Source organism: Aotus nancymaae, unplaced genomic scaffold (assembly GCF_030222135.1).
Source record: "Aotus nancymaae isolate 86718 unplaced genomic scaffold, 86718_ANA_hifiasm-v0.15.2.pri h1tg000006l, whole genome shotgun sequence".
NCBI lineage: Eukaryota > Metazoa > Chordata > Mammalia > Primates > Aotidae > Aotus > Aotus nancymaae.
This window is the reverse complement of record NW_026988417.1, coordinates 32424570-32496658: the sequence shown is the minus strand read 5'-3', so window position 1 is coordinate 32496658 and position 72089 is coordinate 32424570.

Below are 72089 nucleotides of genomic sequence, written 5' to 3'. Positions count from 1 at the left end.
GCAAATTTTTATGTACTTTGTAGAGGTGAGGTTTCTTCATGTTGCCCAGGCTGGTCTAATGCAGGCAGTTGGGATGTTGAAGTCCCCCACTTTTGTTGTGTGGCTGTAAAAGATTTCATAGGTCTAGAAGTATTTGTTTTAAGAATCTGGGTTCTTCAATGTTGGGTGAATATTTATTTAAGATGGTAAAGTCTTCTTGTTGAATTGAAGCTTTTGCTATTATGTAATGCCCTTCTTTGTCCCTTTCTGATGTTGTTTGTTTAAAGTTTGTTTATCTGATAGAAGAGTAAACCACCCCTTCTCTGTTTTGTTTTCTGTTTCTGTGGTACATATTTATCTAACCTTTCACTTCGAGCCCATGTATATCATAATATGTGCAAGGGGTCTCTTGCAGATAATAGCTGGATGGGTCTCATTTTTTTTTTAACCAACTTCCAACTCTGTACTTTTTAAGTGGGGAATTTAGACCATTTACATTAATAGTTAATACTGCTATGTGAAGTTTCGAGCTTGTCATTATGTTGTTAGCTGGTTGCTTTGTAGTTTCTATTTTGTGGTTGCTTTCTAGGGCCTGTTGGCTGTTTACTTAAGTGTGTTTTTGTGGTAGTATCTTTCTTTCATTTCCTTCTTTAGAACTTCCTTAAGAATCTCTTTTTTGGGAGGCCGAGGCGGGTGGATCACGAGGTCAAGAGATCGAGACCATCCTGGTCAACATGGTGAAACCCCGTCTCTACTAATACAAAAAATTAGCTGGGCACGGTGGCGCGTGCCTGTAATCCCAGCTACTCAGGAGGCTGAGGCAGGAGAATTGCCTGAACCCAGGAGGCGGAGATTGCGGTGAGCCGAGATCGCGCCATTGCGCTCCAGCCTGGGTATCAAGAGCGAAACTCCGTCTCAAAAAAAAAAAAAAAAAAAAAAAAAGAATCTCTTTTAAGGTAGTTCTAGTAGTAACTAATTCCATTAGTGCTTGCCTGTCTAGAAAATATTTCATTTCTTCTTTACTCAAGAAACATAGTTTGGTGGGATATGAAATTCTTGGTTGAATTATATTTCTATAAGAATGCTGAAAATAGCCCCCAACTCTCCTGACTTAGAAGGTTTCTGCTTAGAAATGTGCTGTTAGCTAGCATGATTAGGGTTCCTTTTTAACATGATCTGACTTTTTTCTGTAGCTTTTTTTAAGATTTTTTTTTTTTTTTTGAGCTGGAGTCTTGCTCTGTTGCCCAGCATGGAGTGCAGTGGTGCGATCTATGCTCACTGCAACTTCCAACTCCCGTTTCAAGTGATTCTTGTGCCTCAGCCTCCAAAATAGCTGGGACTACAGGTGCCTGCCACCACACCTGGCTAATTTTTGTATTTTAAGTAGTCAGTTATAAAAGCATAATTGCTTTATATTTTGGATCATTTTTTTATTGGGGGTAGACTTAGCAATTCTAATTTTTGTAATTATTTTCACAGGTAGAATTTTTTTCTCTTTCTTTCTTTGCTTATAATGTTATTTTTTTTTTTCCTTTTGCCTTATCCCCCTTCTCCCACCATGGTATGTAGGATTGTAGAGAATGTTGGGTAGGAAATTTTGGGTTTGCTTCTAATTCCTTATTTACTTCTTTCAGCATATTTTATATTGAGGTGTGCAGTTTGATCTACAAGCTGGTACATGGTGCTTCTGTGTAAAAAAGCCAACTATGTCCAATGTAGCTAGATATAAACTAGTTCCTTGTTTTCTGGCAGAAGCTGCCTGTTTCATCAGGAATGGGCTAATCATGGAGTGCACAGTGGTCTGAGATTCCTGCTCAGCCTGCTTGGCTGGGTGCCAAGATGGCCAGGGTCAGTATAGGCAGGCACATCTACATGTTTCCCCATGGCAAGCACAAGCTTCGGCACTGAGGGAAAATTCAGTAGACAGTCACTAAGCACCCAGAGATATACCTAGGCATGAAGCTGGGAAATCATCTCAGTCCCAAGTTCTCTGCATGAGGAGGAGGTTGGCCTAAACTACAAATGCAGGTAGGTGGGTGCTCCAAATGCCTGGAGAGATGCCTGGGAATAGGGCAGAGAGGGTTCTGTTTTACCATGGTCTCTGCACAGGAAGGGTGAGATAGCTTGGGCTGCTGATACAAGTGAGTAGGTCATGTGAATTCCTGGAGATTTGCCTAGGTGTGGAGGAGAAGAGAACATCCTGCACCACAATCTATGCACAAGAAGGATGGGTTGGCTCAAGCTTCTGGCCCAGGCAAATGAGTGCTCCTAATGCCTGGAGATATTTCTAGGTGTAGAGAGAGAGAGGGCTCCACTTCATCGTGGTCTCTGCACAAGAAGAGTGGGTGACTCAGGCTGCTGAACCAGGCAAGTGGGTGCTCCAAATGCCTGGACATCTACCTACACACTGAACAGAGAGAGCCCTTCTGCAACCAGATATCTGCACTGAAAGGGTGGGGAAATTCAGGTACTAATTTCAGTGAGAGGGCCTCCAAATGCCTGGAAAATATGCCTGGATGTGTACCAGAAAGGTAGAGTGTTCAGGCTGCTGATCCAGGTGAGTATGTGCCTGGAAATCTGCCTGAGCATGGAGTGGAGAGTTCTCCAATTACATGGTTTGTTTTCTCATTCTCTTGACAATATAAGAACTAAAGTTTTTAATTTTAAACAAGTTCAGCTTATCAATTATTTTCTTCATAGGTCCTGCCTTTGGTGTTGTGGCTAAGAAGTCACTACCAAACTCAGGGTCATGTAGGTTTTCTCGTATGTCATCTTCTCACACTTTTATAGCTTTGCATTTTACACTTAGGTCTATATTTTATTTTGAGTTAATTTTTGTGAAGGATGGTAAGGTCTATGTCTAGATTTATTTGTGTGTGTGAAAGTCCAGTTGTTCTAGCACCATCTGTTGAACAGACTATCTTTTCTCTATATTATTGCCTTTTCTGTTTTGCCAGACATCAATTGACTATATTGGTGTGGTTATATTTCAGGACTCTTTATAGTACTTCATTGAACTGTTTGTCTGTTCTTTCACTGATACCAGACTGTCTTAATTACTGTAGTTTTATAGTAAGTCTTGATGTCATGTAAAGTCAGCCTTCTAACTTAGCTCGTTCCTTTCTATATCATGTTGGGCATTCTAGACCTTCTACCTCCACAAATAAAATTAAGAATCCATTTTTTAGTATCCATATTATAGTTTGCTGAGATTTGCTTTGGGATTGCATTGAATCTATAGATCAAGTTGGAAGGAACACATATCTTGAAATTATTGAGTCTTCCTATCCATAAACATGGGATATTATTTAGTTCTTAGAATTCTTTCATCATAGTATTTTAGTATTATTCATATAGCTATTATACATATTTTATTAGGTGTACACCTAAGTATTTTATTTTTGGAGTGGTAATGAAAATGGTATTGTGATTTTATTTTTGAATTCAACTTGTTTGTTGCTGGCATATTAGTTGCTTCTTTTTGGCCTATTTACTTTTTGTCATAGTCTTCAATATCACAGTCTTAAATTATACACCACTGTATTAGTTTGTCTTCATGCTGCTGATAATGTCATATCCTAGACTGGGAGAAAAAAAATGGTTTAATTGGACTTACTGTTCCATATGGCTGGGGAGGCCTCATAATCATGGTGGGAGGTGAAAAACAAATCTTTCATGATGGTAGCAAGAGAAAATGAGGAAGAAGCAAAAGTGGAAACCCCTGATAAACTCATCAGATCTTGTGAGACTTATTCACTGTCAGGAGAATAGCAGGGGAAAGATCAGCCCCTGTGATTCAGTTGCCTCCCCTGGCTCCCTCCCACAACATGTGGGAATTATGGGAGATGCAATTTAAATTGAGATTTGTGTGGGGACACAGCCAAACCATATCAACCAATTAAAATATAGTACATATTATACATCACTTATAATATAGTATATACAAATATATGTTTTAAATTTTTTCACCTGTTATTTATGTTATTGATGCAGTCATTTAACCTTTATTTGATAAAAATCTCAGCACTTTATGCTTAAACTTTAAACTTTATGCTTTAGATATAAATGACTTTTAAATTTAACCTCATTTCTCCTACTTTTGATAATCTTTGTTTGTGTGGACAAAAATTTTTATCTGGTATTATATTATCCTTTCTGAAGAAATTCATTTAACGTTTCTTATAATGCATGTCTACTGAAAATGACTACTGTCAGGTTTGATTCCTAAGTAAAGTGTTTATTTTACTTTTATATTTTTAAATTTACTGGCTATAAAATCTTTACTTACAGACTTTTTATTTCAAAACTTTAAAACTGTTACTCCATTGTCTTCTGGTTTGTGCCTTTGTTGACAAAAAATGCACTGTAGTTCTTTTCTTTGTTCCTTAGGATACAATGTTCCCCCTTCTCTTGGGATGTCTCCAAAAGTATCCTTTTTCAGCTATAAAAATATAATGTCTAGATGTTTTTATTTTTTAGTTGAATGCTTATTGTTATATGTTTGTTTGTTTGTTTTTTAATTTATTCTCTTTGGGTTTGCTGAACTTCTTGGTTATGTGGTCTGCTGAATTTTATTAATTTTAGAAAAATCACTGGGCATTAAATGATTTTTCCTGCATTGTTTTATCATTTTTCTAAATCCAGTGTCTCCAATTACACATGTAAGAGGACTTCATAAACTCATGGAAGATGGGGTTAAAAGATAAAAATATAAAATATAAACTTTCTTTCTCAATACAAGCTTCATCAAATGTGAAATATTTTCCTAAGTTATGATGCAAATCATTAAGTCCATTCCCAAAGAAAAAAGTGTCCTGGAAATTTTGCCATGTCAATATAGTTTTTGTTTGTTTGTTTGTTTTGTATTTTTTTTTTACATTATCAACTAAAAAAAAGTGCTCTTTAACATTAAATGAAGAGAAGTCAGGAGAAACCAAATTAGAAATATAAACTGAATGCCTAATAATTTCCCATCAAAACACTTGCAAAATTGTCCTTGTTTGATGAGAGCAATGAGCAGAAGCATTGGCATGGTGAAGGACTCTGGTGAGGCTTTTCCAGGCATTTTTCCGCTACAGCTTTGACCAACTTTCTCAAAACACTCTAATAATAAGTAGATGTTATGTTATTTTGCTCTTCAGAAAGTTAACTAGCAAAGGCATTGAGTATCCTAAGAAATTTTTGCATGAGTTTCACTCTTGACTGGTCTGCTTTTGCTTTTTGACTAGATCACTTCTTCTTGTTAGTAGCCATTGCTTTGATTCTGCTTTGTTTTTGGGATCATACTGGTAAGGAAATGTTTTATCTCCTGTTACAATTCTTTAAATAAATGTTTCATGATCTTGACCCTTCTTGTTTAAAATTTCCATTGAAAGCTCTTCTCTTGTCTGCAGCTGATGCTACACAATGGCTTTGGCATCGAGTGGAAAATTTGCTCAACTTTAATTTTTCAGCCAGGATTGTGTCAGCTGAACAGTTTTGATTTCTCTGATGCTGCTTATTGTTTTTGTTGCTAACTATTTATCCTCTTCAACTAGGTCACGAAAAATATTAATTTCTTCCTCAAAAATTGATGTAGATGGTTTATTGCTGTGGGACTTGTCTTCAACATGATCTCATGTCTTCTTAAAATGAGTTATCCATTTGTAAACTGCTAGTTTCTTTGAAGTATTTTTCTCAGATACTTTTTGCAAAGCATCAACAATTTCGCTATTCTTTCACCCACACTTCACCATAAATTTGATGTTTCTTTTTCCTTCAATTTTGGCAGAACTCACGTTACTCTGATAGGACCACTTTTTAGGCTGTTGTCTTATTTTTCCTAATGCCTCAAACTAGATCTTGTTCAGACATGTTTTAACAAATTATTACAAGCTTATTCGGTGTAAAATAATATTGAAATCCATGCACAGGTTTTCATAACACTCGCTTCTCATAAACTTTTTGAAGACCCCTTCGATGTTATATCATTGATCTTTTTATACCTTGTATTATGTATGTAGTTTTTAAAATTTTTCTCTTCATTTTTGTTTTGACAATTTAATTATATCTGTCTCTAAGTTCACAAATTATATTCTAAACTTTAACTGGCCACTTATTTTTTTAAAGAATTATTTTATCTGATGTCAGTTTCTTTATTTTTTAGTATTTCCATTTGGCTCCTTTTTATATACAACTGAGATGGAAATATATTGGGTATCTCACTGAATTATAGTTAAGTAGAGTCTGACTCTATAGACAGTTGAAACTAAATGCTTTCTGGAAATCTATTTAGCACAAACAGGTGGAAGTTCTTTCAGAGTTATTTTTAGGATGGATCAACTTCTACCCCTTTTACTTTACTTTGTTGTGATGTTAAGGTTGCAGGTGAATGGACTTAGTTTGGCTTTGCCTGAGTCATGCAGTCACTTTTGCTAGTTCCAAGGCCTTGCCAAGTATTTATGGAATATTTGACAAAATAGAAAATGAAAAAAGTATGACTATGTCAATAAAAATTTGAGTTTCTTTATAGGAACAGTTTTCCTGGCGTTTTTTGTTTCTATAATCTCTTCCAGGTAAAATCTTTCTTATTCTTTATAGTCTACTTTGACTACTAAGTTTTCTATTTAACTTTCTCAGGTCTATACCATCAAAGTAATTAATTTCTTTCCTTCTATTCTCCAGGAAGACCCTCTATACAAGAGTGTTACAGCAAGATTCACATTGTATTATAATTACTTACTTTTTTCTAAACTTCATCATTGCTAGATTGTACAGTTCTAGTATTAAGTCCTATCCATTTTATTTAGTTTACTTTGAATGAGCTCTGCTAATAGAACGAATAACTTTATGAAAATATTATAGAAAGTACATGAATTTCTCTTGGACTGAGGCAAATACAGAGCAGCACATATCAGAAAGTAAAGTGCCACATTGTGCATATACACACATATGCTTACCCAGATTACTGTGAACATTTCATTTATTGTTTAGAAGATTAAATAAGGCTCTTAAATAGCTATAAGCAGATTTAATATTTAATTTACAATAAAACACAGGTTTATTCATGCTGAGTTTTAATTTACACAGTTATTCTAAGATCATACTGTCCATTATCCCTTCAAGATGAAAATAATTGGTCCTGATTTGGAAAATGGCTTATAATAATGAAATTAATGCTAATTTCAACGTAGATTTCAAGCATTACAGAATGAGAATACCCTAATATTTAAACAAAATGAGGCAGTCAGGTGGCTTTGCATTTCAAAGGGAGTGGCACTGCTGGCAAATTCACTGACATATATGTGGGTCCAAAATAGATTTGGACCTTACCTGTACAAAAACTTGTTAATTCCCTAGGGAATAAACTTTCATTCAAAACTAAACTGAAGTTTAAAAATGAAAACTTTAAAGCTCTCTCTGATTCCAAGTAGACCAAGGATGCTAAAGATAAAATTATCATTTCAAAAGCATACACATAAAAACGATAAGAGCACTTTATAATGACAACCCGAGTTGTGTAGTGAAGGTATGACCAAAGCAGCTTTTCTGGAGCCTAAACTTAACTTTCAGGGTCCACCGAGACTTCTCTTAATTTCTCTCCTATATTGCATGCTGTTTCTTCTGTGCCTTTGTCTATTTCTTTGCTTCTTACTTTTCTTAGGATAACTTTACCTACTGTTTTTCCTTTTTTATAACTATCTATCTTTTGAGAGAGAGAGAGAGAAAGTCAGAGTCATGAACTCTGTTAGATCCTTGGACATGTATACATAATACAACAGAAAAACTCATGACTTATTTTATTTTATTGTCTTTGTTAAAAGCCTTTAAGTGGTTAAAACTCCTTCATCTTTTCTCTAATATCTTTAATTATTGATTTAAAAACAAACATCAAATGAATTAAAGATGCAACAGAATGAGATGGAAATCAGCATGATCTTTTCTATAAACATGATAGTATTATGTCTCTCCAAATAATGTAGAGGAAATACATGCAGAATCAAATGCCGAATTCATTTTCTTGATTCTCTTTAATGAAATTATTAAATTAATTTCCATCAGCAATCAATTACCATGTGTCCCCTTGATATACAAGGTGCTATCCTAGTATTTGGTTTGCATAATTGAAAAATTCAGGTGTGACTTTCATCACTGAGATCAGCTTAATTTTTATTTTATTTAATTGGGGGGAAAATGGCAGTAAGAGATTTAGTATCAAGGGTTTATTCTACTGCCCCACCTTTAATCTACCTCAAATAATACTAAATTACATTCAGTTTGCTTTTTACTTTCTATACTTAAGAAACATATCCGGTTCTTTCTGTACCATAGCTATATGGAATGCCCTTTTAGGGATGAATGCACTTAAAGATTTTGTCCATAAATTGGGCATTGATTTAAGGGGAAAGTGTGCTGTATACGTTTATTCCCTTTCATGGCTGAAACGATTGGCTGTGTTGAGTCCCAATCATAATCTCATTGCCTCATAGAGGTAAAACAAGGTCAATTAGCAAGTTTCTCTCTTTTCAACTAGTAAATGAAATAAGAAATGAGTACAATTTTTGTAAAATGATTTCCCAAAAGGCTTTTGTAAATACCACACATTGTAATTATTGCATTGATGTGAAATTTATGTTTTTGAGAAAATTATACTCAGCTTTTGGTTTGATTTAATTGAGAATAATAATTTAAAAATAATAATTTCTTATTTTCCTCTCTTAGTTTTAATATGAGGAAGAATAATAAAATCCTGCTTAGTTTTAAGTGTGCTTTAAACTTTGAAAAGGGTTTTTGATTGAGTCACTTAACACATTATTGCAGGAGATAAAAGGTATGGTTGCTACTCTCAGCAAGCATATTATTTTGAGGTGCAGAAAAGATACAGACCCAAATATGCCAAACACTGATGTGTTAAGCATGTTAAGAATGGTGCATATAAACTGCTATACACCATAAGGGAAGCAACAGATCATGTCATTGTAGTAAGCATGAGCATGTCAGGAATTGGTTGATTTTACTAACATCTTCAAAGATAAAACTATTAAAGTTAACAAAATTCAATGAGAAAATGCATGGATTTAGAAAAACATGAGGATTTGAAAAAGACGAATGTTTCAATAAAGCTCGTGTATAGTTTTTAACAGAGAAATAGTGGAAGATGAGGCTGGGGGAGAAAAGTTAAAGCCAGATCTTAAGTGTCTTGAATGTCCAATACATAAATTGATTTAACTCTCTTGACAAAGTAAAACCCTTGAAATTTTAGTGACACACATTATTGATTTAAGAAAAATACTGCAATAGGGCTACTTTGTGCAGGACCTGAGACACCCCTGGGCAGGACCCTAGTGACCTAGGACACTGAATAAGATAATATAAGTAATGTTCCAATATGGACAGCAGCAATTCCTCTCTCTCTCTCTTTTTAATGTTCACATACTGCTTTATTTCAAGTTGATTTGTTATTCATATGATACTCAGTTTATTGTACCATTATTGTTTATATACATTGGTCTCCAGAATGAACAGAATTTCTAATGAGCAGAGATTCTGCCTCTCACTTCTATATCTTTAGACTAGAGAAATGCTATGACCAGAGTATGTAGATACCCATTCAAGAAATAATTTGCTGGGAAAGGAGAACAAAAATTGAAAATTAAACCAGCAGGTTTTGAGTGGCTCTGAAAATAGTGATGTTATTAACAGAGCAAGTGACAACAGAAGAGCCTGACCTAAGATGGACAGAGGTTGAGCCTAGTTTTAAGCAAATTATGGTGGAAATATTGATGGAATATTTTTATCAGAAATGTCCAGAAGGCAAATGGGAATTCTTAATATTTGAGTTATATTCTAGGTGAAAAAGGGATGAACTGGTGCTCCAAGATTAGGTCAAATTAAAAAAAAAAATGGGGATTTGATAACAAGGTTAAGAAGTAATAAAGGTAATTTCTGCCTACAATGATTTCTGCAGAAAGTTTGGAAAGTCAAGTCTTTCGATTCTGTAATAGTATTTTAATCTGATGAATTTTGAAAGGATAATTTGAAAATCAATAAGCCAGATATAATTTTCTATGTAATGAATGAAACGGTCTTATGAAAAAAGAACCATAGAAAGGATAGCATCACTGAAACCCAGAGATAATGAAGCCAAGAACCATAGAAGTAAATGTTTTGCCCCAAATTTGCTAAAATGATACCTTTCAAATGTAGATTCTCAGTTTGTTTACCAATCCTTCCACTCTTCAGCAGCTGCATTTTTAAACATTTACTTTTTTTTCTTTGGTAGTTATATCCATATTTCACAATATCAGTTGCTAATAGAAAATGGATGCAAACCTGTTTTACTATCCTTACTTTATTATATTTGTTAGTTGTTTTTCATTCCTGTATGGTTTCCAGATTTTCTCTTTGAACTTGAAGTATAGAAGTTGAGAATTTTATAGTTGTTTTGGTATGGACCTTTCTTTAATTACGGGGAAATGTTTAGGATTTTGCCAGACATACAAACACCTTCTCAACTGTAATGTTTGCCACACACACACACACACACATGCATATGTAGATATGTTTGTATATATATGTGTATATTGTATATACATGTCAAACACTGCAGTTGAGAAGATGTTTGCATATATATACTCACATGCATGTACATATACATTTAAGTAGATTTCATTAACCTGTTAATCAAGAAATATTTACTAAACAATTAAAATCAGGTTAATGTGATGAGATAGAGCAATAAATAAACCAGAAAACATGCTTTCCTCTATTAAGCTTATAGCATCAGGAGAATAGGAATGAGCAAACAAAAAACAAAATTAATTCAATAGAAAATATATTAAAATGTGTTTAATTCTGTGGAGCAATATAATTCAAGGTGCTAAGTGAAGAATACAGGAGATGAGGTACCTTGTTCACTAAATTACTTGCTAAGAAATTAATAATGCAGTGAAAGAGGGAGAGATATTCATGCAGTGAAGTTAAATGAAAAGTTTACTATCAGAAGGATTTGTTTAGGAACCAGAAGATAGGAGAGTTGCTTTGTAAAAAATTTTGTAATAGATATAACCAGAGACTATACCTTGTAGGGTATTGTAGCCTGCAGTAAGGATATATTATCTTTTGCTGGACGGAGAAACAAGGAGCAAATGGAAGGTTTTGAGTAGAGAAACGATGAGCTATGAAAAAATTTTTTAAATACATTATTATTATTTTGAAAGCAGAAGATACTGAAACAGCAAACACTTTTACAGGATTATTCAGATTAATGTTGAGAATAGGCTGACTCAATGCCTAAGGTGCTTGGGGGAAGCTGAGGGATCTGCTTGGAGGCAATTGCAGTCCCCTAGGAAATTGATGCTGGTGGCTTGGACTACAGTATTAATGAAGGAGGTGAGGAAAGATGTTGGGATTTTGGATAAAATAATGTTAGAGAAAAGAGAATTTGATGAGACTATCTGCTTGGTGCAAGAAAAACAGAAGAATTAATGAAGACATCAAGGTTTTTGGCCAGACAACTAGAAAGATAGATACAGTTATTGCTAGCAGAAAATTCTTAAGTTCCATTAGTAAAAACCTTTTTTTAAATTTACTTTCTTACTAAAAGAAGATTGTCCATATTTCCTATATTCTGATGGTCTCTGTTCATTTCTTATTTATTATTTTGACATTATATCCTTCGCTATCATCTGGAGCAGAAATAATTGCATTAACCCATTTTACAGTCTTGCTGGAAGGTCCACACATTGTCTTCAAAATTTAATTAATTCATACTTAGACAATAATCTGCCCCTAAATAACAAATAAAAGACATCTCAAATGTAGTTACTATTTTTTCAAGTAAATTTAATATTAAAATCTATACTACCTGTACTACGCTAAGAAAGATTAACACATGGTTGCAACAAGTGAATTTCTTTCATGTTGACCACACTTGGATTCAAATCTTGTTTACTCTCTAATGATTGCAGAATTCTACAAAGTATAGTATAGTTTTACAACATATGTTTTCTCATATGTGAACTGTGGCAATACAAAGCTATCTAGGTCATAGATTGTTTGAAAGTTAAATTAAAAAATATAAAGGCAATATTTGACAAAGCTTGATATCTTGTAATGGTAATGGTTCCATAGGTTTTTAATGGTGCCATTATTTAGCCATGATGAAGAACTAATGAATTCTAGGGTCAGCAGCTCTAACCAAAAATATAAATTCTCTTTACTATCCTTTCAACTAATAGAAGATAAAGCAATTATACTTTTTGTTCTGTTTTACATCAGTATCTAATGGGGCTCAAACACAGAAGAACAGGAAATATTTGTTTGAATGGCTTCATCTCATAATTATGCTTGGAACTTTTACACTAAAATTTTTGTGAAAGTTTCACCAGGCAGTCACCACACCAATCCTTGAACATCTATCTGAAATGATGTCTGATAAAGTAAAAATATTTAGTGAACACCACTCTGTGACAAATAACTGGTAACACTTAAATTAATATAAGAATTACTTATGAAACCTTTGTGTCATGATGCATGTAACTCTTTTCTAATGAAAGGTTTATCTAAATCTCTTCAAAGATTTTCTCTACACAAACAGAATAAACTGATAATTGTTATGTTTATACATTGTGTTTAGATGGTTTTGAGTATTTGATATGTTCCAGGTTGTGGCTGTTGGCATTTACATACATTCAAAACATTTCACAATTAGCACAGAATGGACCTCAGCAAATAAGGAAAGAAGGGATTTGTGTGCAGCCTGAATGCACATTAGTGTGGGGAACTGAATATCAGCATTCATAAAACTCACCTGATCTTCACACAGGGTGGATATAATCAGCATTTTCCTACTTTGACATTAGAAAAATATAGGGACAAGTAACTTACTCAACAGCAGAGGAAGTATAAAATCTAAAATTTAAACCCAAGTCTATCCAACAATGAATCTTAGATTGTTTTATTATGTTTTGTCTTCAAATCATTGCCTCTACAGGTGGCTTGCCCTCAAAATTAATTAAAATTTGTTTACCTAATATAGACAAGTTTTTACTCTTGAAAAAATACTGCTTAACTGTTGTAAAGTGCACGTAAGAGGATGGGATCTGTGGAAACTTCATCTACTAAATCTAAGATGCTGAATATATTCTCAGCATGATGTGATTATGCTAATCATTTTAATAAGCCTCAGTGCATTCTAACACACATAAGACAAATAACAACTTTTCCTTGTTACCAAAGATATGTAATAACTTAGTTAATCAAGGATTAAAAATGATTCAATAAGAAATTATGACCCTTTAAATCATATTATTAAGAAACAAAATGTTTCCCAGCATCAAGACAATTCACAAAAAAATATTGCACAAAGGTAATGAGGATTTTGCCTTTCAGGAAAATCTATAAATGGAGAAGATAACATGATGCAGAATATACTCACTTAAGGCTATAAAATATAAATTCATGATACAAAACTTTGAAGACACATCATTTCTGTCAAAAACATCAGCACTATACTTCAAAATTCCATCACAAAGAACCCAGCTTTTATTGCAAAGCCTGGAAACATATACCGGAGAATGTGTGCAATTTGAATTTCTATATAAGCGGATGAAATTCAAATTCACAAAGGCCATGTTTTTCATAGAGATAGACCCTGGGAGAATTATTTCTTTTAGGTTGTTCTCCTTGGACAGTGCTCACATTCTGGCAGGAGGCTAGCATGAAACATTTTACACTGCTGTTAGAGGTTTCTGAGGTACCCAGTGGCCCCAGTTCATCGTAGGCTATATTCATAGTTTAAATAGTTCTCTTGACTTCTGGTGATTTCTGTCAAACTGGAAATCCCAGCAGGAAAAAAAAATGACATTGACAACCATGCGATGGTTTGCATTGTATTTCACCTTCCAGTATTGTTATTCCTTCAATAAAGATTATCATTGAGAGGGATGGAAGGATTGTCAGGTCACAGATATATCACAAATGAAAAATGACATTAATTTTACTTTTTATATGAATAGGGTCTGATGTGGAGTTTAGTTAGTCATTCAGACTGTTGGATAAAATTTGAGAAGAAGGGAAATTTATTGTTATGTTTCAAAAATCTATTTGCCATGCAGTTGAGTTTGAGGCATGAGAGATACTACACCAACATTTCCTACTAAATCTAATATGATATTATGATACAGAGCCCGGTCATCCATAGTGGAACCAATGAGTTGCCTGCCATTCTCTTATTTCTAGGAACTGTTCTCTTCACAGATATAGTTATTGGATGGCTCCACCAAGTCATTTCCTTGATATATTAATACTGATATATATGAATATTCCTCAACAGATACTCTTTAGGGATAGGGGTTAAGTGATTATGATCTAGGAAATTCCCATCAGTCTCATTCTCAGGTATTTAGAATTGAGAATAAAAATAGTAAATTATTTTCTCTTGAGTGATTGGATCCACAATATTAAAGCTTGGGAATAGTGGTTTGAATAAATTCTATCTTGAATTTGAGAAATGAAGCAACAGTAGCATTCATTTAGAAAGAGACAAAGATAAAACAGACATGTAGAAAGGAGCAGGGGTGGGGGTAAAATTTATTGACTTCTGTACCCAGCTTTAATCCATAGTTAAGGCCCATTTGTTTTCTGAGAAATGCCTCCTTTGTCTCTGTGATAAATGTTTTTTTTTTTTTTTTTTTTTTTTTTTTCTGTTTTTCCTAAGCTAATTCAAGGTGTTGATGGACTCAAAAGAGTTCTCAATAATATTCTCTACTAATGGAAATAAAGTGTTTCTAGTCATGCCCTTCAGGGAGAAAGCATACATGAAGCAAATATCTTATGATAATGGAGAATTGAGATATAATAAGCAAAATATTAAATTTTATGTCAGATCATCAGAGTAGCATGTTAGAAAGATACAGGTTTTAAATTCAAAAACATTATTCTGACTTAAATCCTAAGTGTAGTTTTGTTGAGACTTTCTTCATCTCTGCTTCTCATAGGTCAGATTTATGGTTTTGTAGTAGCACAGCAGCCCATATTCAGAAGGGGCTCATGCTTGGAGTTTAACAAAGTTTTAATAATTTTATCTTTTAATTTATATTATGTAAGTGAAGTGTAAGGGGACAATGGAGCATGCACTGAGAACTTGGAGCTTCAGCTTAGATGGCCCTGCTTCCTGCTATCCCCAACCTTTCCAAGATGGGTTTTGGGTATGCCCACTTCCCACCTTCTGGCACCCTTATCTCCCCTGAGACTTCCTCTCTCCACACACTCTGCAACTGCAGCTTCTTTCCACTCAGGGCTGCAAGTGTGTGTTATCAATAATACACCATCACTCTCTACCCTTGGTGAGAGCCTGGATGCTGGTCAGATGCATGCCTCCTGGACTCTCTAGATGGGATCAGACACCTATTCTTAAGTTGGAATGACAACGTCACAGGATAGTATATTTGGCAGGTGTCTGTGGGAGTCTCTTACCCATTCCTGATCCAGGTACTGAGCATGTCATTGCACAGAAGTTGTGATTCTTGGGATTCATCTGTTCACAGTAGACAACTAGAAAGACAGATTGGCTTCCCTGACATTTTTTCTTTTTATCTGGATCCTGCAAATTATGCAGCTAGCCTGGCTTTGGTGTGGAATAAGGCTCTCATATTGATTCCACCTTAGAATTTAGCCTTTTCAAGGCTTGTCTGATGGGGAGATTGCTGGGGTCTATAAGAGTCAATTTGCATGTAGGTATATTCATGAAAGGAAAACAAAAGTCATAATTGGAAAGAATAAAGAAAACATTGAAGAGAAGAAAGCATGATATCTGTCTCCTCTGGATCACCCTTCATAACTTCCTAACTGGTTTTCCACCATTTGCACTGCAAGGTAGTGACCAGTTATCCTCAACAGGAAGCAGCCACCTCTAATTTTGTCCATTGTGCTATACAGTCATTTTTATTAAACAAAATATTAAGAAGCACCATAAAAATTCAAGAAATGAAGGCTTTTATAACTAGCTCATATTATGGAAATTTATGGTGAATTAAAACTGAATGCATACCATGTCAGCAAATATAGTATGTAGTAAGTGTTTGGTATATAGGAGTTATTATTATATACATTTTTGATATAAAAAAATGACAATTCTTGATATAAAAATGGCAGATGAAAACCAATTGCAGCAAGGCACAGTGGCTCACTCCTGTAATCCCAGCTACTTCACAGAGGTTGAGGCAGGAAAATAGCTTGAACCTGTGGGGCAGAGGTTTCAGTGAGCCAAGATTGCCCCACTGCACTTCAGCCTGGGTGACAGAATGAGACTTCATCTCAAAAAAAAAAGAAAACCAGTTGCATGATGTCATACTTCTGTTTAGGTAAACATATGGAAGTCCTATCATACCTAAGCTGGTTCTTGATTTTCTTCAATAAAGGCAGTCATGGGTAATTTGATATACCTGCAAATCACACAAGTTCAAGGATTCATTTTGAACAAGTTTCAAGCCCTTTCTATCAGTTCCTGCTGACGTAAAAAGCAACATTGACAGATGTGATTTTTATATCTTCTAATTGTACCTTATCACCTGCTAGTAAACATGCTAACAGTGAAATAGCCAAAAGACAAACAGGAAATAGATAATTACAAAGTTGACTTCTTATAAACTTGTAATCTACATATTACGTAAAACCAACCACTGTCTGTACACAGAAATTAAATTTTAAACATTGGGTACATGTAAAATTCTGGTCAAATTTTAAATAAGAATCTTTGAATTTGGTATTATTCAATTGACTTAATACAACCAAATGAACCAAAGTTTTCTTGCTGCTTGCTTATATTAAAGAAGATTTGCATGTGTATTAGACTCTATATGAGTTATTAAAAATCTTCAAACATGTCTAATTTTTCAAGTAGATTCCTATTATAATTATACAGTCATCTTTCATAACTCTATAAACCTTGGTATTAATGGCACAACAAATGAAATTGATTCAGGAAGTCTGAAGTTAAGGAGTTGAAATTCTAATGCAGACATAGGCATAGCTGACTTTTGTAGGGTTACATATATTTATATGAATGCACAGATGATAGCATGATGTAGCAAGAAGGCATTGTTGAGGCTGCTGAGTGCCTATCTTTTTATACAGGAGAAACCCAAGGAGCAAAGGCGTCCAGTTACTAGTCCAGAATTTTACAATAAATAGTAGAACCAGGTATAAATAATGAAGATTAACTGTTACCTAAACTAGGCAGCTGCTTGTAAAATCAAACTAACATTTGCTGTTGCTTAGAATCTAAAATAGTAAATCTATATTTACATGTCTGTAATTTACATTTTGTACTACTAAATTATATTATCACTTTCCATAAGTTGTGGTGTATTTAAATTCAAAAGTTGAAAGAAACTGAGGCTCTCATGTAATGAGAACATGAAAATCTTGATTGTTTGCATAAAGGCTAGCTAGATATTGAAACTCAACTACTTTCCTACCAAACTAATATTTTCTTTTCCATTGCATTTTATAAATATGGAAATGCCATTCTGATAACCTTTGAGTTGTGAATACAATAAACCATTTCAATAGTCTTATTAGAATTGAACTATGAGAGAAACCTAATAGGTATTGGAAACCTCATTTGATGTCATCATTGCAGAGCCAGCGTTCTGATTAATATTCATTGGTTTTGTCTGAAATTGAAAGAGTATGATGTTTATCAACATATAATGGTGTTTATTCATTACATTGATATTTATTATGAGTTCTCACAATTTGAAATAATAACCACAAAAACAACCCAAATGGATTTCCGATTGTGCATTGTTTATAGCATCTGTAGAAAATATGTTGGCATGGCACTCACAACTAACATACTTTATTTAAAATTAAGGGGAAAATAGTACTAATTATAAACATTGTCTATAATAGAGCTTTGTAGTTTACATAATTACATTTTGTAAAGAAAGGAGGCAAGCTTGGTCTGACTTCATTTTTCCATTAGAAAGGATCTGACGGTCTTCTTCCATGGCACCAGCTGCACAGTTCTTTGCATGAGATCAGTGTGCTTCATATCAATAGCTTGTAGAAAGAGTTTACTTTCTAAGAGCTGGCTCTTGCAAATGTGCCAGGGAAGGATAATTTTGTACTCTCTAATAACGTGCAGAGGGCTAGTCCTGTCCAGAAATTTTGCTTCACAAGCTATGTATCTAACAGCATTGCCTCTAGAAATCCCAGTCTCAAATAAAAATGTGTTTTTTTAACCAAACTAAGAAGCACTTTCCAAACTAAGTGTAAATAAGAAGGTGGATGAATGAGTAAATTTTTTAAATATAATTTTTAATCTAATTATTTTCTCTCATTTTTACATGTAGAAAAAATATTAAAAGACAAAAATGGATGTACAGTGATATAAAAATTAAAATGACCTGGCTAAATACATTCTATTTAAATTTTCAAGGTTGTCAATGAAAGAAGCTAAAAGAAGCACTCCAAGTAATGAAAGGATATGCCTTTTTGTCAAATTATTGTAAATCAGCATATTGGAAATAGAATTAATTTTTCAAATGTTTAACAAAAAAATACAAGAAAGAGAAATTCACAGAGTTTACTTTGGTAACAGAATATGTGTGTAAAGATCTTCTGGTGTTCTTTCAATACCTTAGATACCTCTTTTTTCAGGCAAATTGACCTACATGCCATAGATAATATTCATCTCCATATCTTCAGCAGCTAGAATGGTAGAGAATTTTATAGCATATTTTATGAGGTGGACAAATTCTAGGCATCTCTTTGCTATTGAACTCACTGTGCAATCTTGGATAAGGTAATACATATTTTGGATCTTTTTTTTCCATGTCTGTAAACTGAAGAGAGGGCTGGTAGACACCAACAGGTGAATTTTCCAGTCTGACAGAAAAGCTAATGATAATCTCTGATGACATTTTTGATTAATAATTTTAGTGATGAATTGTATATGAAATGCCAATGATAGAAAATAAAGACAAAGACAAATAAAGAACATAAAAGAGCTTCATGATATTCTGATATAATTTAGACTTGTTCTGTGTATTGCTTGTTAAAAAATGTGTCCAGAATTCAAAAGCAAAATAACATCGGTAGCCTTTAAAGCTTAGAAGAGAATTCTGCAATATCAAACTATTTCAGAATATAATGTTAATCTTTTCTTCAGGGATTAAAAAAAGAAACTAACAAGGTAAATATCTTACTACTCCTTGTCGAAAAGTTTTATATTACTTCATAATGTAACCTGCTCCAGCAGGCATTTAGTTATTATTAAATGCTAGTAGCACATATGTGTTGGTGATATTTTCCTACTGCTAAGAATCTTCATCTTTTAATGTACCTGAAAATACTTTTTGGAGCCAAAATTCCTCTTGGAAGGTATCCCTGTTTATAATCTCTATTGACTAGTTATAGGCTGAGAAACAAAGCTTGTATAAAGAATGACTGCTCTTATTTTAATATATTTTCTTAAGACAAATCTTGAAAAGTAGAAAAAGATGAGACTTTCACTGAAATAAACTGAAATGTAAATACATCACTGTTTCATATCCTGAAAAACAAGAAGACTAAGCTACATTAGGATGATTGATAACAAAGGAAATACTGAAATGTAACATAAATCAAATAATTTGCATTATTCAGAGCTAAGGATTAAATAGCAGAGTATAACTATTATGCCCACTACCAAATACAATTTAAGCCATTGCTACAGAAACAGTTTATATCATCTTAATACTCAATTAAATGTAGTTCTATTTGTTGAGCACACAGATAAGCCAGGTCCTCTAAATGTCCATGTTTCAAAGACAAGTAAATCATGAACTAGAATTTACAGTCTAAGAGAAAAGTCATTGCTTATAAGTATCTAATTTCAGTGTTACATGGTAAAGGGCACATCTATGTTGTTCCTCAACAGCATGCTGTATCTTCTTCAGAATGTGCCTTGTTTGTAACTACTTACAATATCTCATTGGGCTTTGTCATTTTCTTCCACACACAGGGTTTCTGGATTTAAGGATTTGGGTAGAATTTAATTGAAGATGAGTAAAATATATTACTCCAGCACATTAGATACTCATCCACATTAGGTTAATAGGTATCTCTATGATGGCTCTACTGTCTGATGGGAGATGTATGCTTAATTACTATAAGCGTTCATGTTTCCAGCTGTGTAGGAAATGCTGTATGTTATTATGATGTTTTGTTTTGTAAGGTGCAGTGACAACACTTTGGGAGGTCAAGTGGGAGGATCATTGAGCCAGGACTTAGAGCCCAGCTTTGGCAACATAGTGAGACTCCGTCTTTACAAAATTTTAGAAACTTAGCCAAGCATAGTGACATGCACCTGTGGTCACAGCTACCTGAGATGCTGAGGTGGGAGAATCGCTTGAGCCTGCCTGGGAGGCAGAAGCTACAGTGAACTGTGGTGACACCACCGCACTCCAGCCTCAGTGACAGAGCAAGAACCTTCCTCAAACAAACAAAAACAAGAAAACAATACTTTGTCTTGTGCCTAGTTTTACCCCTGCCTTTGCCATAATTTTACAATTTGAAATAATAACATTTTTTTTTTCTTGAGCCAAGTTGAATTGCATTCTTTGCATTTGCTACCAAGAAGGTCCTTCATACATTTACTTTTCTTGCTTACATGAATTTCACATAGAATTAAAACCTGTGTTAAACACACAAAAAGGTTTTCTAAAGGTACTACATAAGTCTGATTCTTCATTTATACTGGAGAGATAAGAAAAACTCATAGACTGTAGAAACAGAAAAATTATTCACCATCAATATATAAATTCTTCAGAGATATTCATTCTTCTAAAACTAGAGTTAAATCAGATGATAGAGATTCCTGGGTGTTTTAGTTGAGCATTTATACCCATTATTATGATTTTCTAGTAGATTAAGAAAGAATTCAAACATTTTAAGGGGGGGTCCCTACGGCAGAGAGCTATCATTGCAAGTTTTCCAAAATGAGGCATAATGGCAACAGCCCCAGTTCTATCTGGATAAAGATTTCAGCATCCCCTGTGGTACAACATGAGCTCACAGACCACTATAGAGACTCTAAGAAACAAACTCCTGGGATAGACCAACTGCAAGTTCTAGAGCTAAGAGAAGGTTTAGAGAGGGCGTGGGGATTCCAGTCCCTCAGCAAGATTAAGTCTTAATTCTAAACTCTGAATGAATGAATACTTAACAAGTTATCATAAATAACTCATAAAAAGTAACAGATTTTACATGTGGCAAAGTAAATGAAAGATTGGCAAAGCTTTTTTTAATGTAAGCAACAGTTATCTAAAGGAGTTCTGTGGACCTTCACTCAGTGTGCTTGTTTTATAAAATCCAAAATTTGTTTCTTAAACCCATCTTAGCATTCAAAAAGTTCGGTAATGGAAATTAATTTGGGAATTAAATTAAATGTGCTAAAAAATTTTGGAGATAACCTCTTCAACTTTTTCTGCCTGACAATTTCAATTTTATGAATACTTTAGGTTCTAATTGATTTTGCCATATCTCTAAATATGTTTGTATATTTTTTTAGGGTTATAATGGACTAGGAATAATATAGTTCTACACTGACCTTTACAGACAAAAGTACGTGTGTTTATTTTAAATTATATTAACAAACTTCAATTCAAGACAAAAATGGCATACTCAATTTACCAAATCAGTGTCCACCTGCTACAATTATAAATGATTAACTGGGTGACCCCAAGCAACTGATGCTTTCTGAGCTCTAGTGTTCTCTATGTAAATAGGAAGCAAATAGATTTTTACTATCATAAGGCTATGTGTGAATTAAATATGTCACATAATTATCATGAGGTCTAGCACATATTAAGTTTCCAAAATATTACCATTTTTATGCTTATTATAATTTTTTGTTATTATTTTTAATCAGAATAATGTATTCTCATTTTATTTTCTCTAGATTCAATACATCAAACTTTCATATATTTAAATATAATTTTCAGGGTAAAAACAATGTAAAATATGATAAAGCAGGTTTAAGAATATCTGAGAAAAAATATATAAGAAATTTTACTATGTTAATATTTAATATTAGACAAGCCCCATTAATATTTAAACATATAGATAAAACAAAAACTAAAGAATACATTTTTTTTCACATTCGCAACAAATAAGTAGGTGGTGGAAATCACTTGGTTGTCACTTGTTAAGGATATAAAATGTGCCCAATACTTGGTATGGTTTTAAGTAGTGCTATTTAAAAAAAAAGTTTTGGTTATTACCATGTTGTAACATCATTTTAAAACTAATAAAATCTAGCATAAAATAAATGTTTCAGCCTTCAATATAAATTAAAGAGGTTAAAGTTCTGTAACACTTTCAAATAGAATTGAAATGAGAAACAAAATGGACTTAGGGAACTATTCAAAATTATCATATTGTACTTTAGCAAAAGGTATGTTCTATTTAAAGAAATACTGTCTAAATTTCCTCAATAAGTCCATCTTTTAGGGAAAAATTGACTATTATATATTGATATAAAAGAGAAAAATTGGTCACACTCTTAACACTTGAGTCATGTTTTGGTTTTAAAATTACTCTGGAATTTTGGAAATCATTTGAATTCAGAACATGTAAATACAGCAATCATACAGAACACAAGCTAACTGGAAGTGAAGGAGAAGGCCACTAGTGCACTCCAGCTCAATATCAGTCCTGCTCATAAGTTAAATATAAACATATTTCTCATGAAAACAATCATGGAAATATTCCCCTTAAATTTTAATTAACCATGTTCTTAGTTTGCCAATACTTAAACTATCTGATGTTAATATTTTGGAGGTTTTAATTAACAAGTACAATAGGGTGTGTTTAATGCTATAATACAGTAGAATGTGATTTTATGGGTCTATCTGAATAGCCAAATACTATCTATCTGAACCATATATTTATTTAAAAATTAAATATCTATCCCAGTCAAATAATGCCACATTGACTTCATTAGCATTCATAAAGTTTCACAGCTGGAATGTAAATGGTACTTTTTTAGTTGTTATAATTGGTTATATCATTTTATCCTCCAATATTATAGAGAAATAGACATATTTCTAAATAAACACATTCTTAGAACCAGGTCAAGAGGAAATTATTTTATGTGAAATTGGAAAAGGAAATTAATACTTAGTGGTAATTTAATATGGCCAAGGCACTTCTCCTGGATTATCTCATTTAATCTTCACAATTACAATGTATAGTACATATGATGATTATTATTATTTTACAGAGAGAAACATGTGAGTACAGAAAAGTGTCATCATTAAACAAAGAGAGAGCCAGTATCTGAATCCCAGGCAATCATTTTCCTAACCCTGTGCTTTCAACCTCTGTAACTTTCTGCTTTGCAAATGAGTAATCTTATTTCTTGCTTTTAATCTGAAATTGAATATTACTTCCATCTGATATCCTGTATTGTGCTGTATTTTATCATTGCCTGATAAATGCTGTAATAATTGTGATTAAATACCAGTCTTAATACCTGATGATCACCCTATAAATAATCTTTTTTTCTTTTTCTTCTCTCATGTGTAATATTCTGCTTTATATTGTGGTAATTTAGGTATGTGTTTTATGTCCTTGGAAAATATGATAATCTCCATTTATGTATGTATTCATTCATTCACTCTACAAATGTTAACTGAGCATCTACTCTGTGCCTTGCACTGTTCTACTTTCTGGGGAAACAGGAACTGAGTCTGTCCTGATGCTAATGATACTCTAGTTGCGACAGAAAGACAATACAAAATTAGTATAGACTATACAAGATGATGATAAGGGCTAGGGAGAGAAATGAAGCAAGTAGGTGGAATTAGATAGTCTGCTTTAGAGAGTGTTGTTTTATTTAGGTTAGTCCAGATCTGGACAGTCTGTTGATAAGGAACATTTTAGCAGGGACATTAAGTTAGGGATGGTGACTTACAGACCTCAGAGAAGGGAGAGTTCTAGCCAGAGGGAACAGCTAGCAGAAAGACAATAAATATATTAGGCTTGTAAGAAAGTAATTGCACTTTCTGCCATTACTTTCAATGGCAAGCAACGCAATTACTTTTGCACCAACCTAATAGCTTTATCCCTTTTAACTAATTGTGTGTTTCACATAAAGGTATTAGAACTATAAATAAAAGGGATGACAGGAAATAAGTGTCCCTTTTCTGATTCTACCAGGTTTCTCCTAGACTTTATCTTTTAGGTTTCTACGATCAGAAGTCATTGTAATAGGACATTCACCATTTTAGGGCTGGAAAATTTAGTCTGTACTTCAGGCTCTGCCTTATACTAGTTCTGTGGCCTTGAGCAAGTTAATTTAACCTTTCTGAGCTTTTCTCTGAGGAAAGAGGGTGTGGACATCTGTTCCTGCCTTCAGACATTCATACAGATGGATTCCAGGCCATGCTTTTAAATTCAACTGCTTATTTGAATTACTCAGGGAGTGATTTTTTTTTTTCTGTAAGTGTCCTAATTACTGTCACTTTCTAAAATGGGAACTAGGACACCTGGGCGTTATGGCAAAGCTGGAGATTGAGCATCTTTTTTTCTATCATTGAGTAACCATGTCCCTGAGTTTGTAAAAGAAGGTTGAGAAGGTTTCTATGGGACCGTGTGGGATGCTGGAAATATTTTGCCAGACTGAACTGCTTTCTAACCAATGCCTCACACATCAGAAGGGGAAGAAGGTGGCTGAGACAATAGAAAAGAGAGTTCTGGAGAGGAAGTGACTGGGATCCCACCCACAATTGGTGTGTGTTTCCTGTGGGCCAATGTGAAATCTGCAGAAGAGGGTGTTTCACATACTGCATAAGATGAAATTGAAACAAATCTTTCTTCTTTTTCCTTTTTATGTGAAGGCAGATTTGCTATCACAATACTCCTTTCTTTATATCCTTGCATTATTCCAGCCCTGGGAAACAATTTTGACTTAATATGATAAAGATTTTGGACTTAAAAACAAAACTGTCTTCTTGGAAGTAAGCTGCCAACAGGAAGCACAGATTGTCTTATCCATGCGCTGTATTTTATAAGGGAAGGGCCTGCCCTTGAGGAGGCAACATTCAGAGCAGAGAGAAACGTGAAATAAAATTTAATTCTGTCTTTTGCTTGGAATCGGGATTGAAATCACTGAAATGATAATTTTTTTGACTTGAAATCAGCAGGGGAATCTCAGAGTGCTAAGATAAGTTATGACAGCTGTTGCATTCAAGTCTGGTTTGGGATTGAGAGAAGGGTGATTACTATTTTTCTACCCTTCTTTCAAGTGGTGGAAAAATAGTGCCCACCCTGCTTCCCACCCCAAACCAGGCTTGAATACACAAGGGTAGCAGAGGGTAAAGTTGGTATCTGCAGCATGCTATCAATCTTTTAAAATGCGTTAGTTACAAGCACATTTTACTATCATATTTCACATGATTAAATGTAAAGACTAGGAAAGAAGAGAGACAGAATAGATTGAAACAATGGAAAAACAATATCAGTGTTAATGGCTCAGTAAAATATAGACTAAGTTGTCTATAGAGACTAAATTGAAATTTAGGGCCTGCATTCATTAGGCAGATCATGTAAGTATTTTCATTGAACAGAACCAGAGTGACAGCCTCCATTTTGTTTTAGGCTTACAGAGAAGTATGCCGTCATAGTTTAATAAAAAGTATGCAAGAGAATAAAAGGTCATGTCTATACCATGCTCTGCCTCTACACTCTGGGTGTCATTTGTTAAACAGATGCTTTGAGCTATTTTACCTCCATATACATTAGTTTACTTCAAGTATGAAATGAAGATAATGTCATCTGCTATATATAGTAATTGAGAAAAAATAAGCTATATAAGAAACTTTGGAATAAAAGTGTTTATTAATACAAATATACTTTTGCTCTGCCTATTAAATTATTGATTGAAAGACACATTCTACTTCTTTCTACTTAAGCTTATGTTTTCTGTGTTTAGAGAAAATGATCACTAAAACTCTCACTTTAACTCTTATGATAAATAGGATTTTTCTATCAGCATGTGTTTATATTAAATCTGCATGAAAAATAAAAGCCAATGAATGGTGAGTCTTGAAGATAACCTATTAGTAAGCCAATATGTACCATACAAAATATAAGAATAGGATATAACAATTATTGTCTTTAATTTATATGTAAGAGTAAAATAGCATTTTAGAATAAAATTGAGAAAAGAGTTGCATATGATTTGAATTTATGTTTAAAATCTGAAAAAATAAATCTGTGAAATGCTGGAGTTTGAAGACACTCTTACAAAAATGCAGGTGCTTTTCCATAAAGATATATGGAACCAAGTATGTATGTATGGTGTGTTTTAAGAATAAATTGTCTAAGGAAAAATATTTGATAAAGATGTTTTCAAAATTGTGATTCAAGATAGACTATAATTAAGTTTAAGGCCTTGATAGTTTACAAGATAACAATGTGCCATACCTTACCAAAGGAATTATCAAAGGTTTCTAATATCTTGTGAGAAAAAGAGGATTTCTTATGAAACAACCACCTAGACCATGAAAAGAAGTTAATTTTGTTCACCATAAGTAATTCAGACAAATTTAGGAACCTAAGAGAAACAAAACAAATCTGTATCTTTCTGCTAAGGTAGTTATTGAGTACACATAGCGCTTTATGGTCTAATAAGGAAAAAATAATAAATTTTCTTTGTTAATAGGAAGTAAAGAAAATGGAACATAGAGAGTTGAAGGATAGGGGATTTCTGCTGAATAAGTGATTTGTTTTGGTTTTGATCAGTTCCTGCTCTGCCAAAAAGTCAGAGGCAGAATCTAATCCACATTTTTGGTTGCCTACTCAGCATCCATTTCCCCCTGAGTCTTTTTTAATATCTTGGACAAGCATCCATTCTTCTTCCACTCATCTGTATGCCATAGGGAAAGCTGACTCCATTCTCTGGCCCCAACCCTAATCCTTATTTTTATACATATATTATCTCAACTCTGAAACCTTATGCTGTGTGTTGGCCCTGTCACTCAGCTGATAATGATGGATCTCAGGCATTCTGAATCTACGGTCCATGCTCTTTACCGCTGTGCTATTACTGCCATTATTATAAGAGACCACCCACATACATACCATACGGCAGTAGGAGAAACTTAGGAGATGTTGGAAATAGTCACATACCTCGGATTATTATAGCATGAGCAAAAAAAAAAAAAAAATACTCTAAATTTATTTTCTTAGAAACTACAGCTCAGTGCTTAATAGACAGTAATATTATTATTTTTGTTATTATTTTGATTAAAGATATATCTATCAGAGGACTTTAGCCATTTTTTAAATCAATTTTCAGAGCCAACTCTAAGAAAAACTGTAAAATAGGTAAAGTGGAGTCATTGCTTTTCTTTTCCCTTACTCTTGTTTCCAAAGTTCATGTCCTCTGTAGCCTCTCCTCAATCAACTGGAGTCCACGTGCTGCCTTTCACCAGTCAGACTTCCAGAGCTGAAATGCCTCCAAGCAGTCATTTTCTAAATTTTCTCTCCACTAAAACAAATCTATTTTGTGTTTCTTATATCAGAGTGTTATTACCAGCATAATGACAGGAATCACATAGCTCAGCTGTAGTCATTGCTTAATGTTCTGGTCCATTTATTTATTTATTTAATCAGAAAATATTTGTTTAATAATTTCCATATGCAATGGACAGTGAGACAGATTGTGCCATCCCTCAAGAAACTATTTGACCTACTGAGTATGTGGAACCACATATGAAAATAAATAATCCACACTAACTAACCTTTGGTAAAGTTGTCACTAAAGAAGTACAGGTAAAGTTCTGTGGAATTTAAAAGAAAGAGATTATTCTTTCTGTTAGTTCTTAGGCAAATTTTAACAGAAGTCTTGAGAAAATAGAAGGCAGCAAACCACCATGGTACGTGTATATCTATGTAACAAACCTTCATGATCTGCACATGTACCCTAGAACTTAAAGAATAATGAAAAAAAAACTTCAAAAACAAACAAACAAAAAAGATAAAATGAAAGGAAAAAAAAGAAAATAGAAGGGCAGATCTTTAATTTTTAATCTTCATGATTGATTGCTTGGGGTTTTTATATTATTTCTTTTTGTTTAGCTTTTCATCACTTTTAGCAATGCCACTTACAGGCCCTCATCTTCATGCAAGACTTCAGGATGAAGGAACCTACTTAAGGCTCTTAAGAGGACAAGAGACGGCACTTTTCTGTCTCCTAACCACTGTCTCTGACAGTTGCCTGGCAATGACACATTTCCCTGGGTGGTTATTATGGATGTCAGACTGAGGATGGAAGCAGAAACTCAAGTCATCTGCTAATCTAAACTATGTGTAAAAAACACATCTTATAATAAGATCTTGACCTTCCTTAACTGCTTTACTCTTTGTCTTATATAAATATACAGGACCTTAAAAACAACTCTTCCAGATTTAAGTGTCTTTGAGACTTTCACCACTTCTGATCTTAATCAGTATCTTCAATAAAAGAAAGTGTATCTATACAACATCTTTGAAAGAAGGTCTTCAGCAATAGAAGTCTCATATAAAAAGTACAGTCTGAGATGTTTGTCCATATAGGTAGTTATTTTCTAAAATATTGATAGTTTACATCACATTTTTACTTTATTGTCAATAAAATAAATATCTTAGTTTTATTGCATACTTAATGAAGAAAAATGCTTGATCTGAAAAGGCAACAGGAAGGTTGGCTAGAATAAGCTTAAAATATTTTCTAGAAACATATTTGTTCTCAAAAGCATATCAATTTTGACAGGTAGAAGGTATCCCTCATATTTGGCTTGGAGGTGATTGTAAGTGTGAAAAAAAAGGCCTGCCTTTTGTCTAATGGTCTTAATCACCAGCTGGCTAAAACCTCTAAACTATATGTTTTCCAAGCAAAGATTACAGAGTAAAGAACCTTAATCCCCTAACCACATCCAGATTCTCATGAATTAATTCATTAGTTCATAAATAAATTATATCCTCAACCCTCAGCCTAAACTAATATGTAGTCATTTATTTTCATCCCTTTGGGTTTCTGAGTGTTGGTTCAGATTTCTTTAATTACTAATAAGCTATATCAACAAGAAACACATTATATTATATTCAGAGGAAACAGAAATGAAGGGAACCTCCAAGGGCTAGATAGGTATTTTCTTTGTAAAATCTTGGTCTCTCTGTCTCTGTCTCTCCCTCTCTTGCTCTCTTGCTTTTTCTCTTGTTCCCTGTCTCTCTCTTTGGACAGGTGATCATCTTTGCTATCAGCACTGGGAACACTTGAGACAAGTGCAATTATAACTTAAAATATCCATAAAATCAATTCCCAAGGACATTTCAGAATTTTTAGCATAAAACTGTTAATCACCCAAAAGGGAGTAAATTCTAAAGGCACTGGGCCATACATTGCTGTCCCAGGGGAATAAAAATCTGCAAGAGATGCCTCCATGATGGTTTTCTGTTTAGTTCTACTAACCCAAGTATTAATTAATTGTTGACTATAAATTTGCTATCATCAATAATTATATTGACTTTATATCAAATATAAAGTTGCTATTGAAGTAGTAACTGTAAGTTACATCCGGATGTTACATTTTGCTCTCTTATCCAGGCTGGACTGTAGTGGCTTGATCACACCTTACTGCAGCCTTGAACTCCTGGGCTGAAGTGATGCTCCCACCTTAGCCTCCTGCATATCTGGGACCATTGACATATGCCACCACAGTCAGCTACTTTGAAAGATTTTTGTAGAGACAGGATCTTGTTATTTTTCCCAGGCTGGTCTCAAACTCTTGAGCTCAAACAATTCTCCCTCCTCAATCTCCCGAAGTGCTGGGATTGTAGTTATAAGCTACTGTGCTTGGCTTTGACGTCTCTTTAGTTAGACCATGATGTTAATACTATGGAATCATTTCCATCATATTAAGCAGATAAATAGCATTCACTGTATTTTACTATTAAAGAGAAAACCAATTTGTTAATTTATTAGCAGAAAGTAACCAGCATCAATGAAAAAAATCAAACCAAACCTTTTGTTTTCTTAATTATACCCGATAATGAAATAATCCTATACTTTAATATAAAGTCAACTCTTACTTTTAAATTTCCTTTTTTGTGTATATACAGGTAATTCACAAATGAAGATATAGAGACCCAAGTTAACTATCTGCAAAGAAATTATTTTTGAGATTAACACATGTAATAGAAAACAGATACTTCCTAGAAATTTCCAAAAATATTTGACTTAAAGTAAAGAATTTTACCAATTGAACATCTCAGTCATGAGTAAGTAATTCTATACTTAACATAAAGTCACCATTTCCTTTTAAATTTCCTTTTTTTTTTGCATATATACAGGTAATTCAACAATGAAAATTATAGACTCAAATTAGCTATTTACAAAGAAATTATTTTTATTTTGAAATTAACATATGAAATAGAAAACATATTTCCTAGAAATTTCTAGAATTATTCCACTAAAAGGAAAGTTAGGAATTTTACCAATTGAACATCTCAGTCAGGAGTAAATGAACACAAATGTGTCAAAGCCAAAGGAGTGCAATGAATGCCACCTCTATGAGATTTTCCCAATCAGTGCTACTCATAAAGATTGATCTATAACTATCTGCTATTGGTACCTGAGGAAATAGAAAACTTGAGCCAGACTGTAAATCAACTTTTGGCAGAAAACACACATCACTGACAAGTTTCATTGAATTTTTGGGAGGGCAGAAGGGGAATAATGTGACTTTCTTGATGAATAAAGCATTGGTTGATTTATATTTCTGGCCCAAGTTTCTTATCTCCTGGTGGACTAGTAACAAACTGTTCACAGACACGCACCCATGTGTGAACCTCGCATTTGAGTAGTGCTCAATGGGACTAGGTTAGTTACATACTGAAATAAAATTTTCACAGGGAATCATTTACACTGTGTCTCCAAATTGTATTTGGGATATTCTCTCTCTCTCTCTCTCTCTCTCTCTCTCTCTCTCTCCAACTGTAAGTGTAGAAAGGGGGGAACTAGTGCATAAGGCAATGTCTTAAAGTTCTCTTCATGTAAAAAGAGAGCAGTTTTACTAGAATACTGACAATACTGTAAGTGGTGCATATGTATATCTATTGTTACATGTTTTAATGTTTAATATCTCAGGGAGTGTATCATTCAATTCATATTATTTTGATAAAGTGTTTAAGTGAATATACCCAAAGCACTGTAAATCTTTCTATTATAAAGACACATGCACACATATGTTCATTGCAGCCCTGTGTATAATAGAAAAGACCTGAACCAACCCAAATGCCCATCAATGATAGACTGGACAAAGAAAAGGTGGCACATATACACCATGGAATACTATGCAGCCACAGAAAATGATGAGTTCGTGTCCTTTGTAGGGACTTGGGTGAATCTGGAAACCATCATTCTCAGCAAACTGACACAAGTACAGAAAACCAAACACTGCATGTTCTCACTCATAGGTGGGTTCTGAACGATGAGAACATGTGGACTCAGGGAATGGAGCATCACACACTGGAGGTAGTGAGGAGGGGCGGCTAGGGGAGGACAGCAGGGGGTGGGGTGGGGAGGGATAACATGGAGAGTAATGCCGGATATAGATGAAGGGGAAATAGAGGCAGCAAACCACCTGGTTATGTATGCACCTATGCAACAACCCTGCATGACCTGCACATGTACCCAAGAACCTAAAGTAATTTTTTTTTTAAAAAAAAAAGCTACAAATAAAATCATACTAAGTGTTTAAGTGAAAAAAACTAAACATAAAATCATACTAAAATTTGGAGATGAGGGCTTTAGATACTAGTTTTAGTTGACCATGTTTGGAGGAACGGATACTCAAATGTCATGTATATCATTACCTGACATCAGCATTCAGCTATGTAGCAAATAAAATGACATACATATGGGCTTAGGGGAGAGACTCTCAAATTTAATGAGCATAAGTATCACTAAGGGACCCTGTTCTTCACATTTCACTCTCGGGACATCTGATGGATTCATTCTAAAATAACAACAGCACGTAATCTGCAATTTTCCAAAAGCTCTCCAAGATACTTCCATACAAGTAGTCAGAGGTGAACATTTTGGCATGTATATGTATGTTTTAAAGAAACATGCACTCAACAAGTAAAAGAGTAGTTTCTGCAATGGAACTTACACTTCCTTAAAGAAGCCGTTTGACTAGAGTCACAGAGTGTAAACAACTAGCAGTTTGTGTTCCCCAGGCCAAGTTAAACACACACATACACAACTCTTTAACATAGTTCTGTGAGCAACTATTCTGCAAAATTGAATAATAAACTAGAAGCTGACATTGCAGAAACTTGATATATACTGACATCAGTGGATGCAAACTTCCAATGTCAATGGTAGGCACCCTGAGTTCTCAGACCAAAACACTTCTCAATATTCAGAGGTCTTTTCCAAACAATGTTTTAACCGAGCCCTTCTTCACAATCAACTTCAGTTTCCATCTAGTACATTATCTTTTCTATTTCTTTCATAATCTGAAAATGCCTTGTTCATATATTGTTCCCTTGTTTAATGTCTGCTTATTAAAAAGTTCTGTGCCTAAAGTTGGAGTCCACATGTTTCTCATGCACTGCTACAATCCCAGGGAGTAAATCTGTACTGAGTTTCATATGCATAATCTGTAGACATACATTTTATGTGTAATGAATGAGTGAATATTTTAAGGAATATTCTATGATGATGTGTCTAGATATTACATTTAAATACATTTTCCAAAATATTAAATATTATTTGTGTAAATGACTTGTGTTTTCAATATTTTTATCATCTGCTAATTTTATCATCTGCTTAAATCTGAATATCAAAATACTTTGAAAAAATACCATCCACCAGGTTTCAGACATTTTATAACAATTTGACATATCAAAGAAAAGTACCAAATAAACTTTTCTTAGCATAATTAAGCCAGCTTTTTTACATTACTTTGACAATTTAACTTTTATTCCCTCTTAAAATACTAAAGATGTGTTGTTTTCAAGCATTTATTTCAGGAGTTGCTGGCTCTAGATTCTTCTCTCTATATTCCATTACATCACTTCTATTACAATTTTGATGGGTAAATTAAAAATACATATATGATTTTAACTTGTGTTTTATACTCCGTTTTCCTGATCACTTTTATGACAGGAAATTAGGAGTACTGGTTTACAACTGGAGAGCAGAGTTTGGTTGGGGAAGGAAGACATTTGCATTTATCTAGATGTTAATTAATGCACTGACTATTGGTGAATGTGGGCAAGAGGGATTCTTTCTATTTCCTATAAACAAAAAGAGTATGTGTCTATCTTTAAAGGTTTACTTTCATAAAAACAGACTGCATTACTTTCTTACACTTTTGATTATTTTAACTGTTATGTTCTATAATTGAAACCATCAAAACATGACCTCTGGCATTAATAGTCTCATGAAATTCTCTGTTTTGAAGAATCAAATTTGTAAAAGTGAGTTAATAAGAGGCGGTCCCATATTTCAGCAAGAATTTTCATTGTTATTTTGTAGAAAGACCACATTGCTTTATGTTAAATAATTTTCTCTTTAGGACATGACAGCAATTAACTAGCTAAAATACTATGCTTTATATTACTGTAATAGAAAGAGAATTTGTGACAGTACCTTGCTTTTTCTTTCAGTGCTGGTACATAATTGGAAAAAAACAATTGTTCTTTAGTAGTTCTCTATATAATGTAACACATTTGTCATTTCTTATTAGCTCTTAAGATTTCTATTATTTACAATTCCTTTGAGACATAATAAAAAAGTTTTCACACAAAGCTCATTATTTCTAATTAATCCCATAACAAGACTTCAAGATGGCCATGCAATGAGACTCTTTTCCAAAACAATAGTGTCCTATTCTCCATTTCATTTTGTAAATTGTACATTTGAGGTATTAGTACAATTTTCTTAATATACATTCTCTGTTGTTTTAAATGCAACCAGGCAACCAAACAGAATATATGACAAATTATTCACATCTTTTTCCTTTGAATTATAAATATATAGTAAACTTTTTCATTTGAATTATAAATAATATAGTCAAATTAGTTTGAAAATGAAGCCTCTCCTATAAATAAGCAAAACATAAAAAAACTTAATTCTTTCTAAAAATTAAATTTATATTGTATGACTATGGATTCTCCTGTAATTACACTATATTATTACAATAAAAGAAAATAGCTTTTATTGTATAACTTTTTCCTTTGACTTATAAATAATTTAGTCAAATTAGTTGGAAAATAAAGCCTCTCAGATAAATTACCAAAACACAAAAAAACCTAATTCTTTCTAAACATTAAATTTAAATTGTATGACTCTGGATTCTCCTGTAATTACACTATACTATTATAATCAAAGAAAATAGCATCTTTTACACAATATAATTAGTTTTAAAAGAAGCACAGATTTTTGCAGCTATATTCCCTATTTGTAATAATGTCATTGATAATGTTTCTTTATTTTACCTTTTCCTCCTGGCTCTTTTTGAGATTTGCTAAAAATTATGAATTTAAAGTCAAGTAATTCACAGAAGAGGAAAGCTGCTTCATGTAAAATGAGATAAGATTATTATTTAATATCTAAGACCCTGTTTAAGATATAATTTGCAAGGGAAAATTGTCATTTAAGTATTTTTAAAACTTAGTCAAGATTATGTATATCATATAGAACAAATCTGCATGGGCTTTACTTGATTTCTTTTTAAAGAAAACAAATTAGCTAACATTTATATAGGTAGTCCATAGTAATCACATTAGTAGCAATATTTATAGTATGAGGAATAAAGGCCTTCAGAAAATTCTGACTGCTTTGATTGAAATCTATTTCCCAGTATATAAAAAGTGCATCATGCCCTAATTCACAAATGGTTGTGGTGATTAAATAAAAGGCACTTTATATTTCTAATTTAGTTTTTTCATTCCTTACAAGAAAGATCTTTTGGGTCCCCATTTGAAATTAGTAATTCATTTCCTCTTTTCCACGAAATCATGAAATACTTCCTGAGATTCTACCAGGAACCAGTGGATGTGTCTTCTGTTTTCTAGAGACAACACTTTTTTTTTTTTAATTATAATTTAAGTTCTGGAGTACATGTGAAGAATGTGCAGGTTTGTTACTTAGGTATACACATGCAATGGTGATTTGCTGCATCCATCACTCCATCATCTACATTAGGTATTTCTCCTAATTTCTCCTAATGCTATTCTTCCCCAATCCCCCCACACCCTGCTATACCTCTGCTAGCCCTCCACCCTCTGACAGGCCCTGGTGTGTGATGTTCTCCTTCCTGTGTCCATTTATTCTCATTGTTTAACACCACTTATGAATGAGAACATTCAGTGTTTGGTTTGCTGTTTTGTCAATTTGCTGAGAATGATGGTTTCCAGCTTCATCCATGGCCCTGCAAAGGACATTAACTCATCCTTTTTTATGGCTGCACAGTATTCCATGATGTGTATTTGCTACATTTTCTTTGTCCAGTTTATCATCGATGGGCATTTGGGTTGGTTTCAAGTCTTTGTTATTGTGAATAGTGCCACAGTAAACCTAAGTGTGCATGTGCCTTTATAGTGACATTTTGATTCCTTCTAGCATTTCTCGGGAGCTGTGGTCTTTGAAAACCCTATCAATCTCTCCGCTTCTCAGAAAAATTTTCTCCTTGACAATGTCCTTCTTAATGAATGCTCAGGAGATCTAGAGATGATATTGCAGTTCTTTAGCCCATCACAGAGTATGTGCAGCATGCTTTGAAACAGTTATGACTGGCTTTATGTTTTTGTTTAAAACAGTCGTTAGAAGGATAATGCGGCCATGTATACTTTTTCTTTGTGTAAATGTGTAATATGTGATGATCTTTCCCAGTCCTATCCTAGAAAATGTTTTACTGACCATTGCTATTAAAACAGGAATGATGTATAATGACAAAGATGTTTTTCTTGACTCAAATTTAGTAAAAGCTCCAATAAGATCTCTTCTCTACCTTGGCCTTCAGTATTCACCCCTTTTGGGTTTGCCTCCTCAATTTTAGCAGGAATCCTGCTAAGATGGTTTAGAGAGAACCTGCCGCATACCCATACAACTTGATATCTAATGTTTGACATCTGGTCAAGTACTTCATCCCTCAGGTGATATACAACAAACACTATGGATTGGCTTCAGTGAGAATCCTGTTAGATCAGATTAGCAAGAAATCTCCCTACCCTGATGACTACGTTTCATGATTTTCCATCCACCAACCCCCATGCCCACCCTCTCGTGATCCTTGACTATAAAAACATACTTGTTCTTGTTATATTTAGAAATGAACTAAGTTCTATACTGAGATGTCTTTTTCCATATTTCAATAATTCCTGAAAAAAAATATTTTATCACTTTATTACTTTGCTCTGATCTTCTTTAATGATAGGAAAAAAAAAACAGCTTTGCTTTAGCAAAATAAGAAAAAAAAAAGGACTGAGCTTCAGTTCTTTACTGACCCAGGTAAGAGAATGTTACCTAATGATATCAAATGTGGTATAATTTTAATTCTCAGGGTCACTTCTGATTGGATTTTGCCTATGTTACTTTCTGAAAATGTGTTTGTATATTTTCTAAGCCTTGCAAAACAACATGATGATAAAAAATGGAATATTACATCTGTCTTTTAAAAAGTCTGACTCTGTTGGGAAATATAAAAAATTGTACAATCACAATGATGAAAGGCATAATGGAATTTGTTGATGTCTAATATCCTTAGAATATCCAGATCACTTGCTAACTGCCCTAATGTGCCCATGGTTATGCTATGCTGGACAGTTTTAGGACAAAAATTAAATGAACCCTTTCTTTGCACTGAGGAGTTTATGCGTTAAAAATATCACTAGTATCCTATTGCTAATTAAAGAAAATAGTCAAAGTAGTCATTCATTTGTACTAACACAAACTAAATTCCCTCAAAGCTAAATTGTGCCTTGGTATTTAATATTGCATAGCTCCCTGTATTTCTTCTTCTTAGCATTCGTCACAGTTTGGAAAAATATATGAATGTATTTCATTATTTACTTACTGAAGGGCCTCTGTTCCCTACCATGTAAAGATGTAAAACTGGAAAGAGGTGTTGTCATTCATTCTTGATTTTATGGGCAAACCTCTAACACCTAGCACTGTATCTAGCACACAGTAGGCATTCAATCAAGATTTGTTCAATAGATAAATGAATAAATCTACCAGATCTTAAAGATCTCTGTAATAATAAATAATAATAAGATTTAGAAGTCTTATTCTTTGACCTTGGAATTATCGCTGAAAAATAAACTCACAAAGGCATATTAATAAGAGAAAAGGCATCTGGTTTTATCCATGTGCTTAAGGGAGAATCACAGAGTAATAGCCCAATATCCCAATGGGGCCCAAATAGCTATATAGCCCTATTACAGAGGAGAGGATGGAAATGGGGCATATAGGTAATTTTGTTGATGGGCAATAAACGATTACTAGGCAGAATGAATGGATCATTAGAGAACAGAGATTAATTTGTAAATGATTCTTTTGGGTGGGAAGCTGTGAGCTTGAGAGATGGAAACTGTCTAGTGGATAGATCTGTTCAGGTGTTAGATTTTTGGTCTTTTCTGTAATGAATAATGAGTTATCAGGAATGAGAAGAAAAAACAGTTGCTCTGCTTGGTGGCTCCATCTGATCTTTGTGTAGGAAGGGGGAAAGTCTCTTCCAGTTTATGTTGATCTCTAAGGTAAAATACTCATTATACCAAGGAGCCATATTTTGGAATAAAGTTCCCTGTGCTCCTTCAAAGGTATGCACCATAACTGACACTGGATTTGCAGCACAGTTAATTCAAAAAAAAAAAAAAGAAAGTAGAAGAAAAAGTAAGAGAGGAAGACAAGTAGAAAGAATAAAAAGTGAGGGAAAGAGATAGGCAAAAAGAAAAAATCATGAAATAATAAAACTGGGGAAAATCTTAAATGTATATGTTTTCATCAGCTTTTATGGGGAATTATATCTAAATCATCTCCAAAATAAATAAACCATCTATATATTTCTATATAACAGAATATGATGTACTAAAATTTAGCTCTACTTTGATAAAATGAAAATTACAAAATTTTCTTTGTAATTGCCAAATATTTACTCTTACAAGTAAACCTATAGCTAAGAAAAATGAGACTAAAAGCAATCAGGTGATATGCCTGAAGGCATTCATTTACTAAATGGTGAGCTGGGGCTAACAGTCAGGTTTCTTAATAATATATCTTTCTTGATAACCAACAGTATTTATAAGTGGCCTGTTAATTTTTTTATGTTACCTCCCATTTGGGAGGGCATAAAATATTATTTGTTAGAGGTAAAATATCTACAAATGAGAATTTATTATTTTGTTAGTGGTAGCTAATATCCGAGTTATCGGCAGCAAATACTTATGTGTCTGTAGCAACCTCAGTTCTTACTTTTTCAGAAAATAGAATTTGACTGAGGGTCATAAAGCAGAAGAAGAGACTGAGGCAAGTTTTAGAGCAGGAATGAAAGTTTATTACAAAGCTTCAGAGCAGAAATGAAAAGAAGGAAACTACATTTGGATGAGGCCCACATGGTAACCTGAAGGACAAGTTCAGGGTTTTACCTTTTGACTTGGGGTTTTATATGTTGCCATACTTCTGGTATCCTGCATCCCTTTTCCTTAGTTCTTCTCATGGGGTGGGCTGCCCATATGCGCAGTGGCCTGCAGGCACTTGGGTAAGCATGCACAATGTACTTACTGGAGTTGTATGCATGCTCACCTGAGGTGTTCTTCCGTTTACCAGCGGTATGCACCCAGATGGTCATATACCAGTTAAACTTCACAATTTTGTCTCTTAGTGTACATGTGTGACCCCACTCACCTAACTCCTGGAATTTTAGCAGGATGCTGCTTGATCACCAGTTTCAGGTGTTTCTATTGGGAGACTGACTTTCCCTGGGACTGGCTGCAACCTATTTTTATATTAGAGAGACAGTTAACAACTGCCTGACCATACCCGATGGCTGTCTGACATTCGTGTTGTCAGGGATTGGGAGGTGTGAGGGGAGCCCTTTCCTGCTCTGCTCATGGCCAACTAGCTATCTGCTATAACAGTTTTGTAGGTAAATTGGGGCTTAATATATTATGTTAATTAAATAATTATTTCATTTATAAAATATTAATTGAGCATATACTATGTGTTATCACCATATGTGAATTTAAGAAGATAATGACTATAGGGAATATGATAATTATAGGAGAGAAAATTTAAAATTAGATTTTAATGTATGCTTTCTTATCAAGTATAAGGTGCATACCTATGTTGATATAATATTAGAAATTTAATTTTTAATTAATAAAATACAGTATTATTGTTGTTTATTTTTACAACAGTGAAATCACTCTATAAACATACACCCCACCTTACTATTATCACTTAAAATTTCACATCATAAACTTCCTTTTAGGTCAAAAGATGTGGATCTGACTCATTTCTAAAAGTTGCTGAATACATGTTGAATTAAGAATAGACTTCAATTTATTCAACCATTTCTACATTGGTAGATATTCAAGTTGTTTAAAAGTTGTGTTACTACAATGCATGCTGCAATCAAAATAATTGTTCATATACCCTTGTTCCTTAATGTTTTTATATCCATAGAAATTGTTACCAAAAGAGATTTGTAGTGTAAGGTCATGTGTATATTAAATTTTCATGGATATTTCTAGTTATTTTCCAAAATATATTAGCTCAGTTAATTTAAAAAGTTTGTTTTGCAAAAGTTGAGGACTCACTGATGACACAGCCTCAGGAAGTCCTGATGACATGTACCCAAGGTGGTTGGGGCACAGCTTGATTTTACACATTTTAGGAAGACATTAGACATCAATCAATATATGTAACAAGTACATTAGTTCCATTCAGAAAGAAAAGGACAACACAAAGCAAGAACCGCCCCCCCCCATGTAATTTTATGTACAGAAAATTACATCAGAATAATAGGAGTTTCCTATAATTTTGGAACACATACCAATAGCATATTTATACAAATATAGCCTAAAGAAAACCCAGCACTATTTGATATATGACAATGCTTCCTGTATAATTTTTATACCAAATAAGTCACTTTTTGTTTTTTATTTTAGGAAACCTAATATTTTAAAGGATTTATTAGGTCAGTAAAAGACCTAATTTATAGTTCAATTTTGGAAAGTTTATCAAATATCAAAGGTTTTAAACACTTGATATTACAAAATAGCATCATAAGCCATTGTAAAATAAGTCATTCATTTAACCAAAATGATAACTCAAAGATTTCCAGAAAAGGCAAAAACCTTTTTTCTTTGAGAGAGTAGACTTAATTATCCAAACAATAAGCCCTAATAAAAACACAAGGTCAATTAAATTTGTTTTTCAAAATTTTATAAAGAATCTATGAATTTTTAATATTGACTATAATATATAGCTTCTATAAGCCTTTTATAACATTTATAACCTTTATTAAGGAATTGGTTAATAGTTCATGCAACACCTGTTAATCTGACACAGGGGTTTATAGGATGGCCTTGCATCAGTGTGACTTTAACATTAATGATTAACTCATAGAGAAACTGAACTTATTTTACCTTTCAAAATTGGCCTTCTCAATGTTATGTGCCCAACCCTTCTGCAATAATCCCTGTGTCTTGAGAGGTTGAATGGCTTGAATTTCTTGCCTTGTGCCTCAGGAATGCAGTTTATTTTGATTGACATCTTCTGTGGGACCTGAAGATGTCTTTAATTGCTGTTCATATTTAAGATTTATCGTATTAAGATTTATCATTTAAAAATGTTGTCCTTTTTAGATGCAGGAGTTAGAGCCCTGTAACACAATGCCATAATGAGTTTAAAGGCACATACAGGAAGATACATAGATGTAATAACCCTATTTTTTTTTTGAAAAAATCTTTTTTTTCATAAGCAAAAAGTAATATCACAACTTGATCATATTAAAGCATTTGAGTTTTTTAAGAATATGAATTCTCTTATTGTGAATTACATCAACCATTCAAGACATGCTTGGACTTTCTTGTTTGTCCTGAACATCCACCCCTCCTTTTTCTTTCTTTCCTTTTTATTTTTTGAGACAAATTCTCACTTTTTCATGCAGTAGTGCAATCTCAGCTCACTGCAATCTCTATCTCCCCAGTTCAAGCAAATTTCCTGCCTCAGCCTCCCCAGTAGGTAGGACTACAGGCAGGTGACACCATGCCCACCTAACTTTTGTATTTTTAGTAGAGACAGGATTTCACCATGTTGGCCAAGATGGTCTCGATTTCTTGACCCCATGATCTTCCCACCTTGACCTCCCAAAGTGCTGGGATTATAGGCATGAGCCACTGTGCCTGGCCCCCTCCTTCTTAAACAACCAGTCATTTTATTTCAAGACTAAATAGTTTATACAAGCTTCTTTCTCATATAAAATTATTTCTTTTTAGGTTTTCTTACCACAAAAAAATACATCTGTATTTTTATAACTCTCTTTATATCTCTTTGGATTTTCACATTTTATTGTTTAATACATAAGCTTTAAATAGGCTTTGAATTAGACAAAACTTGTTACACTTTTTTTTTTTTTGGAAGACCATACCTTTTTCTGCCAAGAATTTTTCCTACAATATATGTATTGGAAAATATGCAAATAAATATTAAAATATCCATTATTTAATATAATATAACTTTATATTCTAAATTATGACCAGTTTGTGTCAAGTATTATCCCATTACATTTACCTAATTATTTCATTTTTATTGTTTACCTAGATTATTTATTAAAACTATGATAGTCATGATTTAAAGTTATGAAACTATCATTGCAAAATTGTAACTGAAACTGTGAAAAAAGATTTGACCTAACTGACTCTTATCTTTCTCTTAATCTCCAAGATGTCCTTACTCATTCCTGGGCATAGACAGGACTAACTTGGGAAGTGACTTATAGTTTAGTTTGAAAAAAAGACTATAACAGTCCTTTCCCAGAAAAATCCTCCTATTGCCTGTGGACTAAACTGCCTAAAGCCACAGATTACAAGTTATGGTAATCTTACTAAATTTAAGATGCAGTTGTTTCCATTAAAACTATATCAATGTCTTATTTATTATAAATTACCCAAGCAAAGATCATTCTATTTTGGACTGGGTTTATATTTTAGTAACCCCTGTGCCAAATTTTGACACCTTATAGTATTTGGCATGGATAAGTATGAAATTGTTTGATTAATAAATACAAACAAAAATGTATGCTGGCAATTATTAAGACATTTCTAATATTACTTTATCAATAATTTTAAAGCTAGCTTCCTTATTAAAGATTTTGATGATGAATATTGTCAGGACTGGCTCTTTTCCTTAAGGGCATCAAGTTCTCCTCTGGCCTATAGTGGGTCAAAAAATGTCATGCAAGAGCTAGCGCCTGGAATGGAGGATTCAGGACTCTGCTAGGTGATTTATTTTATTGTCTCTGAGATGGTATCCAAGTTACAAGACAAAATCTTCTTTACTCTCCTTCTTTCCTTCCTCAAGAAGGATTCTCTCCTGGTATCCTGAGCTGCACTCCCTGGAGTTATAAGAGGGGTAACACAAGCATTCTTTTGGCTACCCTAGCTGGTATTTCACTGGGTTGCATGTGCCCAAGTCCACTGGCTCCAAGCTCAGCACAGCACCAAAGCTAGTCTTGGAACAGCAGTCCTGTGACCTAAACCCCTTCTCAAGATTTTTAGAACTCCAGATTACTTTAGCCTGTGGTGGTAGGGTTAGTCAAAACTCAAGTTCTTCCCACTGATATGGACAATTCTCCTCTGGCTAGGATTGGTCTAAATGCTCCTTTCATTCAGCACCAACTGAAGTGTACCCTGTGTTGCTTCTGACTGTGACAGGGCAGCACTGAGTTCTAATACAAAATTTCACAATCACTGCACTTTCCCTCCCCAAACACATGGATTTTTTTTTCCATGCCATGTGACATTGCTGGGGATGGGTCAGTGGTGGTGTAGGCAATTTAAGACTCTTTCCTACCCCTTTAATGCCTCTTTCCGTAATATAATGTTTAACCTGGGTACTGTGATTGCTCACCTGATATTTTGTTCTTTTCAAGGTGTTTCCCTGCGTGGATAGTTGTTCAGTTTGGTGTTCCTGTGGGAGATTATCACTGGAAGATTCTCTTTAACCATCTTCCTCTACCTCCCTCCTGACAATTCACTTATTAATTTTTAATATCCAGCATATAACACTTCACTAAATGCTGTTATAAATACAAATAATTGTTTCAAATCATCTGTACAATACAATATTTATTCAATAACTGCATTATCAATATGCCCAAAACTTCTAGGATAAGAAAAATAATTTATTTTAAAAAATTGTTATAAACCCAAATACTATTAATGTTTTCACAGTCTTAATTCGTAAAAATGATGCAATTTATGCAAGAGAATATTAGCAATTTTTTTCAGATTTTCAAATTAGCATAGGTTTCAACATATATATATGTTGAAACATTATGTGTTGAAACTTATGCTAATATAGGGTATAGTTTAACACTATATATATAGTATATATATATGGTGTACATATATATTATTTATAGTGTATATATAGGGTGTATATATATATACATAGTGTTAAAATATACCCCATATCTCTTCTAATTTCTTCAGTCCTTTTATAGTTTCCAAGTTATATGCCTTTTCTTTTATATTATTTTAGACTCACACAATTATTTTTATATTTTCTCATGTTCTGATGTTATTTTTTAACAAAACTCATATATTTAAGGTGTAAATGCAATAATTTGATATACATGCACATTATGAAATGATTATCACAAGAAAGCTAATTATCATCACCTAACATAGTAAATTACCTTTGTATGTACTATACTTAATAATTAGTATTATCTACTCTCTTAGGTTTCAAGTATACAATGCAGTATTATTAACCATAGTCATCAGTTTCTACATTAGATCCCCAATCTTGTTTATTCTGAATAAACAAATTTTTGTACCCTTAATAAAAATCTCCCCATTTTCTCTACCCCCAAGTCCTGGTAGCCATCATTATACTCATTGCTTCTGTGAGTTGGACTTTCCATATTTCATGCATAAGTGAGATTATATAGTATTGTAGTATTTTTTTTGTGTGTGTCTGACTTCTATTACTTAGCATACAGTTCTCCAGTTGCATCCATGTTCTCTCATATAGCAAAATTATCTGCTTTATGGCTGAATACTTCTAATTAGAAACACACACACACACCCCCCACCCCCACCTTTCCTTATCTATTCATCTGCTGATGAACACTTAGGTTCTTGTCTTATATTAGCTATTGTAAATATTGGTTCAATGAACATGCAAGTTCAGATGTCTTTTTGAGGTACTTATTTTATTTCCATTGGATATGTGCCCAAAAATAGGATTGTTGGATCATATGATAGTTTTATTTTAATTTTTTGAGGAAACTTTATGTTGTTTTCCAAACTGACTATTTCAATTTACATTCCCACTAACAGTCTATAAATTTTGCTTTTTCTCCATAGCCTTGCCAACACTTGTTATCTCTGATTTTTTTGATTAATAGCCACCATAACAAGTGTAAGATGGTATCTCATTGTGGTTTTTTTATTTTTTTTATTTTTTTATTTTTGTTTTTTTTATTTATTTTTTTTATTGCATTTTAGGTTTTGGGGTACATGTGAAAAACATGCAAGGTTGTTGCATAGGTGCATACGTGGCAGTGTGATTTGCTGCCTCCCTCCCCTTCACCATATCTGGCATTTCTCCCCATGCTATCCCTCCCCAACTCCCTACCCCCCGCTGTCACCCCCCAACAGACCCCCGTGTATAGTGCTCCCCTCCCTGTGTCCATGTGTTCTCCTTGTTCAACACCCGCCTATGAGTGAGAACATGTGGTGTTTGATTTTGTGTTCTTGTGTCAGTTTGCTGAGAATGATGGTTTCCAGGTTCATCCATGTCCCTACAAAGGACGTGAACTCCTCGTTTTTAATGGCTGCATAATATTCCATGGTGTATATGTGCCACATTTTTCCTGTCCAGTCTATCATCGATGGGCATTTGGGTTGGTTCCAGGTCTTTGCTAGTGTAAATTGTGCTGCAATGAACATTCGTGTGCATGTGTCCGTATAGTAGAATGATTTATAATCCTTTGGATATATACCCAGTAATGAGATTGCTGGGTCAAATGGAATTTCTATTTCTAGGTCCTTGAGGAATCGCCACACTGTTTTCCACAGTGGTTGAACTAATTTACACTCCCACCAACAGTGTAAGAGTGTTCCTATTTCTCCACATCCTCTCCAGCATTTGTTTTCTCCAGATTTTTTAATGATCACCATTCTAACTGGCGTGAGATGGTATCTCAATGTAGTTTTGATTTGCATTTCTCTAATGACCAGTGATGATGAGCATTTTTTCATATGTTTGTTGACCTCATGTATGTCTTCTTTTGTAAAGTATCTGTTCATATCCTTCGCCCATGTGGTTTTAATTTACATTTCTCTTGTGACTTTTGAGCACCTTTCATATACCTGTTGGCTATTTGTGTGTCTTCCTTAGAAAAATGTTTATTCAGGTCTTTTGCCTATTTTTAACAGATTTATTCTGTGCTTTGTGGTGGTTCTCATTTTTTTTTTTTAACTAAGGAAAGGTAATGTTCCTTAAATGTTTTAGATACTAACCTTTTATCAGATACATGGTTTGCAAAAATTTTCATGCATTCTGTAGGTTGCCTTTTCACTCTCTCAATTGTTTCATTTGCAGAAGGTTTTTAGTTTGATGTAGTTGTATTTGTCTGTTGTTGTTGTTGTTGTTGTTGCTTGTTCTATTGATGTTGCCTCCAAGAAATTATTTTAAATATTAATGTCATGAAGATTTTGACCTGTGTTTTCTCCTAGGAGTTTCACACTGTAAGGTTTTATGTTTAGGTTATAAATCTGTTTTAAATTGATTTTTGTGCATGGTATAAAATAGTGTTCAATTTCTTTGCTTTTTTTTTATTATTGATATCTGGATTTTCCCATATCATTTATTGAATAACCTATCTTTTTTCTGTTATGCATTTTTTTATTCTTGGCACCCTTTTTAAAAAATAGTTAAATGCATATGCTTGGGTTTATTTCTGGGCTTTTTATTCTGTTCCATTGGTCTATGTGTCTATTTTCATGCTGGTATCATATGCTGTCAATACTATAGCTTTATAATATAGTTCAAAATCAGTAAGTTTGATGTCTTTACCTTTGTTCTTTTTGCTCAATTGCTTGGCTACTCAGGATCTTTTGTGTTTCCATAGAAATGTTGGGGTTGTTTTTTTCTACTTCTTGAAAAATGTCGTTAGAACTTTCATAGGGATTGCACTGAATTTGTAAATCACTTTGGATAGCATGGAGATTAAAACAATATTTATTGTTCCGGCCCATGGACATGTGGGTCTGCCTCCAGAAGCATAGACAGGCCTGTCTCTCGCTAGGTTCTTGGTTATTCAGGACTGCTCCCAAACTGCAGCTGAGAGGGTCTGGAGAACAGGCCACTGCAGTGTCCACAGTTAAGACCCAAGCTGGTGAGTAGATGACCCTGTTATCTGAGACTCGAGTGGGTATGGTTATTCCCAAGCACTTTGGAGGATGCTGATGTTGAAACCAAGGCCAGTGGAGCTGTAGTTGACAAAGGGAGGAGGCTATTTCTGGATCTATATTCAGGACCACAGTCAGCAAGCCTGACACCTGGGCAGAGAACCTATCTTCTCAAAATAGCTCTTCTCAGTCTTGGATCAACTGGAGTTTCACAACTTCCTATCTGGTTCCCAAAGTTCCACAAAGGTACTTTTGTCCATAAATGGTTACCAGTTATTGATGCTACAGGAATAACGTGTCAGGGACCTCCTGTTTCTTTATCTTGTTGCTGTCACCTCTCCTCTAACCTATTTTTATTTTTATATCTAGTTGAAGGGTTTGCTTTTTATTTTTGACTTTTATTTTTATTACTCCTCCCTTCCTTCTTTTATCAATGTCAAAAATAATAATTTTATAAACTCAAGGATAAATGCTAATTAATAAACTTTCTTGCTTATGAATGAGATATATTAGGTTATAGATTTTTCTAGTGAGGTACATCTTCATATTTAGATTTTGTATACATTCCAAGTACTCTGACTTATTTTACTTAGTTTCTTGCTTGAGCCAATACATTTAAAAACCTTTTAGAAAATTATCATGTTTCAGGATTTCTAATTTAATTTGTATTATTAACTTTTAAGTATATTGTATCAGAGTGAAAATATAACGTAACAGCCTGGACAACACGGCAAAACATTGGCTCTATGAAAAATACAAAAATTAGCCATGGTGGTGTGTGCCTGTAGTCCCAGCTACTCAGGGTGATGCAGGAGGATCATTTGAGCCTGGGGAAGTTGAGGCTGCAGTGCGCCATGATTGCGCCACTGTACTCCAATCTGGGTGAGAGAACAAGACCCCAACTGCCTCTCTATGCATGCGCACGCGTGCACACACACACACACACACACACACATATATAAGTACACTTTATGATTTTAGAAGTCTTCTTAAAATTTTTTCTACGTTGTGTTATTTCAGTCACTATTAATATCAGTAGCAGTATTTGGTACTATCCTTGGAAATGTGAAGAAAGATATGTATTCCATTTTTAGGTTATAAAATCGGTATTAACATTTTAAACCATTTCTTTGATTAGTTTTCCTGACTCGTTTAGGTTGTTAGGTTGTTTTTGTTTTTGTTTTTGTTTTTTGCCAATACTTAGTAAGTGTGTATGTGTGAGTTTAATCTCTGGATTATAAACTCTTCCTACTAACATGCAAAGAACCAACACAATACAAGCCTTTAATAGAATTGCTAGAAAACTTAACTTCTATATCTAGTGCAAGGTAAAGTTTAAATATGGAGACTTCATTCGTAAAAATATCTTTTAGCTATCTTTAAAAATTATAGTTTTCCACCTAAATTTCATGTCTATACCAATTATGCATCAAAACCTTAGAAAGTTCTCACACTAAATTGGAAGAGCAGTGCACTAGGAATTCAGAAAACTCAGGATTTAAATGCTTTACTTTTATGGATTCCTCAACACAAATTGTGTACAGTGGTGTGTGTGTATATATATGTATGTGTATATATATATGTGTGTGTGTGTGTGTGTGTCTTTTGAAAGATCTAAAGAACTCAAGCATTAAGCTCTAGAAAAATGGAATGGACAGATTAGAGATGAATTTATATCTGCCAAATTAGTGATATATTTAGATATCAGCCAGTAAGTATACAAATTTTAGATGCAATTTTTCTTTTCAAATTTTCCCAGTTTAATTTTGTCACTAGTAATTAAATTTGACTTTCACTAGGGTAAAAAAGCTACAATTAATTGACATATTTGAAAATTACTACTTGATTCTCTAATTATTTAATAAAAGCATTTTCTCTTAAGACTTCAAATCAGGGCTGTAAGAGACAATCTCACATAAGCCTTTTTTCTATTGCCGAGTAACATGTGAACTGTAGTCCAAAGCAAAGTAAGACGTAGGGAAGAAGGGAGATTGGCAAGTGACATTTTCCTCCATTAAATTTGCATTCACTTCACCCTTTGTTAGCCCTCGAGCTAGAGTCCCAGTATGAGACTTGTCACAATCTGTATCTGTCACCTCAAGTGAATGAACAACTCTCCAATATGTTCCTGACAGCAGGACTTCAACCATGTGGGAGGATCTGGGAACAGTTCCTTGATTGGCACTTCAAATATCCCTCATCAGTGCCATCATAGCTTCAATTCTACCAAAGAACACAGGTGTTCCAAGCTGGAGTATGTTAACTATTTCTGTATTTTTTAATTTTGAAAAAAATTAAGAGAAATAGTTTATTCTAAAGCATCTAATACATGTTTGAAATGGATAAAGTATATTTTATTACAATCCTATTTCATAATTTACTCATACCCTTCCTATAGATATAGTCTGTCTAATATTTACAGGCAAGATATTTTAAAGATAAAGACACAAACTTTTAGACTTATACATGTTTATTCAATAGACCTATATTTTATATAACTTAAAAAATTAAACTTAGAACACAGAAGATCAGATTGTTTGGAAGATTTGCTTTATTTAATTTCTCTTATTGTTCTGAATATTAATATTAAATAGCTATGTCAGTGGGCAACTTTCAATTACCTAAGCAGTAAATATTTATTTTGAAATACAAATTAAGTTGTATAATATTACACAGGAATTAAATTATATCACCCCTGAATCACTTCATTGATTTATGTTGATTCTTTAATATTTGAATTAACATATTTTTGTAATAAATAATGAAGAAATTGAACAGTGTATATATGCTTAGGTACTATTAGAATTACAAATGAAATACAATAACAAAGAGTGTTGGTGGGAGTTAAATAGCCTTAAAACAGCATTCACACTATCTTAATATATTTTATCATTTAAGATTTGTTTAAGGTTGACTTATAAAAGTACTATAAAGATTGTACACTGTCTCTAAATTTTCCCTCAAGTATTTGGTCACTCTGAAGGATATTTATTATAAATAAATAAACAAATGAGCAAACAAACAAAATAAATTCATTAAAGTTATATAAATGTTATAAACAAATATTTCTAAATTACCTATATTGCTATTCATTTACAGTAAACTTATTAAAGCACAGATAAATGGCAGACACTAAGCTACGTAAATCAATTTAAAAATAAATGTATTACACAACAAATAATAATTTCAAGTGGGAGAGGTAATGTGTTTCTACAGTTATTAGTAATAAAATATTTGGAGTGTCTATACTTTGTGTATTTCTTACAATAAAACATATGCTAGATAACTCTGAATTATTCAATCTAAAAGCAAATCAGATCTTTTGTAAACAGGTTGCTGAGCATGTAAGTAAATGACAATAAAATAGCTATTTTTAAAAATGTAATTCAAGTGTTAGATAGGATTTTAATAAATCCAATGTCAGAATATTGCTAACATGGAAGAAAATGAAACAGAGAGAGGGAAAAAAGAAATTATAGCCTTTTTGTAATAACAAAGGACTTAGAAAAGACAGGACAGTACACATCAGCTTTGCAATTTCATTGTGAATATATTATCATCATTATTATTATAATAATAATATTTGAGACAGAGTCTTGCTCTGTCACCCAGGTTGGAGGGTAGTGGTGTGATTTTGGTTCACTGCAATCTCCATCTCCCAAGTTCAAGTGACTCTTCTGCCTCAGCCTCCCAAGTACTTGAGATTACAGGAGCATACCACCACACCAGACTAATTTTTGTATTATAAAATTAGTAGAGATGGGGTTTCACCATGTTGGTTGGGCTGGTCTCCAGCTCCTGACCTCAAGGGATCCTCCCACCTTGGCCTCCCAAAATGCTGGGATTACAGGCGTGGGCCCCCACGCCCAGCTTCATTGTGAATATAATTTGACATAGGCACTATTTTGTCCTTCCTTACACTATAATACATTGAATTTGACCCTCAGCAGAGGCCAATAAACCTCTGAAGCTGCCTTCCCATCAGTTGATCCCATGATCTGTTAAAGGGCAGACCTTAATTACTGTAATAAAATTATTCTTGAACCTTGATATAAGAAAATGACTTTCCTATCTGCCCGTCATTCTTTATTTCTTTCTTCCCCATGTAATGATAAGAATGAACAAGCTATGTCTCTCATATTAGAGATGAACTTCTTTGGAAGTACATTTTTCAAGAATTTAATATGAAGTTCTCTTAGTATTATACATACAGATCTGTTTATTTTTCATATCCTTTTAGGAAACTATTGTGTGTAACAATGAATATGTACACATAATTCTGACCTGCTTTGTTTTGATATTTATATTAGGTTATTTAACAGCATAACAGTTATGGGAAAAGAAGTGTATTTCAATAGGCTAGTCTGCCCTAGCTTTAGAATTAGCAGGTGGCTACCTTTTGTCATAATAAAACAAACTGGCTTAGTATTAATAGGTCAGGGTGGAGGCATACCTAAACAACTTAGAAACAAAATACATATTGAGAACCTTCACACATTTAATCACATAATTATTATTTTAAAGGATTATGGAGCAGGAAAAAAGAGATTTGGCAAGTGATTGCTTCTCGTGTGCCAGTTCAAACTTGGTAAATTGAAAGGAGGTTTAGAATCAAGATATTTGTTTTCTTCTTTAATCCTTCAAGGACATTTTTTTCTGTCATTGTTTTGACGTTATTCTTAAGCCAACATAACATTCTGGGTTTAAGTTGTTTCAACATCATTGATGTTACCTTTTGAGTTAAATAATTAATATTGTTAATACCACAGATAAGCATTCTAACAGGATGTGCCACTTTCATGAAAGTTGTCAAAAAATGAGGCTGCACCTTGTATTGTGACTGATCACAATAGTGCTGCCCTCATTTAATGAACGGGGATGTCTGCGGAGTCTTGACAATAGCTTATAGAATGTTTCAAGGTTGCCTGAGATAGGTTCTGCAAACAAGAAGTGATAGGTAATTGGGCAAGTTGTGGACGATGGCAGTTGAAGGGAAGAAAAAGAACTGGCAACTTTGAAGGCATGAGCTGATTTTAGTGACAAACAACAAAAGAAAAAGGATTTCCTACTGGGACTTAAAATATGCCAAAATAGCCTACACGCATATCAACAGAAAGCACAGTGCGGTATCTTCTCACTTTAAACTGGTGAAATAAAATGAAAGTGAACTAGAGGTTTCCGTCTCCTGGACTTCTACTGTATTTTCATTTGGAAAGACTTCAAGTTATATCATAAAAGCAAAAACAAAGAAGAAAAATGGAAGGCACTAAAACACTTTCTTTACTGGCCATATTCACTTCTTTCTGACAAGTCTCCTACTCTTTTCTTTGTCATACTTGGAATAGGATTTTATTTTAGCAGCCTAATAATGCTGATGTCTGACCTGCTTTATCTTTTGGCTATACAATTATCTTTTTCTGTGGAATAGCTGGTAAATAATTTCTTAAAAATAATAAGAAAACTTTTGGTGTACATTTCTGAAATAAGAGAGAAAGAAAGGAAAAGGGAAAAGAGAGAGAAAGGAAGGAAAGAAGCAAAAGAATCTCATTTTTGAAGGCAAAAGGAACAAGTCTCACATGTATTTTTGGAGCACTGTAGTGCAGATGACAATTCTGAATATAGTCAAGGAAAAATATATATATATAAAGAAAACCTTATATATATGGATAAAATGAAGATTAGCCTTCTTTCTAACCAATTTTATGCTGGTTTTATAAAATATTTTAATATATATATTTTTCATTGCATGTATGTGCTAATTTAGTAGTTATAATGATTATAAATATAAGGATGAGGCAATATATAGGCCATATATATTATGTCATATAATCAAATATACAAATTTGTATAGATCAGATACATATATCTTTATCTATAAAGGCAATTAAGAAAAAAACATCATCTGCTTTGGGTTCAAAGCTATTTCTTGAGGGAGTCATCACAAACAGTCATAACAAATGTGTCTCTTAACATCTCTATCAAGAGTGATTTTGTGTTCAGCTAGACATCATGGGTCATTTCTTCTGTGATATATAGGAATAAGTGAAGTTCAAAGTTGCTTTCTATAAAATATGATAGGTTAGATTGCCAGCCTCCCATAAAATATTTTAGGGAAATGAAATTTAGTGTTCCAAAAATAGTATATGAGATTAAACTCCCGCAGTTGCTAATAGTGTAACTTCAACAAAGTAACCTAGCATCTTGGTGAATGATTTTTAAAGTTTTTAATATTATAGTAATTTCCATACTATAAGATTATAAAGAATATGTGTAACAAAATGGGTAATTGCTTTAGAATTAGTAGGTGTTCTGGCAAATTTAATTAGTAGAAGTTATCCAAATGAAGAAAATTATAAACTCTTTGCTTCTGGAAAAATGGGGGAAAAAAAAGTACTTTAATATTTCTGGATGGTCCCAGAAAAGCAGAGAATGGAGGGGAATGTGACTGGTTAAGCAGGCATTAGTAATGATTTTAAGGGTCTTTCATACCTCATTAAAAAGCTCAAAATTGCACTGTGCTGGTGTGCAGCCATTTCATGCTTACAAGGATGAGGCAACATGAGTGGATTTGTATCTTAGAGAGATCATTATTGAGGAGGGAGACAAGAATTCTTAGAAAACTATCAAAATAATCACATTGAGACCTAATGAGAACCTGGATAAAGGAGGTTCTGGAAGGGATGACAGTGGTGAATAGGTTGAAACAATTCTCATAATACAAACTGGAAAGAACCTGGTAATATTTCAAATATAGAGAGGAAAATAGAGAAATAACTTTCAATGTTGTTACAATTATCTTGGATTAGGCAAGGTGTGAAGCCCACTCATGACTTTCAGATAAACGTATTTTCTAAAACTACCACATCCCTTATTATTTCACATAGAAAATTAACCTGGCTTAACCTAAAAGAAAGATTAATGCCAGGAATTCCAGACCTATTTACCTATGCATAAATCAGATATTAAATAAATCTATTCTAGCTTTAAAAAAAGGCTATAATTTTATAGTGTGTATATTACTAAAAGTTTTCTATGTATTTTTCTATATTTATTTCCACTTTATTAAATATAAGATGGTCTAGGTGGGAAAGCATATGGGCACTTGGGTTTGATACCAGATTCCAAGCAGTGCCCCTAGTGATTAGGTATGACATCTAGGGGAGGAAGGCAGCAAATCACACTGCCACGTGTGTACCTATGCAACAATCTTGCATGTTCTTCACATGTACCCCAAAACCTAAAATGCAATAAAAAAAAGTATGACATCTAGAATCAGAAAAACAAACATGCTTCTGTAGAGATTAGCATACATCTTTTAAACCACTGCATTTCTAGCTTCACCTTAACAGTCAGGAATATCACTCAGTTTGATTCCATGACATTCTGATTTTACAGACTTTTCTTCTACCCATGGATTCGTGAGTAGAGTGATTTGGAGCAAGTTAGGATACTTGAAGGCTCTCTTCACTTTGTATTGTACTTCCCTAGATTGTTTAATTTCTAGGCCTCCTTTGCCATTTGCTGGCTAGAGTGTAACTTAAGGTTTTAAGGAATGACCATCTTGGGTATGGAACTAAATTTTATACTCCAAACCATGTTTGCCAAAGAATTCTGCATTGGGATATTGGCAGTGGCAAATAACATGCAATAATATTAAGGGATTATTCAGGTTACCATTTATCAGTGACACTTGTGAATATAGTTCACCCGAAAACCACTTAGAAATTAGGCATCACTGATCCAAAGTAGAATTCAGGCATTTCGGAATAAAATTCCATAAAAGCTCTACCACTCTTTCTAAAACAATATTATGCTTAGTAAAGTTCACGAATACCCTTAATAGTTTTGTATTAATTAAGAGTTACATCATGTTTTACACTTTTGTAACTTTTTTGGCCTAAGTTTACCTTATTTTAAAATTGAAGAGTTATTTTAGTTGTCAGATATTGGCTCTTCTTTTCACATATGTCAGAATTATACTTGTATCTGCTGCTTAGAACACTGGATGTTTAATGTTGTTAAGCACTAGTTTCCACAACTTTGAATTGAGAACTTAAAAATCCCTAAAGAGGTAAGAATTAAAGGAAGCAGGACATGTTAAAGACCTTAACACAATATTGCAAATATATAAGTACTCAATCAAAAGATGGATATTACTACTTAAGAAATATAGGTAACCAAGATGGTCATATTCAAGATATACAACATGATGCTTTCATATGCACATACATTGTGAAAAGATTATTACAAACTAACATATCCATCACTTCACATACAACATATCCATCACTTCACATATACCATATCTATCACTTCACGTGTGTGTGTGTGTGTGTGTGTGTTGACAGTGCTTAAGATCTATTCTGTCAGCAAATTTTAAGTGTACATTATAATTAATAAACTGTAGTCACGATCCTACACATTAAGTCTCTAAAATTTATTTATAACGGCAAGTATGTAACCTTTGACCAACATCTTCCCATTTCCCTCACCTCTTGACTTCTGGTAACCACCATTCTACTCTCTGTTTGTATGAGTTCAAGTCCTTTAGATGCCACAGATAAATGCAATCATACAATATTTGTCTTTCCATATCTGGCTTGTTTTACTTAGTATAATTTCTTCCAAATTAAACCATGTTGTCATAAATAGCAAGATTTCCTTATTTTTATGTTTGAATAATATTCCATGACATTGATTTTATCTATTGGGTGTTTTGGGCACCTTTATCAAACATTAGTTGAATGTGCATGTGTGGTTTTATTTCTAGATTTATATTTTTTCTATTCATCTATGTGTCTGTTTTCTGCCAATAATATAATGTTTTGATTGCTATTGTTTTGTAATATAAAATTTGAAGTCAGGAAGTTTGATGCCTCTGACTTGGTTCTTCTTGCTCAATATTGCTTGGATAGTCAAGGTGTTTGGTGGTTTTATATGAATTTGGGGATTTTTTAAAAAGTTCTGTGAAAAATGTCATTGGAATTTTTGTAGAGATTGCATTGAATCTGTAGATCACTTTGGGTAGTATAAACATTGGAACAATATCAATTCTCCCAATACACAAGCACAGAATATTTTTCTATTCATTTCTATCTTCTTCAAAGGTTTTCATCAATGCCTTATAGTTTTTAAGCATACAAACATTTCATCTCCTTGATTAAATTTATTCCTAAGTATTTTATTGTTTTTAGATTGTAAATGGAATTGATTTCTTTCTTTATTTTTATTATAGTTTCCTGTCAGTGTATGAAAATACAACTGATTTTCTATATTGATTTTGTATCCTGATACATTACTTATGCCCACTTTCACCACTCCTATTCAACCTAGAACTGGAAGTCCTTGTCAGAGGAATGAGTCAAGAGAGAAAAATAGAAGGCATCCAAATTGAAAAAGATAAGGCAAAATTATCCCTCTTTGCTGATAATATGCTCTTACATCTAGAAAACCCTAAGGACTACATCAAACAACTCTTAGATTTGATAAATGAGTTCAGTGAAGTTTCAGAATATATAATCAATATATGAAAAATTACTAGTATTTTTACAAACCAATAATGAAGTAGTTGAGGACTGAATCAAGAAGGCAACTCATTCATAATAGTTAAAAATAATTCCTAGAAATATATTTAAGCAAGGAGGTGAAAGTAGAACTACAAAATACTGATGAAAGAAATCACAGATTACACAAACAAATGGAAAAACAACCCATGCCTATGAATTGGAAGACTCACTACCATTAAAATGAACACACTGCCCAAAGCAACCTACAGCTTCAATGTGATCCCTTTGAAATTGACAATAACTTTTACATAGAATTGGAAAAAAAAAAAAAGATTCTAAAATTCATATAAAGTCAAAAAGGAGCCTAAATAGCCAAAGCAATCCTAAGTAAAAGAACAAAGCTGAAGGCATCACACTTTCTGAGTTCAAATTGTATTGGAGGACTAGAGTAACCAGACTATCATGGTACTTTTATAAAAATAGACACATAGATTAATGGAACTGAGTAGAACACTCAGGAATAAAGCTATATACCTGCAACCAACTAATCTTTGACAACATCAACAAAAACAGACACTAGGAAAGTGATACCTTATTCAATAAATGGTGCTGAAAATTGGATAGCCATATGTAGAAAGTGAAACTGGACCCATACTTCTCAAACTTAAAACAACTGAAGATAGATTAAAAACCTAAACTAATACCTAAAACTATAAAACTCTTAGAAGAAAACCTACGAAAAACTCTTGTGACTATTAGCCTAGACAAATAATTTATGACCAACTTCTCAAAAGCAAATTCAACACAACAAATGGGACTTAATTAAACTAAAAAGCTTCAGCACAGCAAAAGAAACAATTGACAGAGTAAAGAGACAACCTACCAAATGGGAGAAATATTTTCAAAATATTAATCTGACAGAGGGTACTATCCAGAATCTTCAAGAAACTCAGACAAGTCAAAAATAAATAAATAAATAAATAAGTTAGCAAAAGATGGAAGCAGACATTTTTCAAAAGAAGACATGCAAACAACCAGTAAATGTAAGTCCTCAATGTCACTAATCATAGGGAAATGCAAATTAAAACTACAATGAGATACCATCTTATACAAGTCAGAATGGCTATTATTGAAAGTCTAAAACAACAGATGTTGGCAAAGTTGTGGAGAAAAGAGAATGCTTATACACTGTTGGTCAGAATGCAAATTAGTAACAATTTTTTTTATGTTACAATGTGTAGCAATGGTTACAATATGTGACAATGGTTTTTATGAAAAACCATAAGGAAATTTCTTAAAGAACTTAAAATAGAATTATCAGTTGATCTAGCAATTTTACTAATGAGTATATGCCCAAAGGAAAGTAAATACTTATTAAAAACAGATACCTGCATTCATTTGTATTGCAGCACTATTATAAATACCAAAGGTATGGATGCAACCTAAGTATGCATCAAGAGAGGATTGGATAAAGAGATATAGTCAATATATACACAGAATACTACTTAGCCACAAAAAAAAAAGAATGAAATCTTGCCTCTTGAAGCAACATGAATGAAACTAGAGGTGATTATCCTAAGTAAAATATCTCAGAAACAGAAAGTCAAATGCTGCATGCTCTCACTTATAAATGGGAGCTAAATAATGAGTACACATTGACACAATATACAGTTGAATAATAGACATTGGAAACTCCAAGAGGTGGAAATGTCAGAAGGGAATCAGAGTTTAAAAATTACCTATTGTTTACAGTGTTCACTATTCAGATGATGAATAAACTAAAAGCCTAGACTTCACCACTATGAAATGTATGCATGTAGGAAGCCTGTATTTGTACTCCAAAATATAAAAAATTAAAAAGAAAAAGAAAATTGGTGATTATATTCCTCAGCTTTCTATCTGGAGAAAAGTTTGTCCCTCCTTCCTTTTTAAATGTAATATTTACCAGGTAATGTATTGTTGGCTGACAGATTTTTTAATATACTTTCTTTGTTAGCACTTTGATTATGTCATCCCACTATCTTCTACCTGAAAAGTTTCTGCTAAGAAATCTACTGATAGATTTTGGGGATTCTCTGGATGTAAATAACTCATTTTCTTTTGATGCTACCAGTTATTTATTTATATTCAATATTTCACATTTGATCCTAATATATCTTGGTGAAGTCCTTTTTGGGTTAAATCTCATTGAATGTCTATGAGCTTCATGTACCTAAACCTACATACATTTTTCCAGACTTGGGACGATTTCAGCCATTACTTCTTTAAATAAGCTTTCTTACTCTCTTTATTCTCCTGAAAATTCTAAAATACAGATTTTACTGATTATGATATCATCCCATAAATCCACAGGATTTCTTTATTTCGTTTCACTATTTTTTCTCTTGTTCTCCTCTGACTAGTTTCAAATAAGGCCGATGTGGTGGCTCATGCCTGTAATCCCAGCACTTTGGGTGACCAAGGTGGGTGGATAATGAAGTCAGGAATTTGAGACAAATCTGGTCAACATGGTGTAAGCCTGTCTCTACTAAAAATACAAAAATTAGCCAGGCATGGTGCCACATGCCTGTAATCCCAGCTACTCAGGAGGCTGAGGTAGAAGAATTGCTTGAATCCAGGAGGCGGAGGCTGCAGTGAGCCAAGTTCAACACCACTGCACTCCAGCCTGGTTGACAGATCGAGACTCTATCTCAAAAATAATAATAGAGTAATAATAATATTAACTCCAAATGACCCGTCTTTGAGTTTGCTTATTCTTTCTTCTGTTTGACCAAGTCTGCTGGTAGTCTTCTTTTGCATTTTTTTGTTCAGTCATTGGATTCTTCAGCTGTTAAATTTATTTTGTTCTCTTTTTTTTGTGCTTGTATAGTTGTCCTAATGCCATTAAGATATTTATCTGTTTTATTTTGTAGTTCCCAGAGTTCCCTTAGAACAAATATTTTGGGACATTCTTTGGAAAATTTGTGGATGACCATTTTTTTTTAATTTGGTAACTGCAAGTTTATTGTTTTGTTTTGATGATATCATTTTCCTGATTCTTCATGATCCTTGTCAGCTTGCATGGGTGGCTGCACATTTGAAGAAACAGTAATCTCTTCCAGATTTTGTGGAATAGCTTTAGTGTAGAAAAACTTTCAACTGTGGGGAGTGGGAGGAAGATAAGGGAATGCTGACATGTGCTATGGCACTGGATACCAAGTGCAAGTGCATGTGTGGCTTTAGGACTGTGGTTGACAGCATCTTTTAAACTTGGGAATCTGGCATTTGCAACACTGGAAACTGGGTAGCCCATTGTTTCAAGAGCTTCAGGGACTCTACAATGGGTGCATGGGCTGTTGGGGTCCTCAGCGGTACTTCCAGGTTCTGCAGTGAGGGATCAAAGTCATTAGCAATGTGGACCTGAGCCAATGATGCCTGTGCTTGGATGTGGGGGCTGCCTGCAGGTGTTACGCTTTTCTATAAGGGTTATAGTCAGTGGTGTGCATGTATGTGGCTGCCGGAGTTAGATGTAAGGACAAGCACAGTGTTTCAGGCCAATGACAGGACTCGGGGCTGTCTGCATGCACATGTGGAGCTGCAGATCCCAGGGCTTCCAATGCGCATGTGCACAGCTCTGTTTCCTTCTTCAGGTTCCAAAGCAGCAGCAAGGGTTGGCATTTTATGTTTGGGTTAGCTTAATGAAGACATAACTGCAGGATCCACCTTGGATGCATGCTTTACATTGGGACCTGGGGCCAGCAGCTGAGGCCTGGGCTGTATTTGGGCATTCAGACACAGTGGCTGCACTGGGTACCAGGGCAGTTCCGATATCAGGTTGGTAGAGAGGTAGTGGCTCAGGCACCTGGAGTCTGCAAAGGTGAAAAACTGGCCCTGGTAACAAAGGATACAAGTGTCCTCTGCAGAGCAGGCCACTGAGTACCGTGGTGGCTTCTGCCACGTAACTGATACTGATAGAAGCACACTTCTTTGTTTCTTGCTGTTTCCAGATGTGTCAGCTGTACCAGTTTCCTTAGTGAGCTGGGTAGGATATCACCAAAGCGGACCCTCTGGGCAGTGACCTTAAGGCTGAAGAAACTGTTTATTCACCCTACTTTTCTTTTTCCTATGAAGGAAAGCTAGTGAGCCACGGATTTCCCTCTTTTTGTTAGCAGTGTCTTCCTGGGGGATGAGATGATACAAGCAAAATGACTGTGTCTCTTCCTCCATTTTGGTGCAGTTATTTTCTTTTTCTTCCTCTACCGTGTTGTTGTACTTTCTTAAATTGACTTCTGAGCTCTACCAACTATATTCACTCAGGGATGGCTGTCCATTATTGTGTTTTTGTGGGACGACAAAGGCTGAGATCTTTTGCTTCACCGCCTGATTGATATTACTCCCCCCATTACTGTTATCATTACTATTATTAAAATTTTTACAAATTGGTACATAACTTTACAATTTCTAGTCAGAGACTTGACCATATAGACACATAATATATTTAAATGAATAAACACATTAATTAGAGACATATCAGGCAGTGTTAAACATAATTATTCCTTAAACACAGCCCCATCTAGCATATGCAATTTTTCCTTTGCCTCCTCCAAACATTTACAACCTGGTTAAAAGTTTAGCATCTGCTGTCAGAAAACTGAATCACAACAATCTGCTGTCTTGTTCAAACTTACTAGTATTGTAAGTGTCATGACTAGGATTTAAGCCACACTGTCTGCCTTGGGGCACCAGGCATTGGAACACTTACCTTTATTACATTTCTAAGTATTATAATTAAACTTTATTTATTTAGCATCAAGAAGCAAGGAAAATTAATATAAACTGGATTAGTGGTTGCTAGACTAAAAACAGTAGATTATAAACATATAAATATAGAGATTTAAACCCTTCTATAAGAAATTGATTACTCTCTCTATTGTTTCCTATGTTTCTGGTATAGCTTAAGTGGGCACTCAGCAAACAGAGACAAAAATTAGGTGCTTAAAATGAAATTATTTTAAAAATACATTAATTTGTTATGAAAGTGTTTTCGGATTTATTCTTGGGGTGGGGGCAAAGGACATTGAATGCCATGTATTTCATTTCATCCCGGTACCTCACCAGGACAAATGCCGAATATTACATTGAAAGATACATGACTGGAATTTAAACAGGCACTTAATTTTTTCGATAAACATCGATAAAGTGTCCTAGACACTGTGCTGGGGACTGATACTAAGATGAATGAGATTGTGTCCTACCTTTTGAATAATTCACCTTCCAAGATGGATAAATGCATGTAAAATTAGAATCATAATGCCAGGTAGAAAAGTACTATCAAAGTATATTTAAATTTACATCATAAGTGGCAACCTTAGCAGTCTAGGAGAGTTGTGAAGACTTCACAGAGGGAAGTATCTCTGAGCTTTGTTTACATGAATGTAAGTGATTTCGCTATCCAAAAATATGGACAAAAAACATTTTAGGCATGGGAATAGCATGTGTACAGTCACAGAGAAACTGGTAGCAGAGAAAACTATCTCAGAGACTACTGTAATTGAGAGGCAATAAGGGGAAAAGCTGAAAATATAATGGTAAATAAGTTTATGTATATGTGCCACATTTTCCCTGTCCAGTCTATCATCGATGGGCATTTGGGTTGGTTCCAGGTTTTTGCTGTTGTAAACAATGCTGAAATGAACATTCGTGTGCATGTGTCCTTATAGTAGAAAGATTTGTAATCCTTTGGATATATACCCAGTAATGGAATTGCTGGGTCAAATGGAATTTCTATTTCTAGGTCCTTGAGAAATCGTCACACTGTCTTCCACAATGGTTGAACTAATTTACACTCCCACCAATAGTGTAAAAGTGTTCCTATTTCTCTACATCGTCTCCAGCATCTGTTGTCTCCAGATTTTTTAATGATTGCCATTCTATTGTATTAGTTTTTCACACTGCTGATAAAGACATACCCAAGGCTGGGTAATATATAAAGAAAAAAGATGTTTAATAGACTCGTAGTTCCATGTGGCTGGGGAGCCTCAGAATCATGGTGGAAAGTGAAAGGCATGTCTTTCATGGATGCAGGTAAGAAAGAATCCGAGTGAAAAGGGAAACCTCTAATAAAACCATCAGATCTCCTGAAACTTATTCACTACCAAGAGAACAGTATGGGGAAACTGCCCCTATGATTAAGTTATTTCCCACCCAGTCTTTCCCACAACACATGGGAATTCTGGGAGTTACAATTCAAGATGAGATTTGGGTGGGGACACAACCAAACCATATCAACTGTATAAACAGGTGCTTTATGTTTGTAAAATTTAGAGTTTATGATAACAGTTTATGATTAGTAAAATACCCATATGTAGGCAGAAATATATGACATCTGCATATAAATCAGATATTCTTTCCAAGAATAAAAACTAACAAAATGAGGCCTGACTCAATGAACTAAAAAAACCATTAATATTTCTACACTGAAAATCATTGGATTTTATTTTTCTAGAGCAGGGCATAATTTTAATGGATATAGTTGACGTTCTCCTAGTCCAACCTATTTCTTTTTTTTCAGAATGTAATACATTCCTGAACTATTGGAAATTTGTACACATGAAAATAGTAGTTGTTATAATATAAACTTCGGGCAACAAACACATTTGGACAATTTGTAAATTGTAATTCACAAATTGTTGCATTAAGGTTTACAATTATGACAACAAAAGCTAGACTTTTACGGTATTGTAGAATAAGTGAGAGCAAAATTTTAAAATAGTTATAATTCCATAAACCAAATGTTTATATAATTATTGCCATTTTAGCTATACCTTATGTATTTTATTTCTTTAAAACCCTATGGGAACCATCTCTCTTACCACCATAAAACTAAACATATATTCCATTAAACTTGGCCCTTTCAAAAGGCTTATCTTTTTAGTGATAATTTGTAGTATTCATATGTACATAAGTCATAACATTCAACAGAACTTTACTGTATTAGAGAAAGTATCTTTATTGAAAAGAAATAATAAAACATAAAAATAAAATATTTGATTTTTTATAAGGTCACCAAATTTTAAGTTGTAAAAGATAATAATCTCTATTTTTTAGAAAATTAGCACTTTTGAGTCATAAGGTAAGGTGTATCCATTTAAGGTTAATCAAAATTTTAAATTAAGTAATATAAATGAGATATCAACTCACTTCATTTATTCCATGTTGAATATTAATACTCTTCATTAAATCAGAAAAGCATTTAGTAAGACAATTTATTTTAACAGTTGCTTTACTTTCTCACTAAAACTCTTTTGGTATGGTATTGAAGTAGTGAGTACCAAGTTCACTGATGTACTCGACCAGTTGGGTGTTCATGGGCTGCTGTAGAATAGATTTGGAAGCTCGTTGCAAAGTCCTTGATGTGTGTCTTATTGTATAGCATGAATTATTTTAGACAAACATGAATAGATCTATCAGGGATAGCTGAGCCCAGTCCATTGGAAAGAATATGGGCAGAATCCGCTCTCTTTCCTGGTTCCATGTAGTTCTCCATTGGGACAGCACTCATGATCCAAAGGCAAACTCATACAAATCTCCAGGAAAATAAAACTTAAAAAGCTTGTTCATGAAGAGTGATCTATGATCGCACAGCTAAATTCTAGTTATGACCTGAGTGATCCTGAATATCACTATGAAAAATGTTATTTAGCACACACATCTATGATTGTATCTGTTACTGTTTGTAAAGATGCAAGGAAAAGCACTTCCAACCATAAACTGTTTTATTAAGAAAGCACTCTACCTTTGCACCTTCAGGGAATAGTGAGTGGGAGGAACAAGGTAAACTTTCTATTCATATATTATATCAAGTGCCCCATTAAGAAATGATCCACTCCTACAGGGAGGAAAGAGGACAAAAAAGTACTGGACCATTACCTTGCTTTAGCTTGACCCTCATTACACTCAAATAAATATTCATGAATTCCCCTCAGATATTGCATTATAGGTAGAAAAATAAAAGATATCTGGGATAGCGCTTGAACTTAAAAAAGAAAAGAAAAAGTCCTGCTAATTTTTTGTCTGTATTTATGGTTTGTTATTAGCAAGTATTTCTTACAAGAAAAATTAGAAAATAAACACACATTAAAAACATGAATTCATTATTTTAATACAATTTTTTAAAAATGATACAAAGGTCAGTAATTGCCATTGGGTTCCATTTTAGCATACTGAATACTTAGTTGAAAACAAAATGTTGGATGAAGCATTTATTTGTTAACAGAAAAAATAACAAAAATAAGTATCTTTGATCCCTTTAATAAATTCAGCTTCACACCCCTAAGTATATAAAACCATCACATTACAATTCTGTATTGTTAACAGCTTCTTATCAGTTTTGCCACACATCAGAATGAAAATAAATGTGGGGTTTTTTTTCTAGGTATATCTGATTAATTAACAGGTTTTTTTTATGAAAACTAGTATAATTAGACATTTTAATTATAAATATAAAATAATTATACATATAAAATAATGATATAACAAAAAAATTCATATGCCACTGTCAGTATAAATATAAATATACATATAAATTCACATGTGCTTGTTTTCTCTTGGAATTTTGCTGATGGAATACATTTATCCAGAATGTTGACATTATCTCACCCATAATATTTGAAATAAAAAATAAGAATATAATAGAGATAATGTAATTTGTATTTATTTCTTCAGTGTTCATTTGCAGGTGGAATAATTCAATCCTATTATTTTAGCAATGTATTTACTCATTCAGTGAACTACATAATTTATTCATTTAGAAAACCAACACCAAGACATGCAATCCAAGTTTTTGTAGAATTTTGTTTCAACCAATGGGTTTTTCTGGATGTGGCAGAGGAGAAAAGCCATGGTTTGAGAAAAGAAAATAATGCTTCTCACCCTCTGATAATGGTATTTGTATTCTTGCTACCTTTCTTTTATTTTTTATGTTCCCTTTTATTATAGTGTGGAACTTTTTGATTTGGAGAGCCAGAGTATCGAAAATGGAAATAGTCTACCTTTTTTTTTCTTACCGTAATTATGGTCTTAATGCCACGATAGTTTTCTTAATGATTGAATTAAAAGATAAACTAATGATAAATCCATAAAACATCATAAAATGGAGTCATCTAGGTGATTCCGCTCTACTTGACTGTAAATTATAAATAGTCCTTCAAGGAAAAAAAGTTTAATTTGATATTTGCAGTGGTAATTTTACAGGTAAGAAATTAAACTTTCAATGTAAGAGGTTGTATTTTATTTTTTTGGTAGCATTTCTTTTTTTATCCAACTTTTAACTTCTGAGGTACATGTGCAGGTTATGCAGGTATATGTGTGCCATGGTAGTTTGCTGCAAAGATCAACCCATTACCTAGGTATTAAGCCAAGCCCCCATTAGCTATTCTTCTGATGCTCAACTTTTCCCTTATCTCCCCCAACAGGCCCCAGCATGTGTTGTTCCCCACCATGCGCCCATGTGTTCTCATCATTCAGCACCTATATATAAGTGAAAACATTCAGTGTTTGATTTCCTGTTCCTGCCTTAGTTTTCTGGGAAAAATGGCTTCCAGCTCCATCCATGTCCCCGAAAAGACAATGATCTCATTCTTTTATAGCTGCATAGTATTCCATCGTGTATATGCACCGCATTTTCTTTATTCAGTCTACCATTGATGGGCATTTGGGTTGATTCCATGTCTTTGCTATTGTAAATAGTGCTGCAATGAACAGCATATGCATGTGTCTTTATAATAGAATGATTTATATTCTTTTGGGTATATACCCAATAATGGGGTTGTTGGGTCAAATGGTATTTCTGCTTCTAGATCTTTGAGAAATTATCACTGTCTTCCAAAATTCTTGGACTAATTTACACTCCTACCAACAGTGTAAAAGTGTTCCCTTTTCTCTGCAACCACACCAGCATCTGTTGTTTCTTGACTTTTTAAAAATCACCATTCTGATTATCAAGAGGTGTATCTCATTGTGTTTTTTATTTGCATTTTTTCTAATGAACAGTGATGTTGAGCTTTTTTCACATGCTTCTTGGCTGCATAAATGTCTTCTTTTGAGAAGTGTCTGTTCATGTCCTTTGACCACTTTTCAATGGGGTTGTTTTTCTTGTAAATTTGTAAACACTATATATTAGACCTTAGTCAGATAAATAAATTGCAAAAATTTTCTCCCATACTATAGATTGTCCTTTCACTCTGATGATAGTTTCTTTTGCTGTTCAGAATCTCTTTAGTTTCATTAGATCCCATTTGTCAATTTTAGCTTTTGTTGTAATTGCTTTTGGGATTTTTGTCATGAAGTCTTTGCCTGGCCTACGTTCTAAATGGTATTGCCTAGGTTTTCTTCTAGGGTATTTATGGTTTTGGATTTTACATTTTAAGTCTTTAATCCATCTTGAGTTCATTTTTGTATAAGGTGTAGAAAGGTGTTCAGTTTCAATTTTCTGCATATAGCTAGCCAGTTCTATCAGCACCATTTATTAAATAGGGAATCATTTCCCTGTTGCTTTTTTTCAGGTTTGTTGAAGATCAGATGGTTGTAGGTGTGCAGTCTTGTTTCTGAGTTCCCTATTATGTTCCGTTGGTTTATTTGTGCGTTTTTGTACCAGTATTATGCTGTTTTGGTTACTATAGCCTCGTATAGTTTGAAGTAGGGTAGCATGATGCCTCCAGTTTTGCTCTTTTTGCTTAGGATTGTCTTGGCTAGTCAGGCTGTTTTTTGGTTCTATATGAATTTTAAAATAGTTTTTTTTTCTAATTCTGTGAATAATATCAATGGTAATTTAATGGGAATAGTATTGAATCTATAAATTACTTTGAGCAGTATGTCCATTGCCACAATATTGATTCTTCCTCTCCATGAGCATGGAATGTTTTTCCATTTATTTAGGTCCTGTCTGATTTATTGGAGCAGTGGTTTGTAGTTCTCTTTGAAGAGGTCCTTCACTTTCCTTGTTAGCTGTATTTCTAGGTATTTTATTCTCTTTGCAGCAATTTTGAATGACAGGTCATTAATGATTTGGCTCTATGCTTGCTTGTTGGTGATATATAGGAATGCTAGGGATTTTTGTATACTGATTTTGTATGCTGAGATTGTTGAAGCAGTTTATCAGCTTAAGGAGTTTTGGGCTGAGACAATTGGGTTTTACAGAATCATATCCTCTGCCAACAAAGATAATTTAACTTCCTCTCTTCCTATTTGAATACTCTTTATTTCTTTATCTTGCCAGATTGCCATGGCTAGAACTTCCAATACTATGCTGAATAGGAGTGGTGAGATAGGGCAATCCTTGTCTTGTGCCAGTTTTCAAAGGGAATGATTCCAGCTTTTGCTCATTCAGTATGATATTGGCCCTGAGCTTGTTATAGATGATTCTTATTATTTTGAGGTATGTTCATGTGATACCTAGTTTATTGAAAATTTTTAACACGAAGAGATTTTGAATTTTATCCAAGGCCTTTTCAGCATCTATTGAGATAATCGTGTAGTTTTTTTTCTTAGTTCTGTTTATGTGATAAATTACATTTATTGATATGTTCAAGCTTGAAGTTTTCTCTTTTTTTGTTGTATCTCTGTAGGTTTTGGTATCAGGAGGATGGTGTCCTCATAAAATGTGTTAGAGAGGAGTTTCTCCTTTTCAGTTGTGTGGAATAGTTTAAGTAGAAATGGTACCAGTTTCTCTTTGTACCTCTGGTAGAATTTAGCTGTGAATCTGTCTAGTCTTGAGCAGTAATCTACTTATTACTGCCTCAATTTCAGAACTCATCATTGGTCTATTCAGGGATTCAATTTCTTCTTGGTTCAGTCTTGTGTGGGTGTATGCCTCCAGGAATATATCCATTTCTTCTAGATTTTCTAGTTTATGTGCATAGACCTGTTTATAGTATTCTATACTATACTGTGTTTGTATTACTGAGGGGTCAGTGGTAATATTCCCCTTATTATTTTAATTGTATCTATTTGATTCTTCTCTCTTTTCTTCTTTATTAGTCTAGCTGGTGGTCAATCTTATCAACTGTTTAAAAAAAAGCTGCTCCTAATTTTTTTTGTTTTTGAAGGGTTTTTCGTGTCTCTATCTCCTTCAGTTCTACTGTGATCTAGGCTATTTCTTGTTTTTTGCTAGCTTTGGGGTTTGTTTTCTCTCCATTCTGTAGTTCTTTTAGTTGTGATGTTAGGTTGTTGATCAGAGATCTTTCTAGCTCTTTGATGTGGGCATTTAGTATGATAAATTTGCCTCAACATAAGAAGTTTTAAAAGGACAATTCAGTAAATGTAAGTAAATACCTAATCTGCTAAATTTCCATTGTGGCAGACGAAATGTAATATTTCATACTTTAAGGAGAAAGTCAAGATTAAATTATATGGGGGTGTTTTTATTGTATTTATGAATAAAAGAAATATGAATATAATTTAATGATTTAGAATATAATTTGATAAATTGGCCAAATGGAAAATATCCAGTCACTTATTTGCTCATTTATTATTTATACAAAATACTGGAAGTGGTAACACTTTTTTCAAGTGTGGACTTCAAAATCTTCAAATCCAGTCTCTGTATTTTGGTAGTTTGTGCTGTTGGCAAGTATACTAACCTCTCTATTTCTGTTTCCATATGTAAAATGTTAAGATACTAGAGATTTCTTCATTGATGTTGTGTGCATTTAATGCAATATTTTATAAGGCGTTATACGTGTGCATTTATATAAATGCTTAGCAAACCAATTATTTCAATAAATATTTATAGCATCTTATATCTTAATCTTGCTTTATTTTTCTTCTTATCAATCAGGATATCAAATCAGGTTTATTATCTGAAGTGTTTTAGATTTGTTTGCTTACATGTGGTGACAGATATATTTATACATTTGTTTTTGTCCAACTTATCCAAGATAATACAAATTCCCAAAGGGAAGACATTTAAAATTTAAATTATTTTATACATGTATTCAACATTTGCATTTTCAAGTACAGGAAACTTCAGTGTTTTCTGCACATTATTAAAAGTAGAGTCTAAAAAAAAAGTAGAGTGTTGATGTTTTATATGTAAATAAATAAATTCTAAAATTTCACATTTACGAGTTTTAACTCATTATAGCATAATGTTGAAAATACTTTTCCCTTTTTTCTTTTAGCATTATTTTAAGTTTTTCATTAATAGACTTTTTTTATTGTACTTTAAGTTCTGGGGTACATGTGCAGATCTTGCAGGACTGTGGCATAGGTACACATGTGCCATGGTGGTTTGCTGTCTCCATCCTCGGTGATCTCCATCAGGCATTTCTCCCAATGTGATCCCTCCCCAACCTCTCCACCCCCTGCTGTCCCTCCCCTAACCCCCTACTCCCCAACAGACCCCAGTGTGTGATGTTCCCCTCCATGTGCCCCTGTGTTCTCATTGTTCAACACCCACCTATGAGTGAGAATATGCTTTTTAAAGTAGTTTTAGGTTTACAAAAGAATTGAGTGGGAAGTACAGTTGTAATCACAGGGTCTTTTTAGCATACAAAAGTTTTGCATCTTTATTTAGTCTGGCATTAATTATCTTCATTAATTTAATATTAAGAAATTATGCTGTGTCACATAGTGATTTAATCATTGTTGAGAAAGCTCTATTCAGAAAGGACAAGACACTTGACCTCTTAGAGATTACATTCTAGTGTGGGAGGTCAAAATATAAATTAATAACAAATAGAAAAAAGATTTATGATAGTGGTGGGTGCTATAAAGAATAAACAGCATGATGTAATAGCCGCCTGGAGTATGTATTTGTGGAGGACAGACATTACTTTGTGTAGGGTAATTTATCTCTGAGTATATACTATTTTAAGAACATTGGGAAGAACCAGGCAGAGAGTAATGCCAAAGTGAAGGATGTTAGCTCAGAATAAGCTTGGCAAGTGCAAGGAATTCAGTGGGAGGCTTGTGAGTGAGTGGGTGGAGGTCATATAAAATGAGTCAGGAGAAAGGCAGGCAACAAAATGAGGGCTTTATATGCCATGGAAAGAAGCTGAAGATGGTTCTCTTCAATTCTAGATAAATCTCAGGGCTGCTTTACAGAGACAGTTCAGTGTAGAGTTTATACTGTAGGCTCTGGCTGTAAGAATGTGGGTGTAAATCTTGCCTTGCCACTCTATAGCTGTGTGACTTTGTTAATGAATGCTAAAGTCATAAATTATTCATGTTTTCAGCTTCTTCATTTAAAAATGAGGGCCGTAAGTTAAGATTAATATGAAGATTAATGTGTTATAATAGCCAAGAAACAGAACAATACATGGCCCATACTACATGTTTAATAATTGTTAGCCAATATTATGTTTTAGAGTATAATCTTGCTGTTGAACGACAAACGGGGTAAGCTTGTGGGTAATGAAAAATAATTTAGGAGGCTGCTATTGAATTTCAGCTGTAGACTACTTTTTGCGTGGTGGTAAAAAAGATAGAGAGAAACTGCCTGATAAGCAATAGGCTTTAGAGATAAAATAAATAGGATTTGTTAAGAAATGGAAATATGAGGTTAGGAAATTACTACCAATGTTTTCCTGCATTTTTTCTTCCTTTGCATTTTTACTATTTACCATTTTTTTTTTCATCTGGAACCTAAATAAGTAGTTATTTACATTTATTTGTTTGATATTTTATAATGAAATTTGTTTTGGATGTAGAGACAGATATGAACCTAGTTTTTCATTCACTTGTCAAGTATTGTTTATTAAATATTCTAATATGTTTCATTTTCTTCATTATCTATTCAATTATGCATATTCTAGACTCCTATTTCAGTTCTCTACTCTGGAAACAAGGCCACAATTGGTTAGGAATTGAAAAGGTAATGTAGGTCTTAATTTCTACTAAAGCAAGTTTTAACATAGCCTTTCCATTCACAAAGCTGTTAGGTGTTCTTCCTTACTGACCTTTTCATTTAAAATTTTAAAAATAATTTGCATACGATATATGTTTATTTGGGGAAGAAATGACATCTTTATAACATCCAATAGCCAGAAACGATTTAGAATTATCCCCACATTTACTTAGTATATTTTTTATTTCTCAAGAAAAGTAATATCTATGTTATTATATACACATTTATAATATTTCAAATACAATGTAACTTGAACATCCTGCACATTACTAAGATAAATATCTTTAAAATTCATATTGCCTAAAAGAATATGATTTTATTTATTCAGTTTTAAAAAACTATAGTGTATTGAGTGTCATAAAGATAATGTAAAAAATTTTAAAAAACAAAAATATTATAGTGTACATCCCCCTTGTTTCCCTCAGTACTCCAAATTTTTAAAAAATTACATGACCTCAAATAATTATATATTACTATTATAATATTAATATTTAATAGGTGTACCTCTTTGTCGTTGCTGTCATTAACACATTAATCAATCTGTACTGAATAATTTTAAATAGTTCAGCAATATTGGGCATGAGAGTGTCCATAAAATCAACATTTAATATTCTACTGACAACCAGCTTGAGATGGATTATCTTCAACATATCAAGAAAGCATCTTTCTTTCTTTCTTTATAATGTCAGGAATTTAAAAGATACTTGTCTGCTACTAAAATCATATTTATTCGACACTAGAATAGCTGTTAACCTCCTCCAAAGTGGTATATATGTTGCTAAAAAAATGAGTTTACAGACAGGATTATAGATGAAGTCAGAAATTGGCCAAGTGTTAATCAACAGAAAGACAAGTGGAAAAATTAAGTGGTAATATTTTATGAGCATTACAAATGAAAACACAAATTGTCATTGCTCAAGAATGTCTCTGAAAAATTTTCTCATAGTTTTCTTAACTCCTGATTTATTTTTATTTGTTATCAAGTTAGGTTGGGAATAAAATATATTTCTTCTCAATATCTATTTTCCTGTGAATTTTAAATGATA